A 66,023-nucleotide genomic window follows, 5' to 3' on the forward strand; every position below is an offset into this window, starting at 1 on the left:
AAATGCGGTTCGCCCGAGCAGTGCGTGCTAGCCACTGCGGAACGGGACTATGTCGAAGATTAACTCCTCGCTTCGGAAATTATCCGGAGATCCGAAGACCACTTCAAGTGTAACTAAGCCTGTACAGTTGGCTTCTACACCTGGTATGACGCCTTTAAAGGTCGTTCTGGTGGGTTTAATCCTCCAGGGATCGATGCCCATTTTCCGCACTGTATCCTGATAAAGCAGGTTCAGGCTGCTGCCGCCGTCCATAAGGACTCTAGTGAGGTGAAATCCGTCAATAATTCGGTCTAGAACCAATGCGGCGAATCCGCCATGACGGATGCTAGTGGGGTAGTCCCTTCGATCAAAAGTGATCGGGCAGGAAGACCATGGGTTGAACTTTGGGGCGACTGGCTCCATCGCGTATACGTCCCTTAGCACACGCTTCCGCTCCCTCTTGGGGATGTGGGTTGCGTATATCATGTTCACCGTCCGCACTTGTGGGGGAAAACCTTTCTGTCCACTGTTGTTCGGCGGCCGGGGCTCCTCATCATCATCGCTATGCAGCCCCTTGTCTCTGCTTTCGGCATTTAACTTGCCTGCCTGCTTGAACACCCAACAATCCCTGTTGGTGTGATTGGCTGGTTTTTCGGGGGTGCCATGTATCTGGCATGAGCGGTCGAGTATTCGGTCCAAACTAGACAGGCCCGGAGTATTTCTTTTGAATTGTTTTTTCCGCTGACCGGGTTTAGAGCCTCTGAATCCGGCTTTAACTGTCGTATCCTCAGCGTTGTCGCCGTTAATGCGGCGCTTTTGCTTATTGCAACGCAACCTGCCACTGCTGTCCTTGGTATCCGAATTACCAGGGCTCTTGGTCATGTTATTGCTGCGAGCTGGCCAGTTGTCTTCTCCCGCGCAAAAGCGGATCATAAGTGTCATGAGGGCTGCCATAGATTTTGGCTTTTCCTGTCCTAGGTGCCATGCAAGCCACTCGTCGTGGATCTTATGCTTGAAGGCTGCTAGGGCCTCTGCGTCCGGACAGTCGACGATTTGATTGTTCTTGGTTAGGAACCGTGTCTAGAATTGTCTGGCCGATTCCTCTGGCTGCTGAATTATGTAGCTTAGGTCATCGGTGTCTGGTGGTCGCACATAAGTGCCCTGGAAATTGTCGAGGAATGCAGCTTCCAGGTCCTCCCAACAACCAATTGATTTTGCTGGCAAGCTATTAAGCCAATGTCGGGCTGGTCCTTTAAGCTTGAGTGGGAGGTATTTGATGGCGTGTAGGTCATCACCATGGGCCATGTGGATATGAAGGAGATAGCCCTCAGTCCATACCGCAGGATCTGTTGTGCCATCGTATGATTCGATGTTCACGAGTTTGAAACCCTCGGGGATTTGATGACCCATTACTTCATCTGTGAAGCATAGTGGGTGTGTGGCGCCTCTGTATTGGGCTACATCACAACGCAGCTCAAACGAGCTTTGTCTACTGTGTTCGGCCCGGCCGGATTTACTGTATCCGGCGTGATGAGTACTGTCTCGTGTCATGGGGCACCCACGTGATCCGTAGATCGATCTTGTCTGCCTTGCCTTGTCCTCCAATATATCTCGCAGGTCTGGCGCATTTTCCCATGCCTTGGTGGTTTTTGAGCGGCGCCGGGGTGCAGCTTGAGTGGAGGGCCGAGAGGCCTCTCTGTCGCGGCCACGGGGTGGCCGGTCGGCCGCATCATGCATTGGTGATGTAGGTTTAAGTGCTTCCTCCTCTAATTGGGGTAGCAACCTGCGCTTTGGGTAGCTCTTGGAGGGGCGTTCGAGTTCATACTCTTCGGCCGCAAGGACTTCAGTCCATCTGTCGGCTAGCAAATCTTGATCAGCTCTAAGCAGTTGCTGTTTTTTATTGAGGCTGCTCGCCGTGGCCATAAGCCTGCATTTGAAACGCTCTTGTTCAACGGGATCCTCCGGCACGACAAATTCGTCGTCGTCGAGGCTTGCCTCGTCTTCGGAGGGAGGCATATAATTATCGTCCTCGACCTCTCTGTCTGTCGCTCTCTCATGAGGGCTGGCTTCTCTATCCTCCTGTGCTGAATCTTGCTGGAGGTGGTTGTCTTCGGCACTGTCCGGGGTGTTATTATCCCCCGTGCCGGAACCACCGTTTTTGTTTTGGCGGGATTTAGAGTGGCGCCGCTGACGCCGGCGCTTAGGCTGCTTCTTGGAGGGGTCATCCTCTGTTGTTCCATCGCCATTGCCTTCTTTTGGGGTGTCCACCATGTATATATCATACGACGAGGTGGATTTCCAGTGCCCTATAGGCGCTGGTTCTTGATCGTCTCCTGCATTAGCGTCCATACCGTCGATGTCTTCGGAGTCGAAGTCGAGCATGTCGGTCAAATCATCGGCAGTGGCTATGAAGTGGGTGGTGGGTGGGCTTTGAATTTCTTCATCATCCGCATCCCAACCTTGCTGACCATAGTTCGGCCAGGTCTCTCCTGACAAAGAGAGAGACTTTAGTGAATTCAGAATATCGTCGAAGGGCGAGTGCTGAAAGATGTCCGTGGCGGTGAACTCCATGACCGGCGCCCAATCGGGTTCGATCGGTCGGGGTGCGGAGGGCTCGGAGTCTGGAGAGGAGTCCGGCTCCTTGGAGTCATGGGCTTCGCGGAGAATAGGGCTGGTGTTCGGCTCGATCGCCATAGAGATTGCAGCCCCCGAGGCGGTGTCTAACCACCCATCCTCGGTTGGTGTGATCGGCTCCGAGCTAGGGGTCGGAGCGGACACAGGTGTGGCCTCCAGGGCACTGTTCGGCAGCAGAGCTAAATCATGCCCATCGTGACAGTGCGGCGCGCTCGGCTGTGGCTCGAATCCATCGAAGATCAAGTCTCTGTGGATGTCGGCCGTGTAGTTCAAACTTCCAAATCTGACCTAATGGCCAGGGGCGTAGCTTTCGATCTGCTCCAGATGACCAAGCGAATAGGCCCGCAGTGCAAAGCCGCCGAATACGAAGATCTGTCCAGGGGGAAAAGTCTCACCCTGGATCGCATCGCTATTGATGATCGGAGAAGCCATCGGGCCTAAAAGTGATGACACAGAGGAACTCTCAATGAAAGCACCAATGTCGGTGTCAAAACCGGCGGATCTCGGGTAGGGTGTCCCGAACTGTGCGTCTAGGTCGGATGGTAACAGGAGGCAGGGGACACGATGTTTTACCCAGGTTCGGGCCCTCTTGATGGAGGTAAAGCCCTACGTCCTGCTTGATTAATATTGATGATATGGGTAGTACAAGAGTAGATCTACCACGAGATCAGAGAGGCTAAACCCTAGAAGCTAGCCTATGGTATGATTGTTGTTCCTCCTACGGACTAAAACTCTCTGGTTTATATAGACACCGGAGAGGGCTAGGGTTACATAGAGTCGGTTACAATGGTAGGAGATCTACATATCCGTATTGCCAAGCTTGCCTTCCACGCTAAGGAAAGTCCCTTCCGGACACGGGACGATGTCTTCAATCTTGTATCTTCATAGTCCAGGAGTCCGGCCGAAGGTATAGTCCGGCTATCTGGACACCCCCTAATCCAGGACTCCCTCAAGCGGGTTTACCAGGGGTGCTATGGATCTGACATATTTGGTCCAGAATTTTGTTGAGGCTGGATAGTTCATCTCTGGCGCCTTTAGAGGGCGGCTTTTGCTGACCTAGCCGAGAGCTTCTGAATCCGGCGTTTACCGCCGTGCTCTTCGGGTTGTCTTGTTTATTCCGGCGCTTATTATTTCTGCTACGTCGTGATTTCCCATTTTCATCTCTAACTTCGGATGTACTTGGGTCGCTGGTGCTGCATCTGGCTAGCCAGCTGTCCTCACCCGCGCAAAAGCGGGTCATGAGGCTTGTTAATGCTGCCATTGTTCTCGGCTTTTCTTGGCCGAGGTGTCTGGCCAGCCATTCATTGCGGACGATATGATTAAAAGCTGCCAAGGCTTCGGCGTCCGGACAGTCGACTATTTGGTTCTTTTTAGTAAGAAACCTGTTCCAAAGCTTTCGGGCTGACTCTCCGGGCTGTTGAGTTATATGACTTAAATCGTCCGCATCCGGAGGTCGGACATAAATCCCTTGAAAATTTGCCTGAAAGGTGTCTTTGAGCTCTTCCCAGCTCCTGATGGAGTTTTTGGGGAGGCTTTTAAGCCAGTGCCAAGCTGGCCCTTTGAGCTTGAGGGGTAAGTATTTTATGGCGTGGAGATCATCTCCTTGAGCCATATGGATATGGAGGTTATAGTCCTCAATCCAGACCCCAGGGTCTGTTGTTCCATCGTATGCCTCTATGTTTACAGGTTTGAATCCCTATGGAAATTCACGGTCCAGCACCTCATAGGTGAAACATAAGGGGTGCGCGACACCCCTGTATCTGGGTGTACCGCATTGTTCGGATGTTTGTTGTGTTGCATCGTATGCTGGAGCGCGCTTGTGTGGTTCATAGATGGATCTGGTTGCGCCGTCCTTTTGATGCGAGCCCTCGCGTGGATCGCGTATTAGCTTATGTGCGGCGTTGTTTGCCGCTCTATGTTGGCCGTGAGGACGTCTATTCGGCCAGGTGGCCGTTTTTATTTTTGGTTGCGGGGGATCTAAGGCCTCCTCATCAAATTCAGGTAGCAACTTCCGCTTCGGGTAGCTCTTGGTGGGGCGATTACCGCCGTACTTCGCTGCTGCGTTGAGTACTTTGTTCCATCTGATTCCGAGTGTGTCTTATGCAGCCTTGAGTCTTTGCTTCTGCTTTTTTAGACTCCTCGCGGTGGCAACAAGCCTTTGACAGGCATTCTGTTGCTCTAGGTGTCTATCCGGTGTGATGCCGTCCGGACTATTGTCTTTGACAGAGTCAGGTTGTTCGGTTTGATTCTCCGTGTTGCCGTGGTCCGGCGATGGTTCACCTTGCTCTAACGCTGGGTCTATATGATCGTTGTTTCTGCCGAGGCGGGATTTGGAGCGGCGCTTACGCCGCCGCTTTGACTGCTTCTCGAGGGGACAACCCTTCGTTGCGTTCTTCTGTTCCTCGTCATCGTTTTCTTTTGGTGTGTCCACCATGTATACGTCATGTGATGAAGTGGCCGTCCAGTGCCCTGTGGGCAGTGGTTCCTGTTCTTCTCCTGCATCGTCGTCCATACCGTCGATGTCTTCGGAGTCGAGGTCGAGCATGTCAGTTAAGTCATCGACAGTGGCTACTAAGTGGGTGGTGGGTGGGCGGCGAATTTCTTTGTCATCTGCATCCCAATCCTGTCGGACATAGTTCGGCCAGGATCCTCCTGACAGGGAGAGAGACCATAATGAGTTCAGTATGTCGCCAAGGGAGAGTGCTGAAAAATATCCGCGGAGGTAAACTCCATGATCGGCGCCCAGTCGGATTCAATAGGGACGGGCGCAGGTGGTTCGGAGTCCGTGGCCGGAGAAGAATCCGGCGGTTTAGCAACACGGCTCTCGTGAAGGGTAAGGTCGATGTTCGGCTCTATCGCCGTTGAGGGTAAGGCCTCCGTGGCGGGGTCCATCCACCCATCCATGGACGGCGCAATCGGCTCTGAATTGATGGTCGGAGCGGCTGCCGGTGCGTTCTCTCAGACGCTGTCTGATGGTAGAGCTAAATCAGACTCATCGTGACCGCGAGACACACAAGGCAGAGGCTCGAATCCGTCGAAGATCAAGTCTCCGCAGATATCGGACGTGTAGTTTAAGCTTCCAAGCCTGACCTGGTGGCCAGGGGCGTAACTTTCGATCTGCTCCAGATGGCCAAGCGAGTTGGCCCGCAGTGCGAAGTCGCCGAACACAAAGATCTGTCCAAGGAGAAAAGTCTCACCCTGGACTGCATCGCTATCGATGATAGAAGGAGCCATCAGGCCTAACGGCGATGACACAGAGGAACTCTCAATGAAAGCACCAATGTCGGTGTCAAAACTGGCGGATCTCGGGTAGGGGGTCCCGAACTGTGCGTCTAGGCAGATGGTAATAGGAGGCAGGGGACACGAAGTTTTACCCAAGTTCGGGCCCTCTTGATGGAGGTAAAACCTATGTCCTGCTTGATTAATATTGATGATATGGGTAGTACAAGAGTAGATCTACCACGAGATCAGAGAGGCTAAACCCTAGAAGCTAGCCTATGGTATGATTGTGTGTGTTGTCCTATGGACTAAAACCCTCCGGTTTATATAGACACCAGAGAGGGTTAGGGTTACACAAGGTCGGTTACAAAGGAGGAGATATCCATATCCGTACTGCCTAGCTTGCCTTCCACGCCAAGTAGAGTCCCATCCGTACATGAGACGAAGTCTTCAATCTTGTATCTTCACAGTCCAACAATCTGGCCGAAGGATAGAGTCCGGCTGTCCAGAGACCCCCTAATCCAGGACTCCCACAATGATGATGGCGACGGATTCCCCTCTCCGGAGCCCCGAACGGACTCCAGATCAGCCCTCCCGAGAGAGATTAGGGCTTGGCGGCGGCTCCATATCATAAAACGCGATGAATCCTTCTCTCTGATTTTTTCTCCCCGAACGTGAATATATAGAGTTGGAGTTGACGTCGGTGGAGCCTCAGGGGGCCCACGAGGCAGGGGGCGCGCCCCAGGGGGGCGCCCTGCACCCTCATAGACAGGAGGTGGGCCCCTAGTGTTGATTCTTTCGCCAGTATTTTTTATTAATTCCAAAACATGTCTCCGTTGATTTTCAGGTCATTCCGAGAACTTTTATTTCTGCACAAAAGTAACACCATGGCAATTCTGCTGAAAACAGCGTCAGTCCGAATTAGTTCCATTCAAATCATGTAAGTTAGAGTCCAAAACAAGGTCAATAGTGTTTTGTAAAGTAGATACGTTGGAGACGTACCAATGCCTAGCTTGACAAATCTGACCAGAAACAGCAAGAAATGAAAACAAAGGATTTTCTCTATGATACCGTGGTTAACAGGTTCGGGAAGTATATATAGATTTTTACCTTGGAGGACAAGCATGTGGAAGAAAAACAGAGTACAGGAGGTGTCCCAGGTGGGCACAACCCACCTGGGCGCGCCTGGCAAGCCTGACGCGCCCTGGTGTATTGTTCCCACCACGGGACGCTTCCTAGGAGTTTCTTTATTTCTGAAATTTTAAAATATACTAAAACTGATAAAAAATATTTTTGCATATTTTTTCAGAGTCTGTTCACTTACCGTATCACGTACCTCCTTATTTTAATGATTCTGGAGTGTTCCGGAAGGACTATTTTATGTGTTCTACGGGTGTCAAAGTTTGGATAATATTACTTTCGACATTAATAGGAGTACCTAAAATATAATGCTTTATTCGTTGTCCATTGACAACCTTCGGGTTCGTACCTTCAGAATTATTTATTTTGATGGCACCGGACCGGTAAACCTCCTCAATGACATAAGGGCCTTCCCATTTGGAGAGGAGTTTTCCTACATAGAATCTAAAACGGGAGTTGTGCAAAAGAACATATTCTCTGACTTTAAACTCACGCTTTTGAATTCTTTTGCCATGCCATCTTTTAACTTTTTCTTTGAATAACCTTGAATTTTCATATGCTTGGGTTCTCCATTCATCTAATGAGCTTATATCACATAACCTCTTTTCACCAGCAAGTTTGAAATCATAACTGAGTTCTTTAACTACCCAATATAATTTGTGTTCTAACTCAAGAGGCAAATGACAAGCTTTTCCATAAACCATTTTATAAGGAGACATAACCATAGGATTTTTATATGCTGCCCTATAAGCCCAAAGTGCATCATTTAATTTCTTAGACCAATTCTTCCTGGACCTATTGATAGTCTTTTGCAAAATTAATTTTATTTCTCTATTGCTAAGTTCAACTTGACCACTAGACTCAGGATGATAGGGTGATGCAATTCTATGGTTAACATCATACTTGGCAAGCATTTTACGGAAAGTACCATGAATAAAGTGTGAACCACCATTAGTCATTAAATATCTAGGGACTCCAAACCTTGGGAAAATAACTTCCTTAAGCATTTTAATAGAGGTGTTGTGATCAGCACTACTAGTTGGAATAGCTTCTACCCATTTAGTAGCATAATAAACAGCAACCAAAATATGTGTATACCCATTAGAGGAAGGAAAAGGTCCCATGTAATCAAATCCCCAAACATCAAAAGGTTCAATAGCAAGTGAATAATTCATAGGCATTTCTTGATGCTTACCGATATTACCTATTCTTTGACATTCATCACAAGAAGAGACAAACTTACGGGCATCCTTGAAGAGAGTAGGCCAATAAAATCCAAACTGTAATACCTTGTGAGCAGTTCTATCTCTAGCATGATGTCCTCCATAAGCTTCGGAGTGACATTTCCGTAGGATTTGTCCCTGTTCATGCTCAGGTACACAACGTCTAATAATACCATCTACTCCTTCTTTATAAAGATGTGGGTCATCCCAAAAGTAATGTCTTAAATCATAGAAGAACTTTTTCTTTTGTTGATACGTAAAGCTAGGTGGCAAATATTTAGCAACAATGTAATTAGCATAGTCAGCATACCAAGGAGCACCATTAGCAACATTTATTGCAGCTAACTGCTCGTCAGGAAAACTATCATCAATAGGTAATGGGTCATCAAGCATATTTTCAAGCCTAGACAAGTCAGCTACAGGGTTCTCAGCTCCCTTTCTATCAATAATGTGCAAATCAAATTCTTGCAACAAGAGAACCCAACGAATAAGTCTAGGTTTAGCATCTTTCTTTTCCATAAGATATTTAATAGCAGCATGGTCTATGTGAACAGTTACTTTGGAATCAATAATATAAGGTCTAAACTTATCACAAGCAAACACCATTGCTAAGAATTGTTTTTCAGTAGTAGCATAATTTCTTTGAGCACTATCTAGAGTTTTACTAGCATAATGAATAACATTCAATTTCTTATAAACTCTTTGTCCCAGAATAGCACCAACAGCATAATCACTAGCATCACACATAATTTCAGAAGGCAAATTCCAATCAGGTGCTTGAACTATAGGTGCAGTAATTAAAGCTTTCTTGAGTGTTTCAAAGACTTCAAGACAATCATCATCAAAGACAAAAGGAATATCCTTTTGCAAAAGATTACTGGGTGGCCTAGAAATTTTAGAAAAGTCTTTGATAAATCTCCTATAGAAACCAGCATGACCTAAGAAACTATGAATACCTTTGATGTCCTTGGGACATGGCATTTTCTCAATAGCATCAACCTTAGCTTGGTCCACTTCAATACCTTTTTCAGAAATTTTATGACCCAAGACAATGCCTTCATTTACCATAAAGTGGCACTTCTCCCAATTCAAGACAAGATTTGTTTGTTCACATCTCTGCAAAACTCGATCAAGATTGCTTAAACAATCGTCAAAAGACTTCCCATAAACAGAAAAGTCATCCATGAAAACCTCAACAATATATTCACAAAAGTCACAGAATATAGCCATCATACATCTTTGAAAGATAACAGGTGCATTACATAAACCAAAAGGCATACGTCTATAAGCATAGGTTCCAAATGGACAAGTAAAAGTGGTCTTTTCTTAATCAGGTTCAGAAACATGTATTTGTGAAAAGCCAGAATATCCATCAAGGAAGCAAAAGTGTGTGTGCTTAGATAATCTTTCAAGCATTTTATCAATAAAAGGCAAGGGGTAATGATCTTTTCTAGTTGCTTTATTTAATTTTCTAAAATCAATTACCATTCTATAACCTGTAACAATTCTTTGTGGAATAAGTTCATTCTTATCATTAGGAACAACAGTAATACCTCCTTTCTTAGGGGCACAATGAACAGGGCTTACCCATTTAGTATCATCTATGGGATAGATTATACCTGCTTCCAGAAGTTTTAATATTTCTGTTCTTACCACCTCTTTCATCTTCGGATTTAACCAACGTTGGTGATCAACAACTGGTTTAGCATCAGGTTCCATATTTATTTTGTGCTGACATAGAGTGGGACTAATGCCCTTTAGATCATCAAGAGTATATCCAATAGCAGCCCGGTGCTTCCTTAGAACTTTCAGTAATGACATGATATATCTTCTTTTCATCAAGATAAGCATATTTCAAAGTGTCTGGCAATTTTTTCAATTCAAACACGGGATCACCTTTAGGTGGAGGTGGACCTCCTAGAGTTTCAATAGGCAAATTGTGTTTAAGTAGAGGACGTTGTTCGAAGAAAATATTATCTATTTCATTTCTTTCATGCATATGTAAAGCATTCTCATGGTTTAGCAAGTATTGCTCTAAAGGATCAGTAGGTGGCACAGCAATAGAAGCAAGACCAATGAATTCATCCTTACTTGGCAATTCTTTTTCATGATAATTTCTACCAAACTTGAAAAAATTAAACTCATGAGACTCATCACCAAAGCTAACTTCCATAGTTTGTTTCTGGCAATCTATCCTAGCATTAACTGTGTTTAAGAAAGGTCTACCAAAGATAATGGGACATAAGTCATCAGGTGGAGTACCAAGAACAAGAAAATCGGTAGGATATTTTGTTTTCCCACACAAGACTTCAACATCTCTGACAATCCCAACTGGTGATATAGTGTCTCTATTTGCAAGTTTAATAGTAACATCTATGTCTTCTATCTCAACAGGTGTTATTTCCTCCCTAATTTCTTGATATAACTTGTGAGGAATAGCACTCACACTAGCACCCATATCACATAAACCATAATAATAGTGATCTCCTATTTTAATTGAAATGACAGGCATGCCAACAACAGGTCTATGTTTATCTTTTCCATCAGGTTTAGCAATTCTAGCAGCTTCTTCACAGAAGTAGATAACATGCCCATCCACATCTTCTTCCAAGAGATCTTTAACTATAGAAATACTAGGTTCAACTCTAATTTGTTCATCTGGTTTAGGTGTTCTAACAGTGCTTTTGTTGACCACAGTTGAAACTTTAGCATTTTCCTTTATCCTAATAGGAAAAGGAGGTTTATCAAAATAAGCAGTAGGAACAAATGGATCAACATTATAAAGTATAGTTTCTTCTTTAACTAATACCGGTTCTCTAATTTCTTCTTTAATAGGTGATCGATATCTAATCCACTTCTCTTCAGGGAGTTCAACATGAGTAGCAAAAGATTCACAAAAGGAGGCTACTATCTTAGAGTCAAGTCCATATTTAGTGCTAAACTTTTGAAAAGCATCGGTATCCATAAAAGATTTAACACAATCATACTTAAGCTTTATACCTGACTCTTTACCTTCGTCGAGTTCCCAATCTTCAGATTTGCGTTTAATTCTTTCCAAAAGATCCCACCGGATTTCAATAGTATTCTTCATAAAAGAACCAGCACAAGAAGTATCCAGCATGGTTTGATCATTACGAGAAAGCCGAGCATAAAAATTCTGAATAATAATTTCTTTTGAGAGCTCATGATTGGGGCATGAATATAACATTGACTTAAGCCTCCCCCAAGATAGAGCAATACTTTCTCCTTCACGAGGCCAAAAATTATATATATAGTTCCGATCACGATGAACTAGATGTATAGGATAATTTTTTTTGGTGAAACTCTAATTTCAAACGATTCCAATTCCATGATCCAATATCATCGCATAGCCTATACCATGCCAATGCTTTTCCCTTCAAAGATAAAGAGAAAACCTTTTTCATAACTTCATCCCTGGGTAAACCTGCAAGCTTAAACAATCCACAAATTTGTTCCACATGTATCAAGTGCATATCAGGATGTTCGGTTCCATCTCCTGCATAAGAATTAGCTAGCAGTTGTTCTATCACATCCAAAGGAATTTCATATTCAATATTTTCAGTAGGTGATGTAGGTTGAGGGGCAATTAATTGTGGCTCTGGATGAGGTGAAGATACCCCGAACATTCCCCTTAAAGGATTGTTTTCCATAGTAACAAGTGACAATAAATTTTAGCACACTATATAAATGTTTCCTTACCGAATTCCACTTACCAGAAGCGCTTCACTCCCCGGCAACGGTGCCAGAAAATAGCCTTGATGACCCACAAGTATAGGGGATCAATTTTATCTCTTTTCAATAAGTAAGAGTGTCGAACCCAACGAGTAGCAGAAGGAAATGACAAGTAGTTTTCGGTAAGGTAGTGTCTGCAAGTGCTGAAATTGTAAGTAGCGAGTAGTTTGATGGCAAGGTAATTTGTAACGAGCAAGTAATGATAATCGTAATAAGTATGCAGAAAGCTAGACCAATCCTTTTGAGGCAAAGGACAGGCCAAAATGGTTTCTTATAGTGAGCAAAGCGTTCTTGAGGGTACACGGGAATTTCATCTAGTCACTTTCATCATATTGGTTTGATTTGTGTTCGCTACTTTGATAATTTGATATGTGCGTGGACCAGTGCTTAGGTGTTGTTCTTACTTGAACAAACCTCCTACTTATGATTAACCCTCCCGTAAGCATCTGCAACTACGAGAAAAGTATTAAGGATAAATCCTAGCCATAGCATTAAATTCTAGGATCCAGTCAGTCCCTTACGGAATAGTGCATAAACTGGGGTTTAAGTTTCTGTCACTCTCGCAACCCACCATCTATTTACTACTCCACAATGCATTCCCTTAGGCCCAAATATGGTGAAGTGTCATGTAGTCGACGTTCACATGACATCACTAAGGGAATCACAACATACATACTATCAAAATATCGAACACATATCAAATTCACATGATTACTTGTAAAATGATTTATCCTGTGCCCTCAAGAACAATAGTAACTACTCACAAATAATAATCATGCTCAAGATCAGAGGGGTATTAATATTAATAATGGATCTGAACATATAATATTCCACCAAATAAACCATATAGTAATCAACTACAAGATGCAATCAACACTACTAGTCACCCCTAGCAACAATCTGTAGTTCCGGTAACAAGATTGAATACAAAAGATGAACTAGGGTTTGAGATGAGATGGTGCTGGTGAAGATGTTGATGAAGATTGCCCTCCCCAAGATGGGAGAGTTGTTGGTGATGATGATCGCGATGATTTCCCCTTTCGGGAGGGAAGTTCCCCAAGCAGAATCGCTCTGCCGGAGGGCAAAAGTGCTCCTGCCCAAGTTCCGCATCGAGGCGGAGGCGCTCCGTCCCGAAAGTAGTATTGTGATTTCTTCTAGGTCAAAACCACTTATATACCAGAAGATGGGCACCGGAGGTGGGCCGACGAGGCCACAACCCACCAGGGCACGCCAGGGGGGCCTGGCGCGCCCAGGTGGGTTGTGCCCACTTGGTGGCCCGCCTCTAGTACTTATTGGCTCCAATATTTCTTATATACTAGCAATGTGCCCGTGCGTTGCAACGGATCCAAAGTAGAATAATACATATTCACAAATTTGAAAGAAAACAGTCTAGTTTTGATATACATATATCACTAAAAATATATTATGTTTCACTCAAAATATATTTCTTGGGCTGTTTTGATGAGTTAAGGGAGGAATGTGGTTGGTTTCAAGATACTAAGGGGTTTTCTGTAAATTGGAGCAGAGAAGTGGGATATTGTTGCAAAAAGGCACAACTTACATCACAGTCGTTAGATGCAGATCTAGTGGCCAGAAATGACGGATGGCAGACACACCATCATCACCAACTGAGTCTTTTATAGGAGTAGAGATATTCCATAAAAAATCTCCGTAAAGTTTTAGCCCATTTGGAGTTGTGCAGAATAGGTGGCCTGACGTAGCTTTTCCAGGTCCAGATTTCCAGCTGCTGGAATTCCCCCTCTTGGTGTGTTCCTTCAAATTATGAGGGAAAAAAGCATTAGAATTACTCCAAAAATCATTATTATGGGTCAATAGTTTACGCCTCCGGTCATATTGTCGTAGTGATTAGGCGAAGCCCTGCGCGGATCACTTCACCATCACCGTCACCACGTCGTCATGCTGACGGAACTCTCCCTCGACACTTTGTTGGGTCAATAGTTCGAGGGACATCATCGAGCTGAACGTGTGCAGAACTCGGAGGTGCCGTACGTTCGGTGCTTGATCGGTCAGAACGAGAAGTTCGACTACATCAACCGCGTTGTCAAACGCTTCCGCTTTCGGTCTATGAGGGTACGTGGACACACTCTCCCCCTCTCGCTGCTATGCATCTCCTAGATAGATCTTGCCTGATTGTAGGAATTTTTTTGAAATTGAATGCTACGTTCCCCAACAATTTTATATGATTTTTGGTACTAACCTATTAACCTAGAACCCAGTGTCAGTTCCTGTTTTTTCCTTGTTTTAGGGTTTCGCAGAAAAGGAATACCAAACGGAGTCCAAACGGAATGAAACTTTCACGATGATTTTTCTTGGACCAGAAGACATCCAGAGGGCTTGGAGTGCATGTCAGGAAAGCCACGATGCGGCTATAAGGATGGAGAGGGCGCCCAGGGGGTAGGGCACGCCCCCACCCTTGTGGGCCCCTCGTGACTCCACCGACCTATTTTCTTCCGCCTATGTATTCTCAAATGTCCCAAAACTTACCAGGGGAGCCATGAAACCACTTTTCCACCGCCACAACCTTCTGCACCCGTGAGATCCCATCTAGGGGCCTTTTCCGGCATCCTGCCGGAGGGGGATTCGATCACGGAGGGCTTCTACATCAACACCGTTGCCTCTCTGATGAAGCGTGAGTAGTTTACCACAGACCTATGGGTCCATAGCTAGTAGCTAGATGGCTTTTTCTCTCTCTTTGATTCTCAATACCATGTTCTCCTCGATGTTCTTGGAGATCTATTTGATGTAGTACTTCTTTGCGATGTGTTTGCCGAGATCCGATGAATTGTGGATTTATGAACAGCTTATCTATGAATATTATTTGAATCTCCTCTGAATTCTTATATGCATGATTTGATATCTTTGCAAGTCTCTTCGAACTATCGGTTTGGTTTGGCCAACTAGATTGGTTTTTCTTGCAATGGGAGAAGTGCTTAGCTTTGGGTTCAATCTTGCGGTGCTCGATCCTAGTGACAGAAGGGGAACCGACACGTATTGTATTGTTGCCATCGAGGATAACAAGATGCGATTTTCATCATATTGCTTGAGTTAGTTCCGCTACATCATGTCATCTTACTTAATGTGTTACTCTATTCTTATGAACTTAATACTCTAGATGCAGGCAGGAGTCGGTCGATGTGTGGAGTAATAGTACTAGATGCAGAATCATTTCGGTCCACTTGATACGGACGTGATGCTTATATTCATGATCATTGCCTTAGATATAGTCACAACTTTGCGCTTTTCTATCAATTGCTCGGCAGTAATTTGTGCACCCACCATAATATTTTCTATCTCGAGAGAAGCCTCTAGTGAAACCTATGGCCCCGGGGTCTATTTTCCATCATATAAGTTTCCGATCTAGAATTTTAGTTTCCTATTTACTTTGTTTGCAATCTTTTACTTTCGTTCCATAAAGAAAAAAATACCAAAAATATTACTTTACCGTTTATCCATCTATACCAGATCTCACTTTGCAAATAATCATGAATGAATTGACAACTCCTTTGTCGCATTGGGTGCAAGTTGGTGTTTGTTTGTGCAGGTATTCGGTGGCTTGTTGCGTTGTCTCCTACTGGATTGATTCCTTGGTTCTCAAAAGCCGAGGGAGATACTTACTCTACTTTGCTGCATCAACCTTTCCTCTTCAAGGGAAAAACCAACGCAAGCTCAAGAGGTAGCACCGGGCGGGACTCTCCGCAAGTACATTCAGCGCTTCAACCAGGTCCACCTCAAGATCCCGAAAGCCTCGGACCAGACCATCATCTCGGTGTTCAACTAGGGCGTCACAGACATTAAGATGAGCGAGGAGCTCACCATCCACAATGACTGCTCAGCATTGGAGATGTTCAACTTGGCAGACAGGTGCGCCAGGGCCAAGGATGGACGCCTTTCCCTCCTCAAGCACCCAGACGTCGACCCTGAAGACAAAAAGGCCAAGGCTAAGGAAGTGAAGCGCAAGGGCCCCACCGTGCTGATAGCAGAGCCCGATATGAAGCACGGTTGTGACCGCGACGAGCCCGCCAAGGATAGCCACCCGTTCTGCGTCTTCCACAATGTTTACACCCACAAGACCGATGACTGTCAGGAGCTCGGGGCACTCCGGGACGAGCGCCTGAGCCGCCGCCCGAGCACGGTGACCATGGCTTCAGCCGCGGAGGAGGCCGTGGCAGAGGCCACTGGGACAGCCACAACCCTCGCTAGGGCTGGTGCGACCAGCCTCACGAGGGTGGCTGGCGCGATCAGCCACGCGACAGCCCTTGGTGTGATCAGCCTCGTGAGGTCCGTCCTCGGGGCAACACCGGACTCCCTCTGCTGCCACCACCACCAAGGAGGAATGATGACAACCATTAGAACGATGGGGCTAGGGGCTATCAGGAGCCTCGCGTGATTGCTTGCATCCTTGGAGGTGCCCAGGCACCCGCCTCAAACCGCATCTTCAAGAAGTTTTCTCGGGAGGTGAATGTGGCCCTCCCAAAGCTTGAGGTTGTGCACCCCTCAGGTGGTCACAGTACGCCATCACCTTTGACTCCAAGGATCACCTCAAGTGTGCGACCATTACTGGTGCGCTCCCCATGGTCTGCACGCCCACCATCAGCAACGTCTCTGTCACCAAGACTCTTGTCGATGGAGGCGTTGGTCTCAATGTGCTCTCCGTCGAGACCTTCGAGGCGCTTCAGGTGCCCTATGATCAGCTCATGCCCACCAGGCCATTCTTTGGGGTGACTAACAGGTCTACCGTCCCCCTGGGGCAAGTGCGCCCCCTGTCACCTTCAGTAAGCGCGACAACTACCGCACTGAGCTCATTGACTTCAACGTGGCTCACATTGGCCTCCCGTACTACGCCATCCTTGGGTACCCAGCCCTCGCCAAGTTCATGGCGGTGATGTTGGGGAACGCAGTTTTCAAAAAATTTACCTACGATCACGCAAGATCCATCTAGGAGATGCATAGCAATGAGCGGGGAGAGTGTGTCCACGTACCCTCGTAGACCGAAAGCGGAAGAGTTTAGTAATGCGGTTGATGTAGTCGAACGTCTTCACGATCCAACTGATCCAAGTACCGAACGTACGGCACCTCCGTGATCAGCACACGTTCAGCTCGATGACGTCCCTCGAACTCTTGATCCAGTTGAGGCCGAGGGAGAGTTTCGTCAGCACGACGGCGTGGCGACTGTGATGATGAAGTTACCGGCACAGGGCTTCACCTAAGCACTATGATGATATGACCGAGGTGTGTAGCTGTGGAGGGGGGCACCGCACACGGTTAAGAGAAACTTGTGTGTTCTAGGGTGCCCCCTGCCCCCGTATATAAAGGAGAGGAGGGGAGGCCGGCCTGCCCTCCTAGGGCGCGCCAGGAGAGGGGAATCCTACTAGGACTCCAAGTCCTAGTAGGTTTCCACCTAAGGAAGAGGGGGGAAGAAGGAAGGGAGAGAGGGAAGGGAAGGAAAGGGGGGCGCCGCCCCCTTCCCCTAGTCCAATTCAGACCCAAGGGGGGCACGACCAGCCCCTCCTGGCCCTTCCTCTCTTCCCACTAAGGCCCATCGAGCCCACTAAGGCCCATCGAGGCCCATTAGTTCCCCCGGGGGGTTCCGATAACCCTCCGGCACTCCGATAATTATCCGTATCTCTCGGAGCTCATCCGGTGTCTGAATAACATCACCCAATATATTAATATTTATGTCTCGACCATTTCGAGACTCCTCGCCATGTCCGTGATCTCATCCAGGACTCCGAACAAACTTCGGTCATCGAATCACATAACACATAATACAAATCGTCATCGAACGTTAAGCGTGCGGACCCTACGGGTTCGAGAACTATGTAGACATGACCGAGACACATCTCCGGTCAATAACCAATAGCGGAACCTGGATGCTCATATTGGCTCCTACATATTCTACGAAGATCTTTATCGGTCAAACCGCACAACAACATACATTGTTCCCTTTGTCATTGGTATGTTACTTTCCCGATATTCGATCGTCGGTATCATCATACCTAGTTCAATCTCGTTACCGGCAAGTCTCTTTACTCGTTCCCTAATGCATCATCCCGTAACTAACTCATTAGTCACATTGCTTGCAAGGCTCATAGTGATGTGCATTACCGAGAGGGCCAGGAGATACCTCTCCGATACACGGAGTGACAAATCCTAATCTTGATCTATGCCAACTCAACAAACACCATTGGAGACACCTGTAGAGCATCTTTATAATCACCCGGTTATGTTGTGACGTTTGATAGCACACAAAGTGTTCCTCCGGTATTCGGGAGTTGCATAATCTCATAGTCAGAGGAATATGTATAAGTCATGAAGAAAGCAATAGCAATAAAACTAAACGATCATTATGCTAAGCTAATGGATGGGTCTTGTCCATCACATCATTCTCTAATGATGTGATCATGTTCATCAAATGACAACACATGTCTATGGTCAGGAAACTTAACCATGTTTGATTAACAAGCTAGTCTAGTAGAGGCATACTAGGGACACTTTGTTTGTCTATGTATTCACACATGTACTAAGTTTCCGGTTAATACAATTCTAGCATGAATAATAAACATTTATCATGATATAAGGAAATATAAGTAACAACTTTATTATTGCCTCTAGGGCATATTTCCTTCAGGTGACTCACCATGGCTACAACGTCCTCAAGATGCCAAGATGTAGCGGCATCATCACGGTCGCCTGCGATGAGAAGGGCGCGGTCTGCTTCCTTGAGCATGCCTACCGGGCCGCAGCAGCCGAAAACTCCGACGACGAGGATGGCATTCTGTCTCCCGAGGCTACCCTCGCGAAGAAGCAACTCCTTCCCAAGAGCCATCCTGAGGCTCAGATGGCGCCAACTAGATTAGTATTTCTTGCAACGGGAGAGGTGCTTAGTTTTGGGTTCAATCTTGCAGTGTCCTCACCCAGTGACAAAGTAGGGGTAGTGAGGCACGTATTGTATTGTTGCCATCAAGGATAAAAAGATTGGGTTTTCATCATATTGCCTGAGTTTATCCCTCTACATCATGTCATGTTACTTAAGACGTTACTCCATTCTTTATGAACTTAATACTCTAGATGCATGTTGGATAGCGGTCGATCTGTGGAGTAATGGTAGTAGATGCAGGCAAGAGGCGATCTACTTGACACGGACGTGATGCCTGTATGCATAATCATTGCCTTGGATATCGTCATAACTTTGCGCTTTTCTATCAATTGCTCAACAGTAATTTGTTGACCCACCGTCTTGTTTGCCTTCAAGAGAGAAGCCTCTAGTGAAACCTATGGCCCCGGGGTCTATTTTCCATCATATATTTTCAGATCTATATACCAAATATACCAAAAATATCTTGCTGCAATTTATTTACTTTTATTTTGTTTTACGTTTTAGCAATCTTTTATATCTATCTCTATCAGATCTCACCTTTGCAATTGACCGTGAAGGGATTGACAACATGTTTACCGCGTTGGGTGCAAGTGTTTGATTGCTTGTGCAGGTGCATAGATTGGGGACTTGCTTCTACCTCCTACTTGATACCTTGGTTCTCTAACTGAGGGAAATACTTATCTCTACTTTTCAGCATCACCCTTTCCTCTTTAAGGGAAAAACCAATGCAAGCTCAAGAAGTAGCAACTAGCACATTTAAGTCTAGCCCACTTCCTATGCGTAGGGATTTTGTGAGCAAACAACTTATGGGAACAAGAATCAACTAGCATAGGAAGGAAAAACAAGCAATACTTCAAAACTTTCAACATAAAGAGAGGAAACTTGATATTATTGAAATATGTAGAAGCATATGTTCCCCTCTCATAATAATTTGCAGTAGCATCATGAATGAATTCAACAATATAGCTATCACATAAAGCATTCTTTTCATGATCCACATGAATAAAAAAATTATTACTCTCCACATAAGCAAATTTATTCTCATTCATAGTAGTGGGAGCAAACTCAAAAAAATAACTATCATGAGTTTGAAAATTAGAATCATGATGACAAGTTTCATGGTTATCATAATTCTTTATAGCATACATGTCATCACCCTAATCATCATAGCTAGGAAATTTGTTGTCATAATCAATTGAAACCTCATCTAAAATAGTGGATTCATCATTAAATAAAGTCATGACCTCTCCAAATACACTTTCATCAATATTGTAATAAGAGTCAACACCCTCCAAAATAGTGGGATCACTAGCACCTAGAGTTGACACTCTTCCAAACCCGCTTTCATCAATATAGTCATCATAAATAGGAGGCATGCTATCATCATAATAAATTTTCTCATCAAAACTTGGGGGAGTAAAAATATCATCTTCATCAAATATAGCATCCCCAAGCTTGTAGCTTTGTATATCATTAGCATCATGGATACTCAAAGAATTCATACTAATTTTTTGTCCAAGATTTGTTTTGCGGTTTTCTTTTACAATTGCAATCATGCTCATCATTCAAAGATTTTTTGTTAAACATTTTATAGAATTCTTCTTCTATCAATTGGGCACAATTTTCCTTTCCATCATTTTCACGAAAGACATTATAAAGATACCTCAAATCTATTTTTTGCGGTTTTCTTTTATAAACCAAACCAGTGATAAAACAAGAAACTAAAAAATTCAATTGCAAGATCTAGACCTTCAAGCACTCACCTCCCCGGCAACGGCGCCAGAAAAGAGCTTGATGTCTACTACACAACTTGTTCTTGTAGACTCGTGTTGGGCCTCCAAGCAAATAGTTTTGTAGGACAGTAGCAAATTTCCCTCAAGTGGATGATCTAAGGTTTATCAATCCGTGGGAGGTGTAGGATGAAGATGGTATCTCTCAAACAACCCTGCAACCAAATAATAAAAAGTCTCTTGTGTCCCCAGCACACCAAATACAATGGTAATTTGTATAGGTGCACTAGTTCGGCGAAGAGATGGTGGTACAAGTGTAGTAATGATAGTAGAAATTGATTTTTGTAATAGGAACAATAAAAACATTAAGATAGCAATTGATAAAACAGAGCACAAACGTTATTGCAATGCTTGAAAATGAGGCCTAGGGTCCGTACTTTTGCTAGTGCAATCTCTCAACAATGCTGATGTAATTGGATCATATAACCATCCCTCAACGTTCAATGAAGAATCACTCCAAAGTTCCTATCTAGAGGAGAACATAAGAAGAAATTGTTTGTAGGGTACGAAACCACCTCAAAGCTATTCTATCCGATCAATCTATCCTAGAGTTTGTACTAAAATAACACCAAGCTATTCTTTCCGATCGATCTAACCAATAGTTTGTACTAAAATAACACCATATGATACACATCAACCAACTCTAATGTCACCTAAATACTCCAATGTCACCTCGAGTATCCGTGAGTTGATTATACGATATGCATCAAAAAAAATCAGATTCATAATACTCAATCCAACACAAAAGAACCTCAAAGAGTGCCCCAAGATTTCTATCGGAGAAACAAAGACGAGAACGTGCATCAACCCCTATGCATGGATTACCCCAATGTCACCTCGGGAATCAGCGAGTTGAGTGCCAAAACACATATCAAGTGAATCAATATGATACCCCATTGTCACCACGGGTGTTCATAGCAAGACATACATCAAGTGCTCTCAAATCCATAAAAGTATTCAATCTGATAAAACGAAACCTCAAAGGGAAAACTCAATTCACAACAAGATAGAGGGGGGAAACACCATATGATCCCACTATATTAACAAAGCCCGCGATACATCAAGATCGTAACATCTCAAGAACATGAGAGAGAGGGAGATTAAACACATAGCTACTGGTACAAACCCTCAGCCCCGAGGGTGGACTACTCCCTCCTCATCATGGTGGCCGCCAGGATGATGAAGATGGCCACCGGTGATGATTTCCCCCTATGACAGGGTGCTGGAACGGGGTCTAGAATGGTTTTTTGTGGCTACAGAGGCTTGCGGCGACGGAGCTTTTGATCTATCGAGTCCCCAAGGGTTTTTGGAATATTTGGGAATTTATAGGGCGAAGATGCGGTGCGGGAGGCCACCGAGGTGGGCACAACCCACCAGGGCGCGCCTGGGCCTCCAGGCGCGCCCTGGTGGGTTGTGCCCCCCTCGGGGCTCCCCTCTGGCACTTGTTTGACCCACTGGATGCCTTTTGGTCCAAAAAATCTCCAAAAACTTTCGTTGTGTTTGGACTCCGTTTGGTATTGATTTTCTGCGAAGTAAGAAACAAGCAAAAAGCAGCAACTGACACTAGGCACTATGTCAATAGGTTAGTCCCCAAAAACGATAAAGTTGCTATAAAATGATTGTAAACATCCAAGAATGATATATAACAAAATGAATACTTCATAAATTATAGATACGTTGGAGACATATCAGGTGTCGCTTGGGAGCCTCCAACATGATGTGGAGTTGAACCAAAAAGTTTGTAAGGGCAAGGAGATCGCCTACTTCGTGAAGATCTACCCAAGTGAGGCAAGTGCTTCGTGGGATAGACAAGGTTGCTTCTTCATGGACACTTCATGGGTGGAGCCCTCCATGGACTCGCGCAGTCGTTACCATTCGTGGGTTGAAGTCTTCATCAACGTGGATGTGCAATAGCACCACCTATCGGAACCACGCCAAAAATTCTCCGTGTCTCCATTGCGTTTGCACACTCCAATTCTCATCCCTTTACATTATTGCACTTGCATCCTTTACTCTTTCCGTTGCTCATACTCTTGCTATGCTTGTGTAAAATGTATTGAGTGCCTTTTAACATGTGCTAAACTCAACCTTAACTTGAAGAAACTAAAAATTCCACTTTTACTTATTAAGGGTCTAATCACCCCTCCTCTAGACCCCTCTTCTCGATCCTTTCAGAGTGTCTCTTTGCTAACTTTGACTCTATTTCTAGGTTATTAGCTGAGTAGCCTTTCATTACCCAACTTAATCCAATACAGGTTAGAGATTATACTACAAACAGATAGGCAAGCGAGTGCCCCTATTTTGCATTTTTTTATGAAGTAGTGATTTCACTCCAATTATCTCAGTTAATATACCTTTTCTCTCAATTAACGTTAGTTAATTTATAGACCATGTCTACTTGGTTGGATCGCTAATTTTTTGAACTTTAGGGGTAGGAATTGAAAAGATTGTTCTATTTCTTTGTTTGTTGAGTTTGCTATATATTTATGCATCATATTGTGCTAAATCAAGTCACAGGTGGCGTGATGATCATCTTTGACAAGATAGAGATATAGTGATATTGTTTCTATTATAAGTTATAACTCTGCTCTACAAAGTTCATTTGCTTGTTTCTCAATGTGTTAATCCTCTTGTTGGTTTGTAGGTTGTTAATCATCTCCCTAAAGACTTTGTTTATGACACCCTGCTCCATTGTGGTGTGCATTATGATAAGACATAAATATATGATAAGCTTGTATCACTAGCAAATTTAAAGTATCTCATGGTATTAACATTAAACGTATATCACTCGCTCACATGTGATCTATCCTAGCATAATTCCAGATTGGTAAGCCTATGATAGAAGCTATCCAAAGGAATTACACATGCTATGCTCCTGGAATTAAAACGACCAATGTTTGTGTTACAAAGACAACCATACATGTTAGTATTAGGATAAATTTTGAACTTATGGATGAGGAGTGTAAAAAGGTATATACGCTTCATGCGGCCAAATCACCTATGGCACTTGCGTCCTTGTGAAGTTTACACAATGCCCAATATGTGACATGTTAGGCTATGTTTGGTAGCAAAGTATTAGAAAAACTGAAGTATTGAAAACCACAATATTTTTGTCAGTGGGTACAAGATACCACAGTTATTGACATACCAAAGTATGTTGAAGTATTGAGATTACTGTGACATGTTTGGTCGTTATCGCAAAACACATTATTGATGCGTTCAAACACTCAACTGTCTAGCCGTTAGCAGTGCAAGCACACACCTGCTGGCCGGAGCTGATCAACATGCTCAACTAGCTAACATACGGGTCATCTCATCAGGAGCCCGGAGGAAGAAACAACCAGCTCATAAGTCATATGTCTCCCTCACTCCTTCCCGCTGGCTGAGCCGAGCTGAGCCATCTTTCCATGCACTCGCCTCTAGCCCCCATCCCGTGCTAAAAGTACCAGGTGTAGTTTGCTGTGGTGTGGTTTGAACAGGGATACCTGAATCTGAATTGTCTGAATGAAAAACAGCAAAATCGCTATGGTACGATTATTAGATTTCAGACAAATCATGCGGGGTGTGGCAGCCAATGATAACAGAGCAGCCGTCTCTTTGCTTCCCCATGGCCGTCGAGGGAGATTTCTCCAAAGACGACAGGGCGGTGGCGGTGTGGGAACGAGGCCAGAGCAACTAGCAAGCTGTTGAGCAGAGCGCGGAAGGATAACAACGCCAGTCCCTTCTTTTCGCCTTCTCTGTTTTTTTAAAACAGGTCTGGGGTTCTTTTTATTATACAGAGAAAAAACTGCAGTTTGTCGAATACTACAATATTAAAACAACAGTTTTAAGCGGCAATCAAACAGCTCATTGTAAATAAAACTATGGTAATATAAAAAACTGCAGTATTCTCAAAATGTTTAGAAAATACTTTGCTATCAAACGGGGCCTTATTGTTTGTGTATCATACATATCATTTTTTAATGTTGATAGTTGATCTGTCAAATTCATTGATCAGAAGAATTCGAGTACAAGAAACACGCCCAAGCGGACAACACCAAAAGAAGAAAACAAAGGAGAAGAAAGAAGACTACTGATGCCAACTCAGCCTGGGTCAAAAGGTATGCCAGCACCAGCCATGTTCCACATCTTGATTTCATCCATGACCTTGCGCTTGAATGCAGCTTTAGTCATTGCCTCCTGCTGGAATAGCCGTCGGTTTCTCTCACGCCAAATCTCCCACGCCGTCAAATGAACGAGAGAGATCAAGCCCTTTCTTCTCGTCGGCGGCGTCAGTGCATTGCGCTCCAACATCCAGTCCTTGAAGGCGGAGGTGGCGCTCCATGTGGCCGTGTTCAGTGATGGCAAATTGGCCATCGACGCAATGCCGTCCCAGATGGATCTAGACCACGGACAATCCACGAGGAGGTGGAGGGGGGTTTCCAGGTTGCGCACACACAAAGGGCAAAAGTAGCAGTTCTCCCAACCCCGACGCAGGAGAGCGTCAGCCGTGAGAATTTTACCAAGAAAGACAGTCCATATGAAGAATCTGCATTTCCCCGGCGCCCATGCAGACCAAATTAGCTGATGGCCATTAAGGGGGATCGATCCCTCAAACTGAATCAAGTAGGCTGAACGGGCAGTATATTTGCCGTCAGACGCGAACCTCCATCGGATGGTGTCTGGTTGATCCTGCCGAAGCTCCACGTCATCCAGCAAGCCTGCCAACGCTGCAAGCTCATGAAGCATGTTTGCTGTGAGACCCGTTGCAAGGTCCAGGAGCCACCGCTCATTTTCCAAAGCCTCACAGCCCGTCCTATTCTTCCTTGTGGAGGCAGCAAAAAGGTATGGTGCAATAACTTTGGGGCACTGCCCTTTCAACCATCTATCCTGCCAAAATCTGGCCCGTGCACCATCACCAAGTGAGATTTCCGTTGCCATTGCAAAAAGCTCTTCCTCCTTCGAATTGCATGGCAAGGGCCCACACACCCATGGCCTGGTTGGGTCTTGCCAAGCTAACCACATCCAGCGGAGACGGAGCGCCACGCCGAACTTAGCGAAATCCATCACACCTAAGCCTCCCAAAACTTTGGGGCGGCACAGCAAATTCCATGCAACTCGACAATGACCACTATTGCAAACATTCTCCCCATTCCATAACCACGCGTGACAAAGTTGGATTAGCCGCTTGATGACCCACTTGGGTAGGCTGTGCACCGTCATTAGGTAAACGGCAAGAGAGGCTAGATTTGCTTTGAGGAGTGTGAGCCGCCCACTCTTAGCCATCATGCTGCCCCTCCAAAGAGCCATTATGTTCCCAAACTTGAGGACCAGCGGCTCAAGGTCCACCTTAGTCAGGCTGTGCACCGTCATTAGGTAAACGGCAAGAGAGGCTAGATTTGCTTTGAGGAGTGTGAGTCGCCCACTCTTAGCCATCATGCTGCCCCTCCAAAGAGCCATTATGTTCCCAAACTTGAGGACCAGCGGCTCAAGGTCCACCTTAGTCAGGCAACGGAGCGAAAGAGGCATGCCAAGATAGGTCGTCGGAAATTGCTTGATGGGAATCCCAAGCAGCGCCAAGATTCGTTGGAGATCCAGAGCAGCACAGCGAATGGGCAGACCCAAACTTTTTGCGGAATTTGTATGCAGGCCTGAGACCGAAGCGAAGCAATCGAGCAGTAACTTGATCATATGGGCATCATTCTCAGAAGGCTTCATAAATAGAGCGACATCATCGGCATAAAATGAGCACCGCATGAGTCGCCGTCTTCCTAGTAGCTTCGACAAGAGCCCCTCTTCGGTGGCAAGATTCATCATCCGCTGCAACGGGTCCATGGCCAAGATGAATAGGAAAGGGGAGATGGGTTCGCCTTGCCTTAGGCCTCTACGGTGGATCACATCCTCAGACAGATGGCCGTTGATGAGGACATGAGAAGAGGAGGTGCGTAAGAGCATAGCAATCCAGCTTCTCCACTGCGCACCGAACCCTCTAGCTTGCAGCATATCTAAGATGTACTCCCAGGAGACAGAATCAAAAGCCTTCGCAATATCAAGCTTGAGAAGAACGGCTGGCTTCTTAGACTTATGCAGAAATCTGATTGTGTTCTGAATGTAGATGTAATTCTCTTGTATGCTGCGATTCTTAATGAATGCGCTCTGGCAGGGATCAACAAGCTCCGGCAGTTTCGGCGCAAGACGACAAGCAAGAAGCTTTGTAAAAAGCTTTATAATGCTATGAACCAATGAAATTGGCCGAAAGTTAGAGAGGTTATCCACTCCATGCTTTTTCGGAATAAGCACAATGAGAGCCTTGTTGACTTGGGCTAAGCCCCTACTATCCATTCTGTGCAGTTGGTTTAGAGCCGCGAGAACATCAAGCTTAACAATGTCCCAACAGTGCTTGTAGAAGCCCCTAGAGAATCCATCCGGGCCTGGTGCCTTTTCTGACGGCATGTCGTCTAAGGCCAGCTTAATATCATCAAGCGTGAATTCCCCTTCAATATCCGATAGGTCGGCCTGACTCAGGCCCAGCTCCTCCCAGTCCAGGCCAGAGGAGATGTTTGCGTGGCACCAAAAATGCACATGAAGTGCTGACGGGCCAGCTCGGACATAGCCACGCAATCTGTAACAACGCCGTTTGGCCCATGCAGAATGTGAATTGTGTTTCTATTGCGCCTGGCGTTCGCTTTGCGCTGGAAAAAGCGAGTATTAGCATCTCCTGCCCTTAGCCATAACACTCTGCTTATCTGATGGAGCTTTACTTTGAGCAGCACTGCAAGCCCGAGGGAGCGAGACTTGAGCTCGGCTCAAAGACTGCTCTCCTCAGCAGATAGCTGCCTGTGATCCTGAGCCATGTCAAGCTGCAAGTTAATCTCATTAACAATATGCATCTGCTTCTGGATATCCCCAACAATTGACTTGCTCCAAGCCCGAAGAGCTTTGCTAAGTCGCCATAGTTTAACATTGAGCGCAGCGATAGGGCATCTCCCCCCAGCCGACTTAGCCCAGGACTGAGCCACTAGATCCTTGAACCCATTTACAAATAGCCAGTAGGACTCAAACCTAAACCTCCTATTGGTTTTCAGCACTGCGTCATTGCGAAGGAGAAGCGGGCAATGATCGGAAATGGAGGAAGCTTGAGGTAGCAGCTTGGCGGCCGGGAACAAAAGCTTCCAATCTACGTTGGCAAACGACGATCGAGCCTAACAAGAGTCGGAGTCTGCTGCTTGTTGCTCCAAGTGTATTTCCTACCAATCAAGGGCAGCTCATGAAGGCTTGATCTATTTAAGGTGTGGCGGAACTTGTTCATCCAACGTCGACAAATGCGATCGTTGTTCTTGTCGCTGGGGTCAGTTATAAGGTTGAAATCACCAACTACAAACCATGGCCCATTCATGGCGTTATGGATATCTGCTAACTCATTCAAGAAGGACTGCTTACGCTCATAGTCATGAGGACCGTAAACGGTGGTGAGAGTCCACGACGTATTCTGTCCCACCGGAGTGAACACAGCCGTGATAGAAAAGGTGCGCACCGTGATCGCAGTCGCAGAAAAGCAGCTAGAGCGCCAACAGAGGAGTATACCTCCGCGCGTACCATCAGCGTCCAGATAGGAGTGACAATCAAAAGCACTACGAGTAATCTCCAGAATATCACTATTGGCTACAGCAGCTAGTTTAGACTCTTGTAAACAGACTATAGAACAAGAAAGCTGATCCAACATGGTGCGAACTGCAGCCCTGCGCGCTTGGTTGTTCAGACCGTGCACATTCCAGCTAAGAATAGATAATTGGCTACTCATTAATAAACTTAGCCATCCATTGAATGAAGTCTAGGCAGGACATGCCCAACGGAACCAGATACAAGAAGGGCCCAAGGACCCTCCTAGCAGCCAAACAGCGCCCCACAACACACAGCAAGGTGTTCAAATGATAACTAAACATGATAACTAAAGGTCTGTGAATTAAAGAGGCCACGCGCTCAAGCTGCACGCCCAGCAAGCTCATCCAAGATGGCTTGCAGCTCAGCATCAGGCAGTGAAAGCTGAGAAGGCGAGGACAAGCCCGCGATCTCGGCCAGCTTGGCTACGTTAGCCGGTGGCATCGGGGCGCGGAAGAACTGAATGTACTCGAGCACGGTGTCGTCGTTGAAGTCCTCGGGACGCTTGATGAACCCAAGCCGGGTGCTGATCTCAGCCTGAGCATGCCTTGAAGAAGATAAGTTGGAGCCAAGGTGTTGCAGGCGCGAGCTCTGACGAGAAGCTGAAACGACTCGAAGCAGCCGCTGCTTCAGCTTGCAAGGTGGTGGAGAAGACAAGGCTGGAGGAGCGCCAAGGATGGAGGAGGACAGCAGAGCAGCTATTTTGTTAATGAACCGCCGCTGCTCATCAATATTCAGTCTTGCAATCTCTTCTGTAATCGTAGAGATGAGACCAGGGCCAGAGATATTGGCCTCCTTAAGCACCCTCCGCGCACGCATTTCTTCAACAGATCACTGGGCATGCTCCCTTTGTAATCCATGATCAGCAAAACCTCCCGTACTATCTGACCAAGGCGTCGGCTCGCTCAGGCCAGGCCTGCTCCCAATACCAGCCACCCCAGGCCTAAAAATCACCTCCGGTCCAACAGCCCAGCTGGGCTCTCTAACCGGCAGGTCCGCCTGGGCCTCAACCCAGTTTGGTAACCAGCAGGGGCCAAACGAGAAGGCAGCCGACTCCCAGATAGTCGTCATCTGTGGTGTACACAGTCGTGGCGAGGTCGCATCCGTCAGTTCCCAGCGGCTCAGAGATGGTGGCAGCGGAGGTAGTTCAAAGCTCGGGTACCTATGGTCAACATTAGTCACACCCATAGTGAAGTCCTTGGCTACAGGCACACTGCAATCCCACGGATACTGCAGCTGCTGCTGTCTGGGCGGCGAGAACAGAGGCATAAGCCCACTAGAGCCAGATCCCCATCCCGTGAGGTCTCCAATCCAACCATCGGTTACAAGCTGGGAGTTCCCAAGCGCTCGCGCAGTCAGATCCTGAGGAGGCAGCATGGATGGTCCCTGGCTGTCTTGCATCAGCTGCTGGTCTAGCAAAGTGGCGACACTGCGCGCATCATTGAGCTCCTCATCCGTGCTTTGCTGGTCGGCCTGTCTCACCGGGGCAAAGGTGGTGCTGTCTTGGACCTGGGACACCTCCAAGGAAGGGGAGATAAACACTCTTTCTTGGCCCACCAGCTGATGATGCGCTGTCTCTAAAGCAGTAGGAGTGAGACCATCGTCAGTACCTCGCTCGTGCTGTACCTGATCAGCAGCCATCTGCACCACGGGCACCTCGCTGGTTCCTTCATCCCGCCGGCGGTGCCGGCGAGCCGCCAGGGCGTACGCCGAAGTATCCCTACAGCCTACCTGATCACGCACCCCTTGCCAAAAACTCCGGCGAACACCTCCTCTCTTCCCCCGCTTCCTGAAGCCTCCTCCATTTCCATCATCATGGCCATCATCATCTCGCCGGTCCGCACGAAACAAGCCAGCAGAAGGAGCAGCTCGGGGATGGCCCTCCCCATCCTTGACACCCATTCTCCACCCCTTGTGATTGTACGTGCGAGGCCACTCACACACTCCATTATCTGGGCTCGCCAAAGGAGACAGGGGAGTGTAATCCTTAACCACATCAAGGTGGATGAGCACCGGGAAGTCCGGCCCCTCCAAGCCCTCCTCCACCGGCACTCCTTCCGGCCTCGAGTCTCTGGACCTGATCACATCTTGCCGCTGCAGCACGTTGAAATCAGACGCCCTTGGTATCATGTCCGGGTTCCATGTCCATACCCAAGCAAAGAGAGCAGATCTGTTCCTCTTGGTCTTGGACTACCGCTCAATCAAATCAAGCTAGCAGTTCTTCCCAACCACTTCCTGGACGGTGTCCCAATCCCAAGCATTCAACGGCAAACGATCAATCACTACTCTACAGTAGAACCTCCATACCTTGTTGCCGCTCGCCGGCGGGAACCATGGCCGGAGCTGAAAACGGACCCCCGCCACCTCGATCACACGCCCTTCATAGACCAGGTCGCGCTGGACACGGTCAGCCAGGGTGATGATGTAGTCTTCAGGGAAGCACGGCGCGACGGAGATGTCCCGGAGGTCGAACCGATGCTCATGCGCCACCACGCGAGAAATCATGTCCGGCGTGATGGCCGAGCAGTCACCCGCGGCAGTGAGGAGCAGCGACATGGTCCTTAGCTGATACGCCTCCTCCTCCATCGCCGGGGTGCTCATCACCGTACAGCTCGACGTGGCCGGCCTCCGCTCCGGGCACCGGGGATGAATTCCATGGCCCACCGCACAGGCCTCCGAGCAGCAGCGAGCGACGTAAGCTGCGTAGCGGGCTCCGGCGGAAGGGGCGGTGACACAGACTGACCGGTTGCAGAGGAGTTGGAAATGAGGGGCAGTGTTGGAGGAGACGAACTACGTTGCGGTGCGGCGGAGGCGAGACGAGCAGGTGCTGGAGCTTTGGCTTTGGCTTTTGCAAGACGAACTGGACATGAGCGCTCAAGATGCCCAGTCTTTCTGCAAGTGTAGCAAATTGCGGGGTCGCGGCATTCAAAAGCTTTTTGGCGAGAGGCGAGACAGCGGAAGCAGCAATTGCCAAAATGCATCTTGAATGCTTGCACAGCGGCAGCCCGAGCACACTCCCTGAGACGGAGCGAATCCTTTGGACTCTGCCGCGGAGGATCTGCCTGGCGCTTCGCCAGGCACCGAGCACGCCGTCTCCCACCCATCCTCCCCCTCGGGATTAATGGCGCTCACAACAGCCACAGCGGGAGAGGGGCACTCCTGGCGGGAAGCAGGCACGCGCGCCTGCCCGGAGCCAGCGGCCGGCGCAGAGGAGATCGCCGACGCAGAGAGAATCCCCGCATTCGGAGCCACAATAATGGATCTGATGGGGGGATGGCGGGGCGCAGCCAGCACAGCCCAGGACGGGGCGGGGGAGGAGCCTGCAGTCTCCGGATGCGGAGGAGGCAGAGGACCGGAACGGGAGGATGGAGCCAAGACTGAGCTTACCAAGAGGGGCGCACCGCGCACCGCCGCATTTAACGCCACGCAGGGGAAGATGTGGCCGGAAATTCGGTCCACATACTTCGGGGCCGGGTCAACAGCGGAGTCCCTGAGCGCCACGCAAGGCAGGACGCGGCCGGACACCGCATCCACGAACGCCGGGCGAGCGGCGGCCAGGCCCACGGCGATGGGCGGCTGGATGGGTGGAGGGGAGCGGGCGCTCGAGAGGAGAGCCATAAGCCCCTACGCCTATTTATTTTTGTAGTATCATACATATCATGCATGAGGCCTTGTTCAATGGTAAGCTATTGTGGCAGAGAGAGAGAGAGAGAGATTAGGAGTCAGATGGGATAGAGGTGAGGAGCTTCACTGGAAGAGGTGGATATTGTGTGTGACAAAAGAAGATCGGATATAACAATTAGAAAACATGGACGATACTTCCTAATATGCATGAGGAACCTAAATCTTTATATTACAAAGATGATTGGTGATTCATCAGAATATGTATGCCCTGTTGCAATGGGCAATTAGTGAATTATAATTAACAAGCAGTGATCTAAAATATCTTATATTAATTACAGAGAGATTAGTTCTTAAAATTAACGAGTTGTACTAACTCGGTGGAGATAGCAAATTATCTTGTATATGTTTATCTCCGAAGTGAAATATTGTGTTTTTTAAGCACTCGCCGTATAACAATTGTTCTACGATAAATTTTCATGTATCAAAGAAAAACATAGTAGATGTAAACAAGTCAAAAAGAAAAAAGGAAACAAAAGAAGCAAAAGAAAAGGAGCCGGAGCTCAGCTTTGAGTCAATTCATGTTTTAGGCAACATAATCATCAAAGATATAAACCAACTAGACTTGAAGGTGACTTCCGATCCAGCTGTGCACAATTGGGTTGTACTTGTCAAACATTCTGTGGCTCATGATCTGTGTTGAGTATCATGATTAGATTGAAAACATATGATAGACTAGGAAGTATTCTGACTTGTATTGTACTCCAACTAGATGATGTATTCCTATACATATGGCCACGAGAGGCTCAAGTAATAAAAATCAATTTCATCAATCTCTCTTTGTTCCTTCTAACATGGTATCAGTCTAACCGATTCAAACCCTAGCCACCGCCCACCGCTTCCACACCGCGTCCCCCCCGAGGCCAATCTATAGGTCTTTCTTGAACAATTTTTTTCTAGAAAAGCAAACTTGGTTTGATGTTATGAAAATTCAAATTGTTCCTTTGCATCCAAATGCTCCAGCTGCCCATTACCAAGATATCCATTGAAATTTTAGAGGGAAGTGGAGAGAAAGCCAACACAGTGCCATACTCTATCCCTTGCTAAATATAAGTATTTTGAGAGATTCTAATATGAACTATACATGGATGTATATAAACATATTTTAAAGTATTGATTCATCCATTTTGCTTTGTGTGTACTTCATGTTGAAATCTCAAGACTTATATTTAGAAGCGGAGGGAGCTAATAACTGAGGTGATTCTTCTTCTCGTAAGTATGATTGAATTCCAACAACATAGAGCAAAACCACAGTCAAAAAAATGCAAGACAGTCTCTTCCCATGCATGAATACACATCACACAAAAATATTATCTCCGTTCTAAAATGTACTCGTATGACGTTTTGGTAGTAGAAAGGGAGCCAGAAGAATTTCGTTTGAAGCAGGTTTCTGATATTTAACCTGTCACGAAGAAGTAACCAGAAGGAAATATCGTGTTGGTGTCAGAGCAGTCGTGTTTGCACAAAACATTGAGCTGTCCAGCTGAAAAAAGGCCTCAGAGACACACATGCACACGCCGGGTCCCGCCGGATCAAAATCACGCCGGACATAGGCCGGTATGTCGATGTGGGGCCACCGCCACGGGCAGCCACAGAAACTGGAGGCAGCGGAAAATATCTCGGCCCCGCCCGCACGCGAGGAACGAGGGAAGCATGAGGTGGCGACGGTGGTCGGCCGCTCCAGAAGCTTCAGGACGCGAGATATTTTCCCGCGCCGGGCGGGGCGCCCAAGCCCAACCTGGCTTCAAACTTCGCAATGCTTCGCCTATCGTCTCCTCCTTTCCTCTCCTCCTACCACCTCCGCGGCCACGCGGGTATTTTCCTTTTCCCTCATCTAGCCCAGCGCCTTTATATACGCCGCGCGCCCCTCCTTTCCGACGCCTCGCTCGTTGTCTCTCCCGTCTCAGGTCGCCATCGAAGCACCAGTAGCAGGAACTCCTTAACGCCCCAGCGTGAGATCGCGAGATTGTTTGTAGCTTGATCGAGGCAGGGAAGACCGGAAGAGGATGATGCAGTCGCCGTCGCAGCACCAGTCCTCCTACTACGCCGTGCTCGGCGTCCACCCAGGCGCGTCCTCCGCCGAGATACGCGCCGCGTACCACCGCCTCGCCATGGTGAGTAGCAGAGTTTGAGCGGGAGCCCTTTGAATTCTCCCGGTTTGAACGGGAGAAGCAGAGTTTGACGTTTATCTTCTGATGATGATCCGTAATGGCGCGCAGAGGTGGCACCCGGATAAGATTGCCAATGGCCGTGTGGATCCGGCGATCGCGGAGGAAGCCAAGGGAAGGTTCCAGAAGATACACGAGGCATACCAGGGTACTTGCCGTGCCGCCCAATTCTCCTCTCTCTATGTATGTTCCATATAGGTGCTTTTGTTAACGTTTGAAATGTCGGTCTCGTGCAGTGTTGTCGGATCAGAAGCGGAGGGAGCTCTATGACGCCGGGATGTACGACCCCCTCGACGACGACCAAGAAGAGGTCGAGGTAATTAATCGATGGGTTTGCTTCTCGTAATGAGCTACTCGTGCTCGTCTCGTATTGACCATGGGCGTTAATTAACTCGGAGTTCCCGGTGTTGCATTGTCAGGGCTTTCATGATTTCCTTCAGGAGATGCTCTCGCTCATGGCCACCGTTGGTAGAGAGGTACTACTGTTAATGAATTAATGTTCATCATGCATGCCACCCTTTGATTCGCTCCTTGTAGCGTGGAGAATTTAGAGTTTGAACCCAACTCAGCTACTTAATTTCAGTTTGGTATGTCTGAACTGTAAATCGGTTCTCTTATTTCCTTTTGACTGAAGACAAACTTCAGGGGAAATGATGTCACTATGGAAACAAAAAAATACGTTAGGATTCTAGAACAACTAGCAAGATGCCCGGACATTGCACGGAATATCAAGATGCATTTTTTTTTATAAAATACATGTTGTTGTGATTAACCCATGCAGGAGTAATCTCATATGTAAAAACTAATGATATCTCGAGAAATAGAAGAGATAGGGTGAGGAGGAGTGTAAAAACCCATGCGGCCACCTTGCCAGATTGTTCGAAAGTTTTCTTTTTTAATTGCTCAACAATGAGGTTGTGAGAAATAAAGATGAACAAGGGAAGGCTTTATCTGCAAATGTGAAGAGAGGTGCAGGTATCTTTTTGCAAAATTGCTATAGTTTGCTTTCTATCTGTCAGATATAGATCAAACGGTCTATCTTGCAAGATGGCAGACACACCATCATCACCAACTCGGTTTTTTATAAGAAGAGTAAAAATAAAGATAGAGATCATGACAACAGTGAAGAATCTACAACTAACCGTGATATTTTTGTAAGAAGATTGGGTTGCATGCCACCGCCAGCATTTCTTGTTTCCGCAGTTTCGTAAATCCATGTAGATCAAAACTGAATGTCCTCAGAAACTGGTTCTGCTGCATGCCTGAAACCATCATTGACAACCCCCGCTTGACTTGGTGCAGGAGCCCGTATATTCCCTGGGCGAACTCCAATCCATGCTTGACGGGATGATGCAGGACTTCACCTCCCCCCAGCCGCCGCCACCAAGCAGCTTCTTCAGCAGCACCAGTTCGTCGACGCGGTTCGGCGCACCCAGCGGCGGAGCGCAGCAGCAGCGTCGACCCGCCTCACGCGTACGGCCTCAGGGGTTCGGCAGCTCGGCATGCTTCAGCCAGACGGCTTTCTCCGGCTGCTAAGCACCTGCGCGATCTGCATCGCAGTTCATGCGTCCGTGGGGATCACCGGCGTGAAGACGCTGAGTTGCAGAGACTGGGAGAGACAGGGAACGTCGAGCGCTCTAGCGATGCACACGGCGGGAGCCGGTACTGTACATCACCCACTGGATGAGCGGAATAAAGAAGACGGTAGATATTTCTAGTTGACAGCAACTCGAAAGGATTTCCATTGTTAGTTTTTCTTAGATAGATCGTAGGTGTACATAGATGAGAACAGAAGTGAAGACATGATGTTTTGCACTGTGGTGTGTATTTACTTCAAAAGCAACCACGATGACACGTGTGGGAGTTGTCACAAACAAAAAATCAGTAAAGAGTACGTGTTTTTCATCTAGAACCTGCTTGTCCCCCCACTTGTTCTCTGGTTCCGTCGAACCGAATGATGCGTGAACGTAACCAACAACAGTGGCAACTTACAACGAGGACCGAATAGGAATAGATTACCTTTTTCCATAAGAAAGAAATGACACTAATATTTGGTTCGGTTGGGTGCCTAGCTTTGCAGAAACAGAGCGTGTATCACACATAAACCCTAGAAATTATCTGTAGTTGCACCAGCATACCAATACCAATTTAGGATATGCACCAGCAACTAAGGCTTGGTTATCCATTTCATATATAAGGCGATGTTGGATTCACGGCCTACTGAGACTAGTTGAGATCTGCCTGTTAGCAATCAACCCAAATGCTGCCCCTCCAGATGATGATGGTCCTGGTGTCCATGTCTTTGGTTGTGTCCCCTTCAATGGGCATACCAACGGACGACAAGTGCAAGTGCCTCATGTGCGTCTGCGACCTGGATCCGCACCCGCTGCCGCCGGCAATGCCGTCGCACCACCCAGCGCCTTACCCGCCACCGTCGGAGCCAGAGCCAGAGCCAGAGCCAAAGCCTGAGCCACAGCCGGAACCAGAGCCGGAGCCAAAGCCTGAGCCTGAGCCACAGCCGGAGCCGGAGCCCGAGCCGAAGCCAAAGCCACAGCACTGCCCGCCTCCGCCGGAGCCTGTGCCGACGCCAGTGTACTACTACTACCCACCGCCGTCGGAGCCGGAACCAACGCCCGTCTACTACCTTCCACCGCCGGCTGAGCCGTACGTGTACCCGTACGTGCAGCCGGCGCCGGTGTTTGGCATAGTGGGGACGCCGGGGCAGATGTACCCGCGTGACAGCATGTTCAACCCGTCCAGCGCCCACCGGAAGCTCTGTCGTGGGATATCCTCCGTAGTTCTCGCCTCCTCGATCGTGGCAGCAGGGCTACTGTCATTGCTCATATAATGTACCTAGAATACATTCAGTCCACAGACTGAACCTGATCAGCAACCAATTGGCATGTAATGCTTCATTCCGCTGACGATGCTACTTCTGTTTTTCTTCCCCTTCATTTCAAATGTGTAACTCTGAAAGAAAAATGCGAATGATGTGTGACTTTGTATTTGTTCGTGCGTGTGCTGCAACTGCGCATATTTGTATACTGAAAATAAATTCCAGTGAGTTCTCCGTCTCTCTCAGCGAGCGCAAGAGAATGGCATGCAGATTCACAGAAAGTAATAAATCGCAAGAGAAACTAAACTGCATTGTATAAATCTGTACCATGTTTGAAATGATACGATTATGTCACCGGATAACAGTTACTACTTGCGTTGTCAGGTCATCAAAACGCGCACGGAACAAACTGCACTGGTCAGGAAGAGTTCCCAGGTATACCAATATCATGCCCTGCATCACGTGGCACCTCACCGTATGCAACAAGAGGTCCAATCAAGAATGGCGCAGCATCGCGCACAAGTATTGTATCAAGAGCGAGGGCAAAGACCTTTCAAGAGCGAGGTCGAACATCCATCAGAACTGCAGCGTGATCAAGACTGCTGCTCCCAAGACCAAGGCCACAAGGAAGACCCGGCAGGCACACAAGGCATCGGATCCCGACCGATCATCCGACACAGGCGTCGTCGAGGTCGAATGCTCCTCCATCTTCGGAGTCGGGGACGCTGGTTCTGTAACGGCAGCTGCAAGGGCATACACAGCAGTTTAACTAGTGCACACCAAGTACGACCGACGATTCAAGAAAGATATTCAGGACTTGCGGTGTTCAGTCGACCAAAATGGAATGCTCAGGTGAACAAAATAGAAGGTGCAGCTACAACCTAAAAGAGCAGTGCACGCAAAGCAGATAGTATCACAAAGACAGACTCGGTCCTGCAATTAGTAGGAACAGAACAGAGGCTGCAGAGAGTATCCGATGCAAAATTAGTTGTTCTACTATCATTTGAACCTGTACAGTTGTGGAATAGAACACGAAATGGATGGAGCACCACAAGATAAAACAAGTTCAAGTTTCATTTGGTAGGAGAGGACATATGACATGTCTGCCCAAATGCCAATTGGTTCATTCAACCGAAATCCGAAATAGCATTACTGGGCACAGATTTATGGAATCATTTTTTTTAACAAGCTATGGAATCATTAGACAAGCAGCAGAACATTTACCTGGAGAAAGTTTTGGTGCGGGAGGTGGCGATGGAGGTGTAAAATGCATCTCAGGCAGTGACTTGAGCTCTGTTTCAATTGGCAAATGGCAAATGGAGTTAGCCAGTACTACTAATACTTGCCCCCTTAATTGAATTTAATAATTGACTTTTGTGAACTCTTTGAGAGAAACCACCAAGTAACGAAGCCCTTAGCTATTTATAAATATCGCCAATATTTTGTGAAATTACTACTACTATCAAACAAGCAACCCAACAAACTGCTTAACTGAACGGTAATCATGACAAATCGCAGCAAAAACGCAGAAGTAAGTCTGGGCCACTCAGTATCTTCTCCTTAATAACAAAAGAAAAATCCCGCGGTGTTTCTCCCCCATTCCACTAGTTCAGAAATGCAAGTGCTAATATCCCTAGTAGCATTCAGAGCTCGTCAGTAATCCGCATTACAACCAACCATTACGAAAGTAGTTGTACAAGGATCATGAGAACAACAGTAGTTAGGACTTTGCAGAGTAAAATTTGCTTCGATCGGCGATCAACAACAGGAACGCGACAGCACGCGCATATGGCGCACGAGAATTGATCGAAGCATACATATTGCACGAGCATAAATAGGGAGCACGAAGGGACAGATTTCTCACCTCGGCACTTGTCGGCGAAGAGGGCCTCGGCCTCGGCGGCCGTGGCGGCGGAGGTTTTCGCGGAGGCGCAGGTGGGGAGGAGAGCGCCGAGGCGCGCGGCGTCGACGGGGAAGCCGAGGAGGAGCGGGTTGCGGAGCAGGTGGCAGAAGCATCCCTCCCCTCCGCCGCCTTCGCCGTCCCCGGAGGAAACGGCGCGCAGGAACGCCGCGCAGCAGGCGCTGGTGGGCGCGGGCGAGGGCAGGGCGGGCGGCGCCACCACCGCGACGTGCGCCAGGCACGGCGAGAAGGACACGATGGCTGCCGCGCACGGCGTCGCTGGTGGCTCCTGGGACAACGCGGCGGAGGCGGCGGGGGCGTGGAGGGCGGCGACGGCGAGGACGACGATGAGGAGGGCGGTGGGGGCCATGTCTCAGGCTCTCAGCACACCCGTCCCCACTCTCTCTCTCGTATCGGGGCGGGATGGGTGGTGAGGTGATGATGCCTGGTGGTTTTAGGGTGTGAGTGTGTAATGCTGAGGGGTTTGCAAAAGCGATCATGCCCGTCTGTTAACAAAGGCGGCGCAAAGTTGGGCACATCCGACGGCTCGTGATGATCCAGTGCCTGTCGCTAGCTGTCATCAACACTTGGTTTTTCTGCGGGCATTCGTCCGTTATCTTTTTTTCGAAGGAAAGGGGTTCCATTAACTTTTTTGCGGGATAAGGAGTTTCATTATAACTTAACCTAAATTAACACGATCCAGTTTACTACCGTCTGAGCCAGATCACTGTGGTCTTAATAATCAACAGGACACGATCGATCCTGGTACGACCTAATGACAACCCAGGAATAAAACGAAGGGCGTGCACACTATTTTTTTCTGTACCTAATCCAAGTGTGTCAAACAAAACATGGCAAAAGAATAACAAGGATAGTTCAATTCAAATCTCCAATAACTTAGTTAACGAAATATATCCCGAATGTGCTCGGTTACAATACGAATAGTCTTACATGAAAGAAGCACAAGTAGAAAATTACAACAGTAGGTAACTCTACGTTTTGCATTGCCATGAAAGCATCAACTATGTCATCTTCACATGCTTTCATGAACACATCCCGCTCAATAAATATCACCAAGCAATCATTCAAGCGGTCATCACTCATACTAGTCCTTAACTTACTTTTCGCTATATTCATGATCCAAAATACTCTTTCAACACTCGCAGTCACCATCGGTAAAATCAATATCAATTTGATGAGTAAGTAGACCAAATCATAAAGAACATGTTTCATTATTGCAACAAGCATAATAGAGAGCTCACCAATATTACTTGCATTTCTAAACCTATCGTATTGTCTCGTATCATCAACAAAATTAGCAAGTTGAAATTATAGCCTTATCAAATATGTACTTGATATGTCCATGGGATAGAATTCGACAAGTCTCATTACCTTGATTGCATCGTCAGAAGCAAATGAATTGAGGGGATTCAAAGCCAACATGCAAATAAGTAACTACATGTAAACCTCATCAAACCGATTGTCAAGCTCTTGAATGGTTTGATCAATGACACCAAGATACATTTCTCTTCTATAATGATCATCATTTGTTTGTACTTCATAATACCGACGTGATCTTCCATGAGGCTTATAAGTATCCTACCACAAATGAACTTCAGTGTCATTTTTGTTGCCAAATAAGGTCATCTTTGCAAGAAATTCTTCCCAACCATGAGACCTCATGTGTTGCATTCTACTATTTGCCAAACTAACAAGTGCCATTGCATTAACAATATCTTGATCTCTCTTTTGCAAAGATTTGGACAACTCATTTGTATAGCCACGAATAACTAGCATCAAGCGAAGATTGAAAACAAAAGCATGAGTAACTCAACATATTCTTGTCCACTCGCCTTTTTGTGAAGGATCTTTTCCAATAGCATCAAGTACTTCAAGGATTGTGGATACATGCTAACAATGTGCATAATGGTCTTAAAATGAGAACCCCAACTAGTATCGCCGGGTCTAGCTAGTCCCATCTCTTGATTTAGCCCACTTCCACTTTCAATCTCACCCATTTCAAGTGCTTCCAAAACCTTTTGAGCTCTAACATCTCAAAGCATGTCATGTCACTTGAAAGAAACTCCAAGAATATTAAGCAATTAAGAAACATGATCAAAGAACCACGAACATGGTTCATTTTCTTTTGCCACGGCTGTAAGAACCAATTGAAGTTGATGTGCAAAACAGGGGATGTAATAGGCAGAGGGGGACTCTTTCATGATCAATGTTTTCAACCCTTTAATCCCCCCTTTCATGTTGCTACCTTGGGGTCTACGGTTCAGAACAATAAAAAGTGCACATAACTACCATATAGGATTAGGAACTCAGATATATTGATAAAAACATAAAGGGTTTAGATCTGAAATCATGACACTCGAGCCCTAGTGACAAGCATGAAGCATAGCAAAGTCATAGCAACATGAATCTCAGAACATAGTGGATACTAAGGATCCAATTCTAACAAATTGACTCGATTACATGATAAATCTCATCCAGCTCCATCTCCGTCCAACAAGCCTACAAATGAATTACTCACTCCATGTTGTGAGCATCATGAAATTGGCGATGAAGAAGGGTCAATGGTGGCGACGACGACGAATCCCCCTCTACGGAGCCCTGAACTGACTCCAGATCAGTCCTCCCGATGAAGAACAGGAGGTGGCGGCGACTTCGTATTGTAAAAACGTGATAAAACTTCTTCTATTATTTTTTCTCAAGAAGACGGGTACTTATGAAGGTGGAATTAGGTCAGACGGAGCCACGTGGGCCCAGGGGGCGTGCCTTGTTGCCTTGTGAGCAGCTGGTGGCTCCCCTCCAGTGGATATTTGCGCCAATATTTTTATTTAATCTATAAAAAATCTTCGCTAAGTTTCGTCCAATTCTGAGAACTTTTATTTCTGCACAAAAACAACACAATGATAGCTCTACTAAAAACAGCGTCGGTTCGGGTTGGTTTCATTCAAATCATGGAAATTAGAATCCGAGATAAGAGAAAAAACATATTTGGATAAGTAGATACGTTGGAGACGTGTCAATGACCAACAACATGAAAGGAGCATGACTACTTGCTCATTGGTGTGGATGCTATCTTCTAGCATCCCCCTGCTCCTAAAGGTCTCCACAAGCCTAACAAACTATTTTCATTCGAAGCATTGATACGTCCATTTTGCATCATGTTTACCTATTGTCATTTATAATGTTTTTATGCATAATAGTGCTTTTTGGAGTAATTCTAATGCTTTCCTCTCATAATATGCAAGGTTCACACAAAGAGGGAGAACTCCGGCAGCTGGAAGTCTGGACCTGAAAAAGCTACGTTAGGCTACCTATTCTGCACAACTCCAAATGAGCTGAAACTTCACGAGGAATTTTTATGGAATAAATAATAAATACTGGAGCAAATAACTACCGGAGGGGGGCCACCTGGTGAGCACAAGACACCAGGGCGCGCCAGGCCCCCCAGACGTGCTCTGGTGGGTTGTGCTCAGCCCAGCCCACCTCCGGTGCCCATCTTCTGGCATATAAGTCAATTTGACCTAGAAAAAATAAAGAGTGGGCTTTTGGGATGAAGCACCGCCGTCTCGAGGCGGAACTTGGGTAGGAGGACTTTTGCCTTCCAGCAGAGCGATTCCGCCGGGAACTTCCCTCCCGGAGGGGGAAATCATCGTCAACATCATCACCAACAACTCTCCCATCTTGGGGAGGGCAATCTCCATCAACATCTTCAACAGCACCATCTCCTCTCAAACCTTAGTTCATCTCTTGTGTTCAATCTTTGTACCGGAACTATAGATTGGTACTTGTGGGTGACTAGTAGTGTTGATTACATCTTGTACTTGATTACAATATGGTTTATTTGGTGGAAGATTATATGTTCAGATCCATTATGCTATTTAATACCCCTCTGATCTTGAGCATGATTATCATTTGTGAGTAGTTACTTTTGTTCATGAGGACACGGGAGAAATCTTGTTACAAGTAATCATGTGAACTTGATATGTGTTCGATATTTTGATAGTATGTATGTTGTGATTCCCTTAGTGGTGTCATGTGAACGTCGACTACATGTCACTTCACCATATTTGGGCCTAAGGGGATGCATTGTGGAGTAGTTATTAGATGATGTATTGCTAGAGTGACAGAAGCTTAAACCCTAGTTTATGCGCTATTCTGTAAGGGACCGGTTGGATCAAAAAGTTTAATGCTATGGTTAGAATTTATTCTTAATACTTTTCTCGTAGTTGCGGATGCTTGTGAGGGGGTTAATAATAAGTAGGAGGTTTGTTCAAGTAAGAACAAAACCTAAGCACCAGTCCACCCACATCTCAAATTATCAAAGTAGCGAACACAAATCGAACCAACATGATCAAAGTGACTAGATGAAATTCCCGTGTACCCTCAAGAACGCTTTGTTTATCATAAGAGACCATTTGGCCTGTCCTTTGCCTCAAAAGGATTGGGCTACCTTGCTTCACTTTTGTTACCACTATCGTTACTTGCTTGTTACAAATTATCTTGCTATCAAACTACTTGTTACTCATAATTTCAGTGCTTGCAGACATAACCTTGCTAAAAACCACTTGTCATTTCCTTCTGCTCCTCGTTGGGTTCGACAGTCTTACTTATCGAAAGGACTACAATTGATCCCCTATACTTGTGGGTCATCAAGGCTATTTTCTGGCGCTGTTGCCGGGGAGTGAAGCGCTCTTGGTAAGTGGAAATTGGTAAGGAAAAATTATTACTACGTGCTGAAATTTATTGTTACTATGGAGAACAATCCTTTGAGGGGTTTGTTCGGGGTATCTTCACCTCGACCAGAACCACAATTAGTTACTCCTCAACCTACTTGTATTTTTTTCCAAGTTTATTTTTCTTTTGGATATTTTCGATTTGCACCCATTGAAGAGTTTTTTCTACTCAAATGTGTTTGTGCAAGTCAGACTATGTAGCCTTGATCATGTGACTCGTAATTGAGCATATTGGGTTAATAACCCGCCCTAATAGCGGACTCTAAGTCACCAGGATATTTTGCCTTGAGCAATCAAAATCATGATATTTCATGCCTACGGGTCAATACCCGTTTCGGATTATAATTATCAAGTATACTTTGGATTGTGCAATTGGAATCATGCGCTTATAAATCTTTGGGTTGTCACCCTCACTGGATATGGCGATGTAAGCCAGCAATATGAGCCAATTTTACAGGTATGTTTTTAATTGTTATAAGAATATGCGAGGTTAGATAACCCGCCCTGGCTTTTAACTTTAAGTTGCCAGTATATTTTGGCTTCGATGGCCTTAATTCTAGTCTTTTCCATAATTGCATAAGACTATATTATGTTTGGGTTGTTACCCGCCCTAGCTTTTGATGTTAAGTCGCCAGGGCATATGTTGTTTAAACTTTGTGCAGGACATGCAGAGCTATGGTTTATATAAATGATTAAGTTTAAGCACATCATCAAAGATTAAAGTTGGTGTTTCAAAGGGTTACCAGTTCTTGACTTTTACAAAGATAGGACCTTGTGATGGTTTTCATACCGGATTATATTATTCAAATCTTTAATAGCCAACATGGTTGGATTTTTTATGGTTATCAATAACCAATATTATGATTGAGGTTTTCAAAGCCGCTTCAAAGCAATGGCTATTATTTATTTATCCAAGAATGCCAGCTCATAGCAGAGAGCATGGTTCAATATTGAATATGTAAGGCTTTCAACAACATCATCCGGACAATGGATATGGTTTTATTTTACAATGGAAGGATTAGTCCCGAGTCGCTGCAGGCACACAACCCGGCACTTGGGGGCTACATTATTCAAATCATGATTATATCAAGTAGGGAAGTCCCATGTCGCTGGAAGCATGCACCATGACACTTGGGGGCTAATGCAAGGTCATTTTTAACTCACCTTATTGAAGATTCGACTCATCATATCGTAATGAGCCGGCCCTTGGGGGCTACTAATTTCTCCTGTCAAAGGTAACCCGAAACTTGGGAGCTACATCATATGGTGTTATTTTTTGAAGTACATGTAAAGTCCTAGCTCAGTATTATCTTATTGAGCCGGCCCTTGGGGGCTACACGTTGCTGCTCAAGTCTACATGATCATATCTACAAAGTCCCTACTCATTATTGCATAATGACCCGACACTTGGGGGCTACACATGAGAAGTACAAAATGTTTAGTTTCTGCTTGGCGACTTAAATGAACAACCCAGATTTCTCCAAAGTTGCAGTATTTATATTGAATCAAGTCTTAAGTTATCACTTTGCTCTACTCAAGACTTGGGGGCTACAGGTAATATGGATATAAGGGAGGTACACCTTTAGATTCTCAGTTTTGAGCAAACCAGCTATATTTACATAAGCAAGCACCTAGTCGCCATAAGATTAACCCCGCGTCAGCAACAATCATGACCCGACATCATTTGTTTTATAACCCGACAATTTTGGCAATCATAAATCAGCAAGATCTACATCTTCAAGCCGGCTGAAAATCAGATGAGTATTTCAAGACCAATATTTTTGTCAAACTAGAGCATTGGAAGCCGAATCAAATGAATTATTCTTTATAATATTTTTCTACAAGAGACCAATGTCAGCAAATTGACAATGAAGCTGGCCTATTGACCCAGACTTTTCATAAGAAGTGCCCAGATTTTTTGCATTGGCAAAGTTTGAACATATCTGCTAAAGGAGATTTGCTATGAGATCATGGACACATATCAAGAAGGAAATGACAAGGACTTAAGGATGGTCAGGTGCCGGTTCAGAAAAACTTTTAACCCAGAGCACAACCTGTAAAATTTGTTCTTGTGTTTATTTTTGCAGGATCAGTTTAACATGGATAAATCCAAATTAAACTGGGGGCTATTGTCGGGGATATACCCCGCGGTATGACCCGGCCGGAAGTATTTTTCGGCCAGACTTGGCGACTCACTAAGTGACCCGCCCGGATCTCTCCACTCACTGATGACCCGGCCGGGCTTGGTGACTCTTTGGTGACCCGGTAGGCGGGTCAGAGGAGCGACAAGACCCGGTGGCCCAGAAGGCGACTCATGGAAGGCCGGCTCATGTTACGTTAGGCCGGCTTAAGAGGATAGGCATAAGGAATATTCCCTTACAAAGGAAGCAATACTAGGATTCCACTTGTAATAGAATAGTCCTAATCCTACTAGGACTCCTCATGTAACCCGCCCCTCCAACTTATATAAGGAGAGGCAGGGCACCCCAAGAGGGACAAGTTTAGACAGACAATTCAATAGCTCTCGAGGGAGAGAGCACTCTTTGTAATCGTGAGCATCACCATGATCAATATCAATGAAGGAGGATGTAGGCTTTTACCTCCACCGTGAGGGGCCGAACCTGGGTAAAACCTCGCATCTCTCGCCCCCTCAACCCCTCTCAAGCTACTACATAGATGCGTTGGCCTCACGACTAAGTCCTCACAGTAGGACATCTACCGTGACAAAACCACGACATCATCTACTGAAAATATTGAATATGAAATTCCTTTGGGTATGATAGAACAACTGCTAGCTAATCCTTATGCAGGAGATGGAACCGAACATCCTGATATGCACTTGATATATGCGGATGAAATTTGTGAATTGTTTAAGCTACTACATAGATGCGTTGGCCTCACGACTAAGTCCTCACAGTAGGACATCTACCGTGACAAAACCACGACATCATCTACTGAAAATATTGAATATGAAATTCCTTTGGGTATGATAGAACAACTGCTAGCTAATCCTTATGCAGGAGATGGAACCGAACATCCTGATATGCACTTGATATATGCGGATGAAATTTGTGAATTGTTTAAGCTACTACATAGATGCGTTGGCCTCACGACTAAGTCCTCACAGTAGGACATCTACCGTGACAAAACCACGACATCATCTACTGAAAATATTGAATATGAAATTCCTTTGGGTATGATAGAACAACTGCTAGCTAATCCTTATGCAGGAGATGGAACCGAACATCCTGATATGCACTTGATATATGCGGATGAAATTTGTGAATTGTTTAAGCTACTACATAGATGCGTTGGCCTCACGACTAAGTCCTCACAGTAGGACATCTACCGTGACAAAACCACGACATCATCTACTGAAAATATTGAATATGAAATTCCTTTGGGTATGATAGAACAACTGCTAGCTAATCCTTGTGCAGGAGATGGAACCGAACATCCTGATATGCACTTGATATATGCGGATGAAATTTGTGAATTGTTTAAGCTTGCAGGTTTACCCGGAGATGAAGCTAAGAAGAAGTTTTTCCCTTTATCTTTGAAGGGAAAATCATTGGCATGGTATAGGCTATGTGATGATATTGGATCTTGGAATTGGAATCGATTGAAATTGGAGTTTCACCAAAAAAATATCCTATACATCTAGTTCATCATGATCAGAATTATATATATAATTTTTGGCCTCGTGAAGGAGAAAGTATCGCTCTATCTTGGGGGAGGCTTAAGTCAATGTTATATTCATGCCCCAACCATGAGCTCTCAAGAGAAATTATTATTCAGAATTTTTATGCTTGGCTTTCTCATAATGATCGATCCATGCTCGATACTTCTTGTACTGGTTCCTTTATGAAGAAGACTATTGAATTTTGGTGGGATCTTTTGGAAAGAGTTAAACGCAACTCTGAAGATTGGGAACTCGATGAAGGTAAAGAGTCAGGTATTAAGCTTAATTTTGATTGTGTTAAATCTTTTTATGAATACCGATGCTTTTCAAAAGTTTAGCACTAAATATGGACTTGACTCTGAGATAGTAGCTTCCTTTTGTGAATCTTTTGCTGCTCACATTGATCTCCCTAGGAAGAAGTGGTTTAAATATCACCCACCTATTAAAGAAGAAGTTAAAGAATCAGTAATAGTTAAAGATGAAACTATTATTTATAATGTTGATCCAGTTGTTCCTACTGCTTATATTGAAAAACCACCTTTCCCTATTAGGATGAAGGAACATGCTCAAGTTTCAACTGTGGTCAATAAAAGTTATATTAGAACACCTAAACCCGCTGAACAAATCAAGGTAGAACCTAGTGTTGATATGGTTAAGGATCTCCTGGTTGAAAATATAGATGGCATGTTATTTACTTTTGTGATGAAGCTGCTAGAATTGCCAAACCCAATGAAAAAGATAAACATAGACCTGTTGTTGGCATGCCTATTGTCTCAGTTCAAATAGGAGATCACTGCTATCATGGTTTATGCGACATAGGTGCTAGCGTGAGTGCTATTCCTTTTACCCTATATCAAGAAATTATGAATGATATAGCACCCACTGAAATACAAGACATAGATGTTACTATTAAACTTTCTAATAGAGACACCACACCACTTGGGGTTGTTAGATATGTTGAAGTCTTGTGTGGGAAAATAAAATACCCTACTGATTTTCTTGTTCTTGGTTCCCCACAAAATGACTTTTGTCCCATTATCTTTGGTAGACCTTTCTTGCACACCGTTAATGCTAAAATAGATTGTGAGAAACAAACTGTCGGTGTTAGCTTTGGTGATGAGTCTCATGAGTTTAATTTTTCCAAGTTTAGTAGAAAGCATCATAAGAAAGAGTTGCCTAATAAGGATGAAATAATTGGTCTTGCTTCTATTGTTGTACCCCCTACTGATCCACTAGAACAATATTTGCTAGACCATGAAAATGATTTGCATATGCATGAAAGAAATGAAATAGACAAGATCTTCGTTGAATAACGCCCTCTGCTTAAACAAAATTTGCCTATTGAAACTCTAGGAGGTCCTCCTCCACCTAAAGGTGATCCTGTGTTTGAATTAAAACAGTTACCTGGCACTTTGAAATATGCTTATCTTGATGAGAAGAAGATATATCCTGTTATTATTAGTGCTAACCTTTCAGAACATGAAGAAGAAAGATTATTGAAAGTTCTAAGGAAGCACCGAGCTGCTATTGGATATACTCTTGATGATTTAAAGGGCATTAGTCCTACTCTATGTCAGCACAAGATTGATACGGAACCTGATGCTAAACCCGTTGTTGATTACAAACGTCGATTAAATCCGAAGATGAAAGAAGCGGTAAGAACGGAAATATTAAAACTTCTGGAAGCATGTATAATCTATCCTATAGCTAATAGTAGATGGGTAAGTCCTGTTCATTGTGTCCCTAAGAAGGGAGGTATTACTGTTGTTCCTAGTGATAAGAATGAACTTATTCCACAAAGAATTGTTACAGGCTATAGAATGGTAATTGATTTTAGAAAATTAAACAAAGCTACTAGAAAAGATCATTAACCTCTGCCTTTTATTGATCAAATGCTAGAAAGATTATCTAAGCACACACATTTTTGCTTCATTGATGGATATTCTGGTTTTTCACAAACACCTGTTTCTCAACCTGATCAAGAAAAGACCACTTTTACTTGTCCTTTTGGAACTTATGCTTATAGACATATGCCTTTTGGTTTATGCAATGCATCTGCTACCTTTCAAAGATGTATGACTGTTATATTCTATGACTTTTGTGAAAAGATCGTTGAGGTTTTCATGGATGACTTTCCTGTTTCTGTGAAGTCTTTTGATGATTGTTTAAGGAATCTTGATCGAGTTTTGTGAAGGAAATATGCCCTAGAGGCAATAATAAAGTTGTTATCTATATTTCCTTATATGATGATAAATGTTTATTATTCATGCTAGAATTGTATTAACCGGAAACTTAGTACATGTGTGAATACATAGACAAACAGAGTGTCCCTAGTATGCCTCTACTTGACTAGCTCGTTAATCAAAGATGGTTAAGTTTCCTAACCATAGACATGTGTTGTCATTTGATAAATGAGATCACATCATTAGAGAATGATGTGATGGACAAGACCCATCCGTTAGCTTAGCATAATGATCGTATAGTTTTATTGCTATTGCTTTCTTCATGACTTATACATATTCCTCTGACTATGAGATTATGCAACTCCCGAATACCGAAGGAACACTTTGTGTGCTATCAAACGTCACAACGTAACCAGGTGATTATAAAGATGCTCTATAGGTGTCTCCAATGGTGTTTGTTGAGTTGGCATAGATCAAGATTAGGATTTGTCACTCCGTGTATCAGAGAGGTATGTCTGGGCCCTCTCGGTAATGCTCATCACTATAAGCCTTGCAAGCAATGTGACTAATGAGTTAGTTGCAGGATGATGCATTACGGAACGAGTAAAGAGACTTGCCAGTAACGAGATTGAACTAGGTATGATGATACCGATGATCGAATCTCGGGCAAGTGACGTACCGTTGACAAAGGGAATGACGTATGTTGTTATGCGGTTTAACCGATAAAGATCTTTGTAGAATATGTAGGAGCCAATATAAGCATCCAGGTTCCGCTATTGTTTATTGACCGGAGATGTGTGTCGGTCATGTCTACATAGTTCTCGAACCCGTAGGGTCCGCACGCTTAACGTTCAATGACGATTTGTATTATGAGTTATGTGATTTGATGACTGAAGTGTGTTCGAAGTCCAAGATGAGATCACGTACATGACGAGGAGTATCAAAATGGTTGAGAGGTAAAGATTCATATATAGGACGATGGTATTTGGACACCGGAAGTGTTTCGGGTGATACCGGGTCACCGGAAGGGGTTCCGGGCAACCCCCGGCTAAGATATGGGCTTAATGGGCCAAGTAAGGGAACACACCAGACCACAAGGGGCTGGTGCACCCCCTATAGGTACAGCCACGTGGGGAGAAAGGGAAAGGAGAGGAGGAAAAGGAAAGTATGAAGTAGGACTCCTACTTCCTTCCCCTCCCCTCCTTCCTTTCCCCCTTGTCCAAATATGGTAGGTGGGGGGGGGGGGGGAATTGGACTAGGGGCCCAAGTAGGATTCCTCCTACTTGGGCACGCCCTAGGCTGCCTCCCTCCCTCTCCCTCCTTTATATACATGGGGAGGGCACCCCTAGAACACACATCAATTGTTCCTAGCCGTGTGCGGCGCCCCCTCCACAGTTAACACCTCGGTCATATCGTCGTAGTGCTTAAGCGAAGCCCTGCGCCGGTAACTTCATCATCACCGTCACCATGCCATCATGTTGATGAAACTCTCCCTCGGCCTCAACTGGATCAAGAGTTTGAGGGACGTCACCGAGCTGAACGTGTGCAGATCGCGGAGGTGCTGTACGTTCGGTACTTGGATCGGTTGGATCGCGACGACGTTCGACTACATCAATCGCGTTACTAAACGCTTCCACTTTCGGTCTACGAGGGTACGTGGACACACTCTCCCCGCTCATTGCTATGATTCTCCTAGATAGCTCTTGCGTGCTCGTAGGCAAATTTTTGAAATACTACGTTCCCCAATAGTGGCATCCGAGCCAGGTCTATGCGTAGATGTTATATGCACGAGTAAAACACAATGAGTTTTGGCGATAATAGTCATACTGCTTACCAACAACATCTTACTTTGATTCTGCAATATTGTTGGATGAAGCGGCCTGGACCGACATTACATGACCGCCTTCATGAGACTGGTTCTACCGACGTGCTTCACACCCAGGTGGCTAGCGGGTGTCTGTTTCTCCAACTTTAGTTGAATCGAGTTTGACTACGCTCGGTCCTTGTTGAAGGTTAAAACAACACACTTGACGAAAACTCGTTGTGGTTTTGATGTGTAGGTAAGAACGGTTCTTGCTAGAAGCCCGTAGCAGCCACGTAAAACTTGCAACAACAAAGTAGAGGATGTCTAACTTGTTTTTGCAGGGCTTGTTGTGATGTGATATGGTCAAGACGTGATGATATATACATTTTTGTATGAGATGATCATGTTTTGTGAAAGTTATCGGCAACTGGCAGGAGCCTTATGGTTGTCGCTTTATTGCATAAGATGCAAGCGCCATATAATTGCTTTACTTTATCACTATGTGATAGCCATAGTTGCAAAAGCAATAGTTGGCGAGACGACCATGTGACGACACATTGATAAAGATCAAGATGATGGAGATCATGGTGTCATGCCGGTGACGATGGAGATCATGACAATACTTTGGAGACGGAGATCAAAGGCACAAGATGATGATGGCCATATCATGTCACATATTTTGATTGCATGTGATGCTTATCTTTTATGCATCTTATTTTTCTTAGTACGACGGTAGCATTATTAGATGACCCCTCACTAAAATTTCAAGGTATAAGTGTTCTCCCTGAGTATGCACTGTTGCGATAGTTCTTCGTGCTGAGACACCACGTGATGATAGGGTGTGATAAGTTCTACGTTCACACACAACGGGTGCAAGCCAGTTTTGCACATGCTGAATACTCAGGTTAAACTTGACGAGCCTAGCATATGCAGATATGGCCTCGGAACACTGAGAACAAAAGGTCAAACATGAATCATATAGTAGATATGATCAACATAGTGATGTTCACCATTGAAAGCTACTCCATCTCACGTAATGATCAGACATGGTTTAGTTGATATGGATCACTTGATCATTTAGATGACTAGAGGGATGTCTATCTAAGTGGGAGTTCTTAAGTAATTTGATTAATTGAACTTGAATTTATCATGAACTTAGTCCTGATAGTATTTGCATATCTATGTTGTAGATCAATTGCTCGCGTATAGCTTCTCCGTTTTATTTATGACATGTTCCTAGAGAAAACTAAGTTGAAAGTTGATAGCAGCAATGATGCGGACTAGGTCCGTGATATGAGGATTATCCTCATTGCTCACTACTGCAGGATGGTCCAAACGCGACACTATGATCAGAGACCCTTCGACGAAACTGTGTGCGATGCCATAATCACAAATGGTGGTGTAAAAAACCGTCAAAAAAGGTGCAAAACGTTTGTGCTGACAGATGCATCAAACACGATTCTGAATTTAGTTGCGTGTGCGATGTAGGGCATACGGTTCAGCTCAATTAACTGTTTGGGATGAGGAGGCACAAAAGAAATGGGCAACCAGATGAAGGCGTGTGCGATATACAGCATACGTTCACTCGAATGAACTGTGTGTGATTAGGCAACACAATGGAAACGGTTCAACTGAACAAGATGTGTGTGATACGCGGCAAACAGGTCCGTAATATGAAATGTGTGTGAAGACCAATAATAACACAGACGATTGCTGCTAATAAGCTGTGTGAATTGCTCTGTCTACAGTAGAATAACATGTATATATATAACTGAAATAAACATCAAATTACATAAGTGACTATACAGATCATTCGCACACACCTCAATAAACAATTGCATGCATTCTAAAGTAGGAGAAACGATCGTCTAGTCATCTACTTCTTGTGACGCTCCCGCCACTGCTATGTGGCTCGATCCCTCGTCTGGGTCAGGAAGAAGACAGTTTCTCATGTCAACGATCCACCTGTACATCTCATAGCTTGTGTACGTCTTCATGGCCGCGTACTTGACATGTTGTTCATCCAGTATCTTATGCCACACACTGTGCCAGGCATTCCTATCCTTATTGCTCTCTCGCTTCATCTTCGCGTAGTAGGGGTCGATGATGGCCACGGCGAGGTCAACCAGGGAGTTCAGTTTGCTTTTGTTGCTACCCCAGACCTTTTAGTGGCTTTGGATGTTGACAAGATTCGGACATTTCAAGTCCGAAACCTTGAGCGCTTTTAGATCGTTGGTGGTGTCCACCGTAGCGAAACTGTAGTTGGAGCTGTTGATAAATCTGGAGAAATGCTCGCAAGGCCTTGTGGCAAGGTGGAAGTGGTAGACGAGGACGTCATGTTGCACGCACAACTAGGCGACGGCAACCTTCTGATCGTGCCCGGCACGACCGATGGTGTACTCGAGGTAGAAGCCGACCACTCAGTACTTGTCCTCGGCAAGGAACTGCTCCATAGTTTGGATGGAGCTCTCCACTGAGACCGGATCGTTCGTGTACACCACCGATAGGGCCTTCCCCCTCACGTGGTTGTCCACTACATGATGCGTGGTGAACTTCCCGCCATTGTCGTCGTCGGCCGCTGGGAGCGCCATTGGAGCCACGGGGAGCGCCATTGGAACCGCTGGATGTCCTCTTTGTATGTGTCCTCGTGGGTGTGCTTATTGTGTCATGTGAGACGAGAGATGAAGGTAAATGGCCGCTGGAATAAAAGGGGGCCAGGCGGTGTGGATTCTCGACGCGTCCGCATGGCAATTTTTGCAGCGGGTATCTGCATCGTCGCGCCACGCCCGACGCAGCCGCTTGCACACGAACGTGCGTGATCGTGCGCCAGCCCAAAACACTTGCAGCGCGTGTGGAGGGACGAGGGTAGAGCACCTGGAGGGACGCGATAGCAAAGCGCGCGCGACGGGACGTGAGCAGAGCGCGTTGCGGCCGCCTAAACCGCAAGCAACCACACGCATAGAGCAGTTGAACACGCAGGAAATGGTCGCCTACAAGCCGGCCGATAGTTGCGTCACTGCGTAGAGAGCGGCCGTGTGGTACCACCTCCGTCTAGTATATAGTCTCCTCTATATTCCGTGCCATACTTTGCCCTCAAATTTAACCAACAAAATGTTAATGCATGTTTTTAAAAAAAAATTATAATTGGAAACTATGTTCAAATACAAATCCAACTATATAATCTTTGGCGACTTGCATTTGTATTTTATGAGTTAAATCATACTTATAAACCAAGACGGTGGTATAGTAGGAAATTAAATCGCAAACGTTTTTTTTATTAACTGTATGTGTGCTGGCCTTTCGTCCTCCTCTCACACGTCTTGTCACCCCGCTGCCGCAGACGGCTTACAGCGCAAGCTTGCGCAGTGCGCGGGGGCGTTCTTTTTGCCAAATGGTGGCGCCAACGTATCGTCGGTGAGCCCGTTCCCGCGCAATCTCGCAGGTTCCCGTGCAAGCTTCCTGCCCGACTCGGTGAAATCCCCCAAAATCCCAATGCTTACCGGCCTGCTATAAAAACCCTCACAGCCGGTGAGTCCTGCGTCGCATTTTCCCCTCCATCCCTGTAGATTATCTCGTCTGCTTCTCCCACATTCGCCAATGGCACCGGTCCGTCGTCGTTGCTCAGCCACTCCGCGATCATCAGAGGACAGCTCCAGCTGGGAGGCTACACCGCGGCGGCGGCACAATCCCCGACGTAGTGTAGTGCGCGTGGCGTCCCTGTTGGGTATGCACGGAACACCCACCACACGCTCTGCCGCCGGTGCCCGTCGGCAACTGTTGCCGGCCGCCGTTGTCGCCACACCACCGTCGAAAGCCAGGGCCATCGAACGCTCCGCCACCGCGGCCCGAAGGCGGGAGATGGCCGTCGTGGCCGCCACCCCACTGTCGGCCACTGTGGCCATCACCCGCTCCGCCATCGCGGCCCGAAGGCGGGAGGTGGCGGTCGTGGCCGCCACCCCGTCGTCGGCCTCCGTGGCCGCTAGCCCACCGTCGACCGCCGGGGTCATCACCCGCTCCGCCACCGCCGCCCGAAGGCGGGAGGCAGAAGTGGATGCCCGCACATGCGACAACGACCTTGCGCACTACACAGAGTTCCTACAAGAGGAGGAGGAGCGCCTCGTCGAGCATGCAAAGAGCCTTACCCGCAGCAGTGGCCGCGGCACACGACGCCTCAGAGATGAGGAATCAGGAGATCTACGAGGAGAACCACTGCTTCGAGAGGGGTCGTCTGGAGCGGCAAAGGGCGTTCGAGTTGAGCGTCGTTGAAGCCGCATTAGAGGCAGGCACCGCATTGCGGTTGCCTAGCTCGTTGGTAGTCTCCTCCCCCTCCGCATCTTACTGACCGCGTTCGGCAGAGGAGAGGCAGCCGGAGGTAGTACAAAGCCCCTCTGCAGTAGTGGTGGTGGTAGTAGTAGTAGTATTTAGGGGCTATTTTGTTCAGTTCATCTGACCATAGATGTGGTGGAACAGTACAACGTACTTAAAATTAGCTAGTATATATAGTTGAAGTAGCTATTTTAGTACGTGGTTGGCAACAATTGAGGAAAAGTTTGGTCGGTCCAGCTGTCGAATTGAACTGTTTGTATAAATTAAGAACGACTTCTTATTCTATGAATGAAATCTATGCTTAATTACTAAATTTAATTGCAAAAATTAGATACTGCTAGTGATTTTTAGCTTCATATTTTCACAAATCACAATGTTACAAGGATTGACAAATCTTACAAAATTGTTTGTACGTGGTTGTAACGCCCTCGATGCGCCTATAGCTCCCACGTGTCGAGGCACGACTTAGAGACATAACCGCATTGAAAGCAATGTCGCAAGTCAGGCAATCATTACAACATCCCATGTAATACATAATAAAAGGGGGAGATACATAGTCGGCTTACACTCGCCACGTCACATCAGAGTACATAAATAACATCCATCAAACAAACACTCATGGCCCGACTACGGCGCCAAAATGGAAAAGAACCCAACATGCGACAAGGCCCTGAATCAAACCCCAACTAGGCACCACTACTGATCATCGGGAAAGGAAACATAATAACGCTGAGAGTCCTCGTCGAACTCCCACTTGAGCTCGTACTCGTCACCTGGAGCGGAATCACCTGGTCCTGCATCTGGAATTATAGTATCTGTGAGCCACAGGGACTCAGCAATCCCGCACCCTCGCGATCAAAACTATTTAAGCTTATAGGAACGGATAAGGCAAATATATGTGGAGCTGCAGCAAGCGACTAGCATATGTGGTGGCTATCTTATACGCAAAAGAGAGCGAGAAGAGGAGGCAAAGCGCGATCGAGAATCTAGAAGAGCAACCTGCGCAAGCATTACTCCAACACCGTGTCCACTTCCCGGACTCCGCCGAGAAGAGGCCATCACGGTAACACACACAGTTGATTCATTTTATTTAATTAAGGTTTAAGTTATCTACAACCGGACATTAACAAATTCCCATCTGCCCCTAACCGCGGGCATGGCTTTCGAAAGTTCAATCCCTGCAGGGGAGTCCCAACTTAGCCCATGACAAGCTCTCATGGTCAACGAAGGAATAGACCTCCACCCGAGACACACCGATCAGACTCGGCAACCCGGTACAACAAGACAATTCGACAGGTTAAAACAAGACCAGCAACACCGCCCGAATGTGCCGACAAATCCCGATAGGAGCTGCACATATCTCTTTCTCAGGGCACACTCAGATGAGACATCCTACGAGTAAAACCAACCCTCAAGTTGCCCCGAGGTGGGCCCCGCAGGCAGCTCAGTTCGGACCAACACTCAGAGGGAGCACTGGCCCGTGGGGGGCTAAAATAAGATGACCCTTGAGTCTGCAGAACCCAAGGGAAAGAAAAGGCTAGGTGGAAAATGGTAAAACCAAGGTTGGGCATTGCTGGACAAGCTTTAATCAAGGCGAACTATCAAGGGGTTCCCATTATAACCCAACCGCGTAAGGAACGCAAAATCCGGGAACATAACACCGATATGACGGAAACTAGGGCGGCAAGAGTGGAACAAAACACTAGGCGAGAGGCCGAGCCTTCCACCCTTTACCAAGTATATAGATGCATTAAGATAACATAGCAATATAATGATATCCCAACAGGTAAATAAAAGATGTTCCAACAAGGAAGTGGCCTCCAATCTTCACCTGCAACTATCAATGCTATAAGAGGGGCTGAGCAAAGCGGTAACATAGCCAATCAACGGTTTGCTAGGACATGGTGGGTTAGAGGTTTTACATGGCAATTGGGAGGCTGACAAGCAAAAGGTAGGCATCGTAGCATTGGCATAGCAAGAGCGAGCAAACTAGCATAGCAAAGATAGTAGTGATTTCGAGGGTATGATCATCTTGCCTGCACAGTTGTCAGAGTTGACTGGATCCTCACAAGCAAACTCAACGGGCTCCTCGGTAGCGAACTCGTCTCCCGGCTCTACCCAAACAAGACAAACAAGCAACAAGGATACAATCAACCACGTGCAAGACCAAGCAATATGATGAAATGATGATATGCTATGCGGGATGCGATGCGGGATGCAAAATGCAAGATATAACAGGAAATGCATGAACCTGGCCTCAACTTGGAATTCCAAGGGTGCCACTGGATAGAGGGGATGAAATCGCTTGAAAACGATATAAATATCATTGGAATCGGAGTTACGGTTTGGAAATGGCAAGCGTTTTAAGATATGACACCGGTCTGCGATTTACAGCAAGTAGGCATCTAAATGCAACGAAATGAACATGCTACAGCCACCAAACATGACAACAAAATACATGGCAGGGATGCACACAAGATGCTTAACAAAATACTAGCACTGATCCACGGCCAATTCATCCATTATGAGGTTCAAACAAGCATGGCAAAAACGCAAATGCAAAACAGATTCCAGACTTAGTGAAATTAACACTTGTCTGAAATTTCAGATCACGATGCTCTCTTCGAAGCAGCAAAACAACATGATACATGACCTGAACATGACAAGTAAGAACATGGCATGGAGCTACTCAACAAGCTTAACAAAAGACCCAAAGTTACCTAGGGTCAAAAGGGTTCATAAAATATATTAACGGGCACACGAACATAGCTAAAACACAATCAGTTTCCAGACTTAGTGAAAACTGAGACATGCTGAAATATAACTCACGAAGGCATGTAAACGAGCTCGATGCACTCACCATGGTGCAAGTCACAGCAAGGCAAGCATACACCCATTAAGAAGGAACAAAATACAAGCTAGACATGGCAATAACAATGGCATAGCATGAACGGATCAACTATAACAACGCCGGCAAAATCGCAAACGAGTTGACGATCTGCCCAGATTCACCATGAAGCAAAAGTAGAGCTCGATTGACTCAAGCTATGGTACTCCACAATTGCAAAAAAGACATGAATTGATAGAGCACAACATGATTAACAAAACTCCTTTACTTATCATCCTCAAAAGAGGCACGGATCACTAGGAAACAAGCTGAACATATGGCATCATGAACTAAAATATCCCAGACTTAGGGAAAACAACTAAGTCCCTGAAAACAGATTTACCGGGTGCCTCACTTTGCAAGCTTGCACAAGTCACCACAAACATCCTAAAAATGCATGGGTTGCACCTCTGGAAATAAGACAAAATGCTTAACAAAACATATGAAGGGCTCACAGGCATAGCATGCACACAATAATCATGGCAAAAATGACAAAAGTCTAAGATGAACTAGCAGATCTGACAATTAACTCACGAAGCCTCCTTCTAACAGCATTTTGGGCATCAAGATGGGCTCAAATGAAAATGATGCAATGGAATGGAATGATGTACTCGTCGAGGCGAAGATTTTGATATATCATATGCCCAAATTGGAGCTACGGATGCAAAGTTACGGGCGGTCGAAGTAGGCATAAAAAAATTAGGGTTAGGAGATAAAAGTCAACCGGGGAAATATCCCAGATCTGGATCTGGCCGGGCGCGGATAACGAGGATCGCCGGTCTTCGAGTTCCTGTTCGCCGGAGTTGGTCGGAGGTGGCCGGAGTCGTCGGGGGTCGCCGGACTTGGCGCTTCCCGAGGCGAGGAGGTGCGGGGGAGGCCGAGTCGGCGGCGGCGGTGCGTGGGGCGGCCCGGCGACGAGCTTGGCGGCGGGGCGGCGAGTGGCGAGGCGGCGGTCGCCGGCCGGAGCGGCGGGATGCGGCAGGCGGCGCACGACGGCGCTGGGCGGCGCGGGAGGCGGCGGACGCGGGCCGGGGAGGCAGGCGGCGGCGGAGCAGACGGGCTCGCGGGGGCCCGGTTTGGGCCTCCCGGGCCGGCGCGCGGGTGGCGGCGCGGCGAAGTGGGCGCGGCGGCTCGGCGAATGGGGAGGAGCCACGTGGCGCTGGCGGTCAGGTCGGACACGTCCGGCTCGCGCGGACATTGTCCGGCGGCGGCAGGGAGGGATTGATCTAGGGTTTCGAGGGGGAGGAGAGATCCGAAAATGGAGGGGGCTATTTATAGGCATAAGTGGAGCTAGGAGAGTCCAAATGAGGTGCGGTTTTCGGCCACGCGATCGTGATAGAACGCTCTAGGACATGGAGCAGAGTTTGGTGGGTTTTGGGCCAAATTGGAGGGGTGTTGGGCTGCAACACACACGAGGCCTTTTCGGTCCCTCGGTTAACCGTTGGAGTATCAAACGAAGTCCAAATGGTACGAAACTCGACAGGCGGTCTACCGGTAGTAAACCAAGGCCGCTTGGCAAGTCTCGGTCCAATCCGGAAATGTTTAATCCCCACACACGAAAGAAAGCTAGAAATGACCACCGGAGGAGAACGAAGCGCCGGAATGCAAAACGGACAACGGGGAAAATGCTCGAATGCATGAGATGAACACGTATGCAAATGCAATGCACATGATGACATGATATGAGATGCATGACAACGAAAACAACACGCGGAGACAAAGACCCGAACCCGAGAAATAAATATAACTTAACGCCGGAAACGGCAAGACTTGGAGTACAAAAAGGGAAAGTCGTATCTGGGGCGTTACAACACTCCACCACTACGAAAAGATCTCGTCCCGAGATCTAGGACTGAAAGAACTCTGGGTACTCAGAACGGAGGTGATCCTCGCGTTCCCAGGTAGCTTCACGGTTGGAATGGTGAGACCACTTGACTTTGAGAAATTTGATTGACTTGTTGCGAGTCTTGTGTTCAGTCTCTTCAAGAATAGCAACTGGGTGCTCACGATAGGAGAGATCTTCTTGGAGCTCAATGTCCTCGAAGTTGACGGTGCGGTCAGGAGTCTTGAAGCACTTTCGAAGCTGAGAGACGTGGAACACATCATGAATATTTGCAAAGTTTGAAGGAAGCTCGAGTTGATAGGCGAGGTCGCCTCTCTTGCTGACAATCTTGAAAGGTCCCACGTATCTAGGGGCAAGCTTCCCTTTGATACCGAAGCGACGAGTACCTTTCATAGGAGAGACACGGAGGTAAACATGATCCCCGATCTCGAAAGCCAAATCACGGTGCTTACTATCATAGTAGCTCTTCTGGCGGGATTGGGCTGCTTTGAGGTTATCACGAATGACTTTGCACATTTCTTTTGCCTCTGTGATTAAGTCATTACCCAGCAGCTGACGTTCACCGGTTTCAGACCAGTTGAGAGGGGTACGGCACTTCCTGCCATACAGAATTTCAAAAGGGGCCTTGCCCGAACTTGCTTGAAAACTATTGTTGTACGAGAATTCAGCATAAGGAAGACAATCCTCCCACTTCATGCCGAAGGAGATCACACAAGCCCTGAGCATATCTTCAAGAATTTGGTTGACACGCTCGACTTGACCGCTTGTTTGAGGATGGAAAGCAGTGCTGAAGCGGATGTTGGTGCCCATGGCCTTCTGAAAAGAATCCCAAAACTTCGAGGTAAAGATGCTGCCACGGTCTGAAGAGATCACTTGAGGAATACCGTGCAGAGAGACAATGCGAGAGCTATAGAGTTCCGCCAATTGAGCTGCAGTGATAGACTCTTTGATAGGCAGAAAATGAGCCACTTTGGTGAGTTTGTCGATGACAACAAATATAGCATCATTGCCACGCTTGGACTTTGGAAACCCAGTCACGAAGTCCATTTCAATGTGGTCAAACTTCCATTCTGGAATGGCAAGAGGTTGGAGGAGACCAGCTGGCCTTTGGTGTTCTGCCTTCACTCTTCTGCAGACATCACATTCATTCACGAATTGAGCGATCTCGCGCTTCATTCGAGTCCACCAATAAGCTTGCTTAAGGTCCTGATACATCTTCGTGCTCCCAGGGTGGATGGAGAGGAGAGAATTGTGAGCCTCGTTCATGATCACTTTACGAAGTTCACCTTTGGGCACAACAATACGATCCTCGAAGAAGAGAGTGTCCTTGTCATCAAGGCGGTAGCACTTGTACTTGGGCTGACTCTTGGCAATCCCAATCTTCACCTTTTTCACCATAGCATCAAGAAGCTGGGCTTGGCGATTCTGGTCTTCTAAGGTAGGAGAGACTTGAAGGTTGGCGAGGAAACCTTGAGGAACAACTTGCAGATTAAGCTTGCGGAAAGCTTCACAAAGCTCGGGTTGATAAGGCTTGAGAATCAGACTGTTGCAGTAGGCCTTTCTGCTCAAAGCGTCAGCAATCACATTGGCCTTGCCTGGAGTATACTCAATACTCGGATTATACTCTTGAATCATTTCGACCCATCGAGTCTGCCTTAGGTTGAGATTAGGCAGAGTGAAGATGTACTTGAGACTCTTGTGATCAGTGAAAATGTCCACTTTTCTTCCCAATAGAAGATGTCTCCAAGTCAAAAGAGCATGCACAACTGCCGCCAACTCGAGATCATGAGTGGGGTAGTTCTTCTCATTAGGCTTCAACTGGCGAGATGTATAAGCAACAACTTTCTTCTCTTGCATCAATACTGCGCCAAGACCTTGGAGAGAGGCATCACAAAAGACCTCGTACGGCTTGGATTCATCAGGCGGAGTCAGGACTGGAGCAGTGATCAACTTCTCTTTCAAAGTGTTGAAAGCAATATCACACTCCGGAGACCAATCATACTTGACGTGCTTCTGAAGAAGATTTGAGAGAGGCTTCGCGATCTTGGAAAAGTTTTCAACGAATCTTCGACAATAGCTTGCGAGACCGAGAAAACTGCGGAGTTGCTTCACATTCTGAGGAGGTTCCCAATTCACAATTGCGGATACCTTCTCGGGATTCACGGAAATGCCCTTGGCAGAGATGATATGACCAAGATAAAGAACCTCATCGAGCCAAAATTCACACTTGGAGAACTTGGCGTAGAACTGATGTTCCCTGAGCTTATCGAGAACCAAACGCAAATGCTTGGCATGATCTTCCTTGTTCTTCGAGAAAACCAGAATGTCATCGAGATAGACCAAAACGAAGTCATTGGTGTAGGCGTTGAAGATGAAGTTCATCATGCGAGAGAACGTCGGAGGAGCGTTGGCGAGGCCAAAAGACATGACAGTGTATTCATATGAACCAAAGCTTGTTCTGAAAGCTGTCTTGGGAATATCTTCTTCACGAATGCGAATCTGGTGATAACCCATACGGAGATCAAGCTTGGAGAATACTTGAGCACCTTTGAGTTGTTCGAACAGCTCATTGATGTTGGGAAGTGGGTATTTGTTCTTGATGGTCTTCTTGTTCACTGGACGGTAATCAACACAAAGTCGGTCCGTTCCATCCTTCTTCTTCACAAAAAGAACACCACAACCCCACGGAGAAGTACTAGGCCGGATGAGACCCAATCTTTCTTGCTCATCGAGTTGCTTCTTCAGCTCCTTCAACTCTTCAGGTCCGAGCTTGTAAGGACGTTTGCACACAGGTTCCGTGCCAGGTTCAAGTTCAATAACGAATTCAACTGGCCGGTGCGGAGGCATTCCTGGGAGCTCTTCTGGAAAGACGTCTTGATATTCGCAAACAACTGGAATTTGAGAGATGGCATCCAATTCACCCTTCTCATTGAGAGAAAACAATCGGATAGTATTATCCCGAGCGGCAAAGATAATTACATCCTCAGATGAATGAGTCAATTGAATCTGCCTGGCTGCACAATCAAGATGAGCCTTGTGCTTAGAAAGCCAATCCATTCCGAGAATAAGATCAATATCCGAGTTACCAAGAACCACCGGAGAAGAGAGAAACTTGTAATCGCCCAACGTGATAGAGACATCGGGAGCAACCAAACTAGAAGTCAAAAGCTTGCCGGGAGAAACAACTTGCATGACTTTGGGCATAATCTCGGTATCAACATTGTGCTTCGATGCAAAAGGGCATGACAAAAAGGAATGCGATGCACCAGTGTCAAAAAGAACTTTTGCAGGAATATCATTAACAGGAAGGTTACCCATGATCACATCTGACGAGTCCTCTGCCTGAGTTGCATTCATCAAATTGACCTTGGCGAACTTGGGGTTATGCTTGACCACAGCTGTACTTGCCGATCTCACAGGAGGAGGAGGAAGACGCCTCTGGTTGAAACACTTGTTGGCATAGTGACCCTTCTGTTGGCACTTGTTGCACGTGACCTCTGAGAGCAGACGGTGATACGGAGCACTCGATCTTGGAGCTTGAGACGAAGTCTTATTCTGAAAGCCTGGGTTGGGTGGGTGGGAAGAACCACTGCCACCTTTGCTCTTCTGCTGATACGGCTGACGGAACGGAGGAGGAGGAAGCCAGAACTTCTACTGCTTGGCCACTTGAGTAGAGGAAGAAGGAGTAACATCTCTGACTCGCTTCCTGGAAGCATCACACCTCAACTGAGCAGCCTCTTTCTTCAGTGCCATGTTGTAGAACTCATCGTATCTCAAGGGCTCGAAGAGGACAAGAGCGAGCTGAATATCTTCTCTGAGACCACCCCTGAACTGATATATCATGCTCTTCTCATCAGGCACGTCCTGCTTAGCAAAGCGGGCAAGCTTCTGGAACAATTTGTTGTAGTCATACACAGACAAAGAACCTTGCTTCAGATTGCGGAATTCCTCACGCTTGCTTTCAACCACGCTCTGCGGAATGTGATGAGCTCGGAAATCACGACGGAAATCATCCCAAGTGATAACACGTCCACCTCTGGAATCCTTGTACTGCTGGAACCATTCTGCAGCTTGATCTTTGAGTTGGAAGGAAGCGAACTTGACAAAGTCCTCAGGCCTGACGTTGCTGCACTCGAAATGCTTACACAGATCCACAAGCCAATCGTCAGCATCGGTTGCCTCAACACAATTACTGAAAGTCTTTGGCCCGTTAGCAAGGAACTGGTTGAGTGTAGCAAAGTGACTCTGATTGCTGCCTTGATTCCCTTGACTGCCTTGATTGCGCTCTTGAAGAATTTGCATGATCAGCTGAGTGTTTGCATTGGTTGCGGCCATCACAGCTTGCCATGCCTCTGGAGGAGGTGGAGGCGGTGGCGGATCAGGATTCGGAGTCGTGCGCGTTGGAGGAGCCATCCTGAAGAGGTTGACCACCATTAGCACATTGATAGATAAATATTGAAACTGAATCCAACGGAATGAAAATTGCAACATATAGTCTTCACATCCGAACAAAATGAACGAATGCCTTCCTCTTCAAATGGTCACATATCCATAAATTGAGAAGCCACGTAGAATTAAGGTAGAGAAATAAATCAACAAGGTACGGATCAAGAACGAATAATCGGTAAGAAATCCCAATCTCAAACCAATATCCGTGGAAGAAGAACTAGAGCTACTAGAATTCCCACCTATGAAACTCCCGAACCTTTCCGGTTATGCAATCAGGTGTTGGGGATACAGGGGAAGCATAATATCTCACCCAAACTAGCAAATCCTACATCCAGCTGTATCCATCCTTCAACACATAACCAAGAAAAACTTCGGAAACCATCTACCTCAACCTTCGAAAAGCATCCGTTATACAAGTTATGGCGATACTCCCGGACTCCCGCCCCAGTACTGGGTGGCGTCGAGGTTATCTCACCAACGAACTGCATAAAAGAGATTTTCGATGTCGGCGAACATATCTCAAGTATTCCAGAATTGCAACGATAAAATTATGATGACAACACCTCAGAGCTCAATTCCCCGGGACACTTCCACTAAACCCCTGACAGGAGGCACCAAGACAGTATTCTCATCATAAGCCATCGGAACAAATCCAAGATACTCGCGTGATCCTAAAATTTTTTTTAGTGAAATTTGAGAAGAGAAGAGTCAAAACTCTACGTCAGGATGCCTTACCAGAGCGATGAGGAGACTGGGAAGTAAAAAGAATTCCTAAGCTCTCCGATATATAATTCCTAAAGACTCAAAACATTTTTTCTAGACACAACTCGGCTGCTAAAAATGATCAAGCAATGGGGCTCCTAAGGTCGGGGAAGGCTCTGATTACCAACTTATAACGCCCTCGATGCGGCTATAGCTCCCACGTGTCGAGGCACGACTTAGAGACATAACCGCATTGAAAGCAATGTCGCAAGTCAGGCAATCATTACAACATCCCATGTAATACATAATAAAAGGGGGAGATACATAGTCGGCTTACACTCGCCACGTCACATCAGAGTACATAAATAACATCCATCAAACAAACACTCATGGCCCGACTACGGCGCCAAAATGGAAAAGAACCCAACATGCGACAAGGCCCTGAATCAAACCCCAACTAGGCACCACTACTGATCATCGGGAAAGGAAACATAATAACGCTGAGAGTCCTCGTCGAACTCCCACTTGAGCTCGTAC

The 66,023-nt window shown here is 46.2% G+C and overlaps 3 protein-coding genes across 3 annotated transcripts; 2 read left to right on the top strand and 1 right to left on the bottom strand.

The window, feature by feature from the left end:
* Window positions 1–33,697: 33,697 nt before the first annotated feature.
* LOC125544112 (dnaJ homolog subfamily B member 6-A-like) lies at window positions 33,698–36,032 on the top strand. The gene is made up of 5 exons (XM_048707678.1): window positions 33,698–34,069; window positions 34,175–34,271; window positions 34,360–34,439; window positions 34,543–34,599; window positions 35,426–36,032. The coding sequence occupies exons 1-5, from the start codon at window positions 33,962–33,964 to the stop codon at window positions 35,657–35,659; spliced, it is 576 nt and encodes a 191-aa protein (XP_048563635.1). The 5' UTR covers window positions 33,698–33,961; the 3' UTR covers window positions 35,660–36,032.
* A 179-nt stretch (window positions 36,033–36,211) lies between these two features.
* Window positions 36,212–37,131, top strand: LOC125544111 (protein TsetseEP-like). Its single transcript, XM_048707677.1, has one exon. It carries the CDS (start codon window positions 36,384–36,386, stop codon window positions 36,969–36,971), a length of 588 nt encoding a protein of 195 aa, XP_048563634.1. The 5' UTR covers window positions 36,212–36,383; the 3' UTR covers window positions 36,972–37,131.
* Window positions 37,132–37,256: 125 nt separating this feature from the next.
* On the bottom strand, window positions 37,257–39,315 carry LOC125544110 (non-specific lipid transfer protein GPI-anchored 25). Its single transcript, XM_048707676.1, has 3 exons — window positions 38,824–39,315; window positions 38,184–38,252; window positions 37,257–37,702 (listed from the first exon to the last, which is right to left on the bottom strand). The coding sequence occupies exons 1-3, from the start codon at window positions 39,227–39,229 to the stop codon at window positions 37,536–37,538; spliced, it is 642 nt and encodes a 213-aa protein (XP_048563633.1). The 5' UTR covers window positions 39,230–39,315; the 3' UTR covers window positions 37,257–37,535.
* Between the last annotated feature and the right edge of the window lie 26,708 nt (window positions 39,316–66,023).

The sequence above is a fragment of the Triticum urartu genome, chromosome 3 (genome assembly GCF_003073215.2).
Source record: "Triticum urartu cultivar G1812 chromosome 3, Tu2.1, whole genome shotgun sequence".
Lineage (NCBI taxonomy): Eukaryota > Viridiplantae > Streptophyta > Magnoliopsida > Poales > Poaceae > Triticum > Triticum urartu.

Bases quoted from the DNA above. Each gene is read 5' to 3' on its own strand.
- LOC125544110 (XM_048707676.1), bottom strand. From the start codon at position 39,229: ATGGCCCCCACCGCCCTCCTCATCGTCGTCCTCGCCGTCGCCGCCCTC. The intron at 38,253-38,823 runs GTGAGAAATCTG...CAATTGAAACAG, and splicing joins CTTCGCCGACAAGTGCCGAG to AGCTCAAGTCACTGCCTGAG. The intron at 37,703-38,183 runs GTAAATGTTCTG...ATGCCCTTGCAG, and splicing joins CGCACCAAAACTTTCTCCAG to CTGCCGTTACAGAACCAGCG.
- LOC125544112 (XM_048707678.1), top strand. From the start codon at position 33,962: ATGATGCAGTCGCCGTCGCAGCACCAGTCCTCCTACTACGCCGTGCTC. The intron at 34,440-34,542 runs GTAATTAATCGA...TTGCATTGTCAG, and splicing joins ACGACCAAGAAGAGGTCGAG to GGCTTTCATGATTTCCTTCA. The intron at 34,600-35,425 runs GTACTACTGTTA...GACTTGGTGCAG, and splicing joins TGGCCACCGTTGGTAGAGAG to GAGCCCGTATATTCCCTGGG.
- LOC125544111 (XM_048707677.1), top strand. From the start codon at position 36,384: ATGCTGCCCCTCCAGATGATGATGGTCCTGGTGTCCATGTCTTTGGTT.